This window comes from Camelus dromedarius, chromosome 35 (assembly GCF_036321535.1).
Source record: "Camelus dromedarius isolate mCamDro1 chromosome 35, mCamDro1.pat, whole genome shotgun sequence".
Lineage (NCBI taxonomy): Eukaryota > Metazoa > Chordata > Mammalia > Artiodactyla > Camelidae > Camelus > Camelus dromedarius.
The window spans coordinates 5,599,802-5,671,890 of NC_087470.1; positions in this window are offsets into that span (position 1 = coordinate 5,599,802).

Genomic DNA, 72,089 nt, shown 5'->3' on the forward strand with positions numbered 1-72,089 from the left:
TGTGGAGAGACATTCGTTCATCTAGCACAAAGGGAAAGGGTTGCAGGAGAAACTTTACTCTGGTTTCTCAGTCTGTTTCCTAGTGCCGTTTTGAAGTTCCTGCAGTTTTCACTGTAAAACCGAGTTGAAGCAAGTACCTCCCCATATATATGTTTGGATTGGAGTTTGCAACTGAAAAGAAACTTTTGGTTCCCAACAAGCTAAGTGAAGAAAGGCTTTCACTCACACTTATCTCTCAGAACTGAGCATTTGGAGAGACGTTCGTTCATCTATCACAAAGGGAACGGGTTGCTGGTGAAACTTTTACTCTGCTTTCTCAGTCTGTTTCCTAGTGCCGGTTTGAATTTCCTGCAGTTTTCACTGTAAAACCGAGATGGAGCTAGTACCTCCCCTTATATATATGGAGTAGAGTTTGCAACTGAAAGAAACTTTGTGTTCCCAACAAGCTAGGTGAAGAACGGATTTCACACACATTTATCTCTCAGAACTGAGCATGTGGAGAGACGTTCGTTCATCTAGCACAAAGGGAACGGGTTGCAGGGAAACTTTTACTCTGGTTTCTCAGTCTGTTTCCTAGTTCCGGTTTGAAGTTCCTGCAGTTATCACTGTAAAAGCATGTTGGAGCTAGTACCTCCGCATATATATGTATGGAGTGGTGTTTGCAACTGAAAAGAAACTTTGTGTTCCCAACAAGCTAGGTGAAGGACGGCTTCCAAACACACATATCTCTCAGAACTGAGCATGTGGAGAGACGTTCGTTCATGTAGCAAAATCGGAACGGGTTGCAGGGGAAAATTTTACTCTGGTTTCTCAGTCTGTTTCCTATTGCCGGTTTGAAGTTCCTGCAGTTTTCACTGTAAAACCGAGTTGGAGCTAGAACCTCCCTATATATATGTATGAAGTGTAGTTTGCAACTGAAAAGAAACTTTGTGTTCCCAACAAGCTAGGTGAAAAACGGCTTTCACACACATTTATCTCTCAGAATTGAACATGTGGAGAGACGTTCGTTCATCTAGCACAAAGGGAACGGGTTGAAGGGGAAACATTTACTCTGGTTTCTCATCTGTTTCCAAGTGCCGATTTGAATTTCCTGCAGTTTTCACTGTAAAACCGAGTTGGAGCTAGTACCTCCCCATATATATGTATGGTTTGTACTTTGCATATGAAAAGAAACTTTGTTTTCCAAACAAGCTAGGTTAAAGACGGATTTCACACACAATTATCTCTCAGAAATGAGCATGTTGGGAGACGTTCGTTCATCTAGCACAAAGGGAACGGGTTGCAGGAGAAACTATTACTCTGGTTTCTCAGTCTGTTTCTTAGTGCCGGGTTTAAGTTCCTGCAGTTTTCTCTGTAATACCGAGTTGGAGTTAGTACCTCCCCATATATATGTATGGAGTGGATTTTGAAACTGAAAAGAAACTTTGTGTTCCCAACAAGCTAGGTGAAGGACGGCTTTCACACACACTTATCTCTCAGAACTGAGCATGTGGAGAGACGTTCGTTCATCTAGCACAAAGGGAACGTGTTGCGGGAGAAACTTTTACTCTTGTTTCTCAGTCTGATTCCTAGTGCCGGTTTGAAGTTCCTGCAGTTTTCACTGTAATACCGAGTTGGAGCTAGAACCTCCCCATATATATGTCTGGAGTGGGGTATGCAACTGAAAAGAAACTTTGTGTTCCCAACAAGCTAGGTGAAGGACGGCTTCCAAACACACATATCTCTCAGAACTGAGCATGTGGAGAGACGTTCGTTCATGTAGCACAATTGGAACGGGTTGCAGGTTAAAATTTTACTCTGGTTTCTCAGTCTGTTTCCTATTGCCGGTTTGAATTTCCTGCAGTTTTCACTGTAAAACCGAGTTGGAGCTAGAACCTACCTATATATATTTATGAAGTGTAGTTTGCAACTGAAAAGAAACTTTGTGTTCCCAACAAGCTAGTTGAAGGACGGGTATCACACCCACTTATCTCTCAGAACTGAGCATGTGGAGAGACGTTCGTTCATCTAGCACATACGGAACCGGTTGCAGGAGAAATTATTACTCTGGTTTCTCAGTCTGTTTCCTAGTGCCAGTTTGAAATTCCTGCAGTTTTCACTGTAAAACCGAGTTGGAGCTTGTACCTCCCCATATATATGTTTGGAGTGGAGTTTGCAAGTGAAAATAAACTTTGTGTTCCCAACAAGCTATGTGAAGGACGGCTTTCAAACACACTTATCTCTCAGAAATGAGCATGTGGAGATAAGTTCCTTCATCTAGCACAAAGGGAACGGGTTGAAGGAGAAACTGTTACTCTGTTTTCTCAGTCTGTTTCCTAGTGCCGGTTTGAAGTTCCTGCATTTTTCACTGTAAAACAGAGTTGGAGCTTTTACCTACCCATATATATGTATGGAGTGGAGTTTGCAAGTGAAAAGAAACTTTGTATTACCAAGAAGCTAGATGAAGGACGGCTTTCACACACAATTGTTTCTCAGAATTGAGCATGTGGAGAGACTTTCGTTCATCTAGCACAAAGGTAACGGGTTGCAGGGGAACTTTTACTCTGGTTTCACAGTCTGTTTCCTAGTGCCGGTTTGAAGTTCCTGCTGTTTTCACTGTAAAACCGAGTTGGAGCTAGTACCTCCCCATTATATATGTATGGAATGTAGTTTGCAACTGAACATAAACTTTGTGTTCCCAACATGCTAGGTGAAGGACGGCTTTCACACCCAATTATCTCTCAGAACTGAGCATGTGGAGAGACGTTCGTTCATCTAGCACAAAGGGAATGGTTTGCAGGAGAAACTTTTACTCTGGTTTCTTAGTCTGTTTCCTAGTGCCGGTTTGAAGTTCCTGCAGTTTGCACTGTAAAACCAGGTTGAAGCTAGTACCTCCCCATATATATGTATGGATTGGAATTTGCAAATGAAAAGAAACTTTGTGTTCCCAACAATCTATGTGAAAAAAAGCTTTCACACACACTTATCTCTCAGAACTGAGCATGTGGAGAGACGTTCGTTCATCTAGCACAAAGGGAACGGGTTGCAGGTGAAACTTTTGCTCTGTTTTCTCAGTCTATTTCCTAGCGCCGGTTTGAAGATCCTGCAGTTTTCACTGTAAAACCGAGTTGGAGCTAGTAACTCCCCATATGTATGTATGGTGTGGAGTTTGCAATTGAAAAGAAACATTGTGTACCCAACAAGCTTCTTGAAGGAAGGCTTTCACACACACACATATTTCTGAGAACTGAGCATGTGGAGAGACGGTCGTTCATCTAGCACAAAGGGAACGGGTTGCAGGAGAAACTTTTACTCTGGTTTCTCAGTCTGTTTCCCAGTGCCGTTTGGAAGTTCCTGCAGTTTTCACTGTAAAACCGAGTTGAAGCAAATACCTCCCCATATATATGTATGGATTGGAGTTTGCAACTGAAAAGAAACTTTGGGTTCCCAACAAGCTAAGTGAAGAACGGCTTTCGCTCACACTTATCTCTCAGAACTGAGCATTTGGAGAGACGTTCGTTCATCTATCACAAAGGGAACGGGTTGCTGGTGAAACTTTTACTCTGCTTTCTCAGTCTGTTTCCTAGTGCCGGTTTGAATTTCCTGCAGTTTTCACTGTAAAACCGAGATGGAGCTAGTACCTCCCCATATATATATGGAGTAGAGTTTGCAACTGAAAGAAACTTTGTGTTCCCAACAAGCTAGGTGAAGGACGGCTTTCACACACACTTATCTCTCAGAACTGAGCATGTGGAGAGACGTTCGTTCATTTAGCACAAATGGAACGTGTTGCGGGAGAAACTTTTACTCTTGTTTCTCAGACTGATTCCTAGTGCCGGTTTGAAGTTCCTGCAGTTTTCACTGTAAAACCGAGTTGGAGCTAGAATCTCCCCATATATATGTCTCGAGTGGGGTATGCAACTGAAAAGAAACTTTGTGTTCCCAACAAGCTAGGTGAAGGACGGCTTCCAAACACACATATCTCTCAGAACTGAGCATGTGGAGAGACGTTCGTTCATGTAGCACAATCGGAACGGGTTGCAGGGGAAAATTTTACTCTGGTTTCTCAGTCTGTTTCCTAGTGCCAGTTTGAAATTCCTGCAGTTTTCACTGTAAAACCGAGTTGGAGCTTGTACCTCCCCATATATATGTATGGAGTGGAGTTTGCAAGTGAAAAGAAACTTTGTATTACCAAGAAGCTAGATGAAGGACGGCTTTCACACACAATTGTTTCTCAGAATTGAGCATGTGGAGAGACTTTCGTTCATCTAGCACAAAGGTAACGGGTTGCAGGGGAACTTTTACTCTGGTTTCACAGTCTGTTTCCTAGTGCCGGTTTGAAGTTCCTGCTGTTTTCACTGTAAAACCGAGTTGGAGCTAGTACCTCCCCATTATATATGTATGTAATGTAGTTTGCAACTGAACATAAACTTTGTGTTCCCAACATGCTAGGTGAAGGACGGCTTTCACACCCAATTATCTCTCAGAACTGAGCATGTGGAGAGACGTTCGTTCATCTAGTTCAAAGGGAATGGTTTGCAGGAGAAACTTTTACTCTGGTTTCTTAGTCTGTTTCCTAGTGCCGGTTTGAAGTTCCTGCAGTTTGCACTGTAAAACCAGGTTGAAGCTAGTACCTCCCCATATATATGTATGGATTGGAATTTGTAAATGAAAAGAAACTTTGTGTTCCCAACAATCTATGTGAAAAAAAGCTTTCACACACACTTATCTCTCAGAACTGAGCATGTGGAGAGACGTTCGTTCATCTAGCACAAAGGGAAAGGGTTGCAGGTGAAACTTTTGCTCTGTTTTCTCAGTCTATTTCCTAGCGCCGGTTTGAAGATCCTGCAGTTTTCACTGTAAAACCGAGTTGGAGCTAGTACCTCCCCATATATATGTATGGAGTGGAGTTTTCAACTGAAAAGTAACTTTGTGTTCCCAAAAAGCGACGTGAAGGAAGGCTTTCACACACACATATCTCTGAGAACTGAGCATGTTGAGAGACGTTCATTCATCAAGCACCAAGGGAATGGGTTGCAGGAGAAACTTTTACACTGGTTTCTCAGTCTGTTTCCTAGTGCCGGTTTGAAGTTCCTGCAGTTTTCACTGTAAAACCGAGTTGAAGATTGTACCTCCCCATATATATGTAAGGAGTGTAGTTTGCAAGTGAAAAGAAACTTTGTGTTCCCAACAAGCTAGGTGAAGAACGGCTTTCACTCACATTTATCTCTCAGAACTGAGCATGTGGAGAGACGTTCGTTCATCTAGCACAAAGGGAACGGGTTGCAGGGGAAACTTTTACTCTGGTTTCTCAGTCTGTTTCCTAGTGCCGGTTTGAATTTCCTGCAGTTTTCACTGTAAAAGCGAGATGGAGCTAGTACCTCCCCATATATTTATGGAGTAGAGTTTGCAACTGAAAAGAAACTTTGTGTTCCCAACAAGCTAGGTGAAGAACGGCTTTCACACACATTTATCTCTCAGAACTGAGCATGTGGAGAGACGTTCGTTCATCTAGCACAAAGGGAACGGGTTGAAGGGGAAACATTTACTCTGGTTTCTCAGTCTGTTTCCAAGTGCCGATTTGAAGTTCCTGCAGTTTTCACTGTAAAACCGAGTTGGAGCTAGTACCTCCCCATATATATGTATGGTTTGTACTTTGCATATGAAAAGAAACTTTGTTTTCCAAACAAGCTAGGTTAAAGACGGATTTCACACACAATTATCTCTCAGAAATGAGCATGTTGGGAGACGTTCGTTCATCTAGCACAAAGGGAACGGGTTGCAGGAGAAACTATTACTCTGGTTTCTCAGTCTGTTTCCTAGTGCCGGTTTGAAGTTCCTGCAGTTTTCACTGTAAAACCGAGTTGGAGCTAGAACCTCCCATATATATGTATGGAGTGGAGTTTGCAAGTGAGAAGAAACTTTATTTACCCAACAAACTAGTTGAAAGACGGCTTTCACACACAATTATCTCTCAAAATTAGCATGTGGAGAGACGTTCGTTCATCTAGCACAGAAGGAACGGGTTGCAGGAGAAACTTTTACACTGGTTTCTCAGTCTGTTTCATAGTGCCGGTTTGAAGTTCCTGCAGTTTTCACTGTAAAACCGAGTTGGGGCTCGTATCTACCCATATATATGTATGGAGTGGATTAGCAACTGGAAAGAAACTTTGTGTTCCCAACAAGCTCGGTGAAGGACGGCTTTCACACATACTTATCTCTCAGAACTGAGCATGTGGAGAGACGTTCGTTCATCTAGCACAAAGGGAACGGGTTGCAGGAGAAACTTTTACTCTGGTTTCTCAGTCTGTTTCCTAGTGCCGGTTTGAAGTTCCTGCAGTTTTCACTGTAAAACAGAGTTGGAGCTAGTAACTCCCCATATATATGTATGGATTGGTGTTTGCAACTGGAAAGAAACTTTGTGTTCCCAACAAGCTCGTTGAAGGACGGCTTTCACACACACTTATCTCTCAGAAATGAGCATGTGGGGAGACGTTCGTTCATCTAGCCCAAGATAACGGTTTGCAGGAGAAACTTTTACTCCGTTTTCTCAGTCTGTTTCCTATGGCCGTATTGAAGTTCCTGCAGTTTTAACTGTAAAACCGAGTTGGAGCTGGTACGTCCCCATATATATGTATGGAGTGGAGTTTGCAAGTGAGAAGAAACTTTGTTTTCCCAACAAGCTATGTGAAGGACGGCTTTCACACACAATTATCTCTCAGAACTTAGCATGTGGAGAGACGTTCGTTCATCTAGCACAAAGGGAACGGGTTGCAGCAGAAACTTTTACTGTGGTTTCTCAGTATGATTCCTAGTGCCGGTTTGAAGTTCCTGCAGTTTTCACTGTAAAACCGAGTTGGAGCTAGTACCTCCCCATATATATGTATGGAGTGGATTTTGCAACTGAAAAGAAACTTTGTGTTCCCAGCAAGCTAGGTGAAGGACGGCTTTCACACAAACTTATCTTTCAGAACTGAGCATGTGGAGAGACGTTCGTTCATCTAGCTCAAAGGGAACGGGATGCAGGAGAAACTTTTACTCTGGATTCTCAGTCTGTTTCCTAGTGCAGGTTTGTAGTTCCTGCAGATTTCACTGTAAAACAGAGATGGAGCTAGTACCTCCCCATATATATGTATGGAGTGGAGTTTGCAAGAGAAAAGAAACTTTGTGTACCCAAAAAACTAGTTGAAGGACGGCTTTCACACACACTTTTCTCCCAGAACTGAGCATGTGGAGAGAATTTCGTTCATCTAGCACAAAGGGAACGGGTTGCAGGAGAAAATTTACTCTGGTTTCTCAGTCTGTTTCCTAGTGCTTTTTCGAAGTTCCTGCATTTTTCACTATAAAACCGAGTTGGAGCTTGTACCTCCCAATATATATATTTATAGATTGGAGTTTGCAACTGAAAAGAAACTTTGTGTTCCCAACAAGCTAGGTGAAGGACGGCTTTCACACACACTTATCTCTCAGAATTGAGCATGTGGAGAGACGTTCGTTCATCTAGTACAAAGGGAACGGGTTGCAGGAGAAAATTTTACTCTGGTATCTCATTCTGTTTCCTAGTGCCGGTTTGAAGTTCCTGCAGTTTTCACTGTAAAAACGAGTTGGAGCTAGAAACTCCCCATAAATATGTATGGAGTGGAGTTTGCAAGTGAAAAGAAACTTTGTGTTCCCAACAAGCTAGGTGAAGGACGGCTTTCACACCCACTTATCTCTTAGAACTGAGCATGTGGAGAGACGTTCGTTAATCTAGCACAAATGGAACGGGTTGCAGGAGAAAATTTACTCTGGTTTCTATGTCTGTTTCCTATTGCCGGTTTGAAGTTCCTGCAGTTTTCAATGTAAAACCGAGTTGGAGGTAGTACCTACCCATATATACTTATGGAGTGGAGTTTGCAAGTGAAAAGAAACTTTGTGTTCCCAACAAGCTAGGGAAAGGACGGCTTTCACACACACTTATCCCTCAGAACTGAGCATGTGGAGTGACGTTCGTTCATCTAGCACAAAGGGAACGGGTTGCAGGAGTAACTTTTACTCTGGTTTCTCAGTCTGTTTCCTAGTGCCGGTTTGAAGTTCCTGCAGTTTTCACTGTAAAACCGAGTTGGAGCTAGTACAACCCCATATGTATGTATGGAGTGGAGTTTGCAAGTGAAAAGAAACTTTGTGTTCCCAACAAGCTAGGTGAAGTACGGCTTTCACACACACTTATCTCTCAGAACTGAGCATGTGGAGAGACGTTCGTTCATCTAGCACAAAGGGAACGGGTTGCAGGAGAAAATTTTACTCTGGTTTCTCAGTCTGTTTCCTAGTGCCGGTTTGAAGTTCCTGCAGTTTTCACTGTAAAACAGAGTTGGAGCTAGTAACTCCCCATATATATGTATGGATTGGTGTTTGCAACTGGAAAGAAACTTTGTGTTCCCAACAAGCTCGTTGAAGGACGGCTTGCACACACACCTATCTCTCAGAAATGAGCATGTGGGGAGACGTTCGTTCATCTAGCCCAAGATAACGGTTTGCAGGAGAAATTTTACTCCGTTTTCTCAGTCTGTTTCCTATGGCCGTATTGTAGTTCCTGCAGTTTTAACTGTAAAACCGAGTTGGAGCTGGTACGTCCCCATATATATGTATGGAGTGGAGTTTGCAAGTGAGAAGAAACTTTGTTTTCCCAACAAGCTATGTGAAGGACGGCTTTCACACACAATTATCTCTCAGAACTGAGCATGTGGAGAGACGTTCGTTCATCTAGCACAAAGGGAACGGGTTGCAGCAGAAACTTTTACTGTGGTTTCTCAGTATGTTTCCTAGTGCCGGTTTGAAGTTCCTGCAGTTTTCACTGTAAAACCGAGTTGGAGCTAGTACCTCCCCATATATATGTATGGAGTGGATTTTGCAACTGAAAAGAAACTTTGTGTTCCCAGCAAGCTAGGTGAAGGACGGCTTTCACACACACTTATCTTTCAGAACTGAGCATGTGGAGAGACGTTCGTTCATCTAGCTCAAAGGGAACGGGATGCAGGAGAAACTTTTACTCTGGATTCTCAGTCTGTTTCCTAGTGCAGGTTTGTAGTTCCTGCAGATTTCACTGTAAAACAGAGATGGAGCTAGTACCACCCCATATATATGTATGGAGTGGAGTTTGCAAGAGAAAAGAAACTTTGTGTACCCAAAAAACTAGTTGAAGGACGGCTTTCACACACACTTTTCTCTCAGAACTGAGCATGTGGAGAGACTTTCGTTCATCTAGCACAAAGGGAACGGGTTGCAGGAGAAAATTTACTCTGGTTTCTCAGTCTGTTTCCTAGTGCTTTTTCGAAGTTCCTGCATTTTTCACTATAAAACCGAGTTGCAGCTTGTACCTCACAATATATATATTTATAGATTGGAGTTTGCACCTGAAAAGAAACTTTGTGTTCCCAACAAGCTAGGTGAAGTACGGCTTTCAAACCCACTTATCTCTGAGAACTGAGCAAGTGGAGAGACGTTCGTTCATCTAGCACAAAAGGAACGGGTTGCAGGAGAAAATTTACTCTGGCTTCTCAGTATGTTTCCTAGTACCGGTTTGAATTTCCTGCAGTTTTCACTGTAAAACCGAGTTGGAGCTTGTACCTCCCCATATATATTTATGGATTGGGGTTTGCAACTGAAAAGAAACTTTGTGTTCCCAACAAGCTAGGTGAAGGACGGCTTTCACACACACTTATCTCTCAGAACTGATCATGTGGAGAGACGTTCGTTCATCTAGCACAAAGGGAACGGGTTGCAGGAGAAACTTTTACTCTGATTTCTCATTCTGTTTCCTAGTGCCGGTTTGAATTTCCTGCAGTTTTCACTTTAAAAACGACTTGGAGCTTGTAACTCCCCATATATATGTATGGATTGCAGTTTGCAATTGAAAAGAAACTTTGTGTTCCCAACAAGCTAGGTGAATTTCGGCTTTCACACACACTTATCTCTCAGAACTGATCATGTGGAGAGACGTTCGTTCATCTAGCACAAAGGGTACGGGTTGCAGGAGAAACTTTTCTCTGGTTTCTCAGTGTGTTTCCTAGTGCCGGGTTGAAGTTCCTGCAGTTATCACTGTAAAACTGAGTTGGAGGTAGTACCAACCCATATATATGTATGGAGAGGAGTTTGCAAGTGAAAAGAAACTTTGTGTTCCCAACAAGCTAGGGGAAGGACGGCTTTCACACACAGTTAACTCTCAGAACTGAGCATGTGGATAGACGTTCGTTCATCTAGCACAAAGGGAACGGGTTGCAGGAGAAATTTTTACTCTGGTTTCTCAGTCTGTTTCCTAGTGCCGGTTTGAAGTTCCTGCAGTTTTCACTGTAAAACCGAGTTGGAGATAGTACCACCGCATATATATGTATGGGGTGGAGTTTGCAAGTGAAAAGAAACTTTGTGTTCTCAACAAGCTAGGTGAAGGGCGGCTTTCACACCCACTTATCTCTCAGAACTGAGCATGTGGAGAGACGTTCGTTCATCTAGCACAAAGGGAACGTGTTTCAGGAGAAACTATTACTCTGGTTTCTCAGTCTGTTTCCTAGTGCCGGTTTGAAGTTCCTGAAGTTTCCACTGTAAAACCGAGTTGGATCTAGTACCTCCCAATATATATGTATGGAGTGGAGTTTGCAACTGAAAAGAAACTTTGTGTTCCCAACAAGCTAGGTGTAGGACGGCTTTCACACCCACTTATCTCTCAGAGATGAGCATGTGGAGAGACTTTCGTTCATCTAGCACAATGGGATCGTGTTGCAGGAGAAACTTTTACTCTGGTTTCACAGTCTGCTTCCTAGTGCCTGTTTGAAGTTCCTGCAGTTTGCACTGTAAAACCGAGTTGGAGCTATTACCTCCCCATATATATGTATGGAGTGGAGTTTGCAAGTGAAAAGAAACTGTGTGTTCCCAACAAGCTAGGTGAAGGACGGCTTTCACACTCACTTATCTCTGAGAACTGAGCATGTGGAGAGACGTTCGTTCATCTAGCACAAAGGGAACGGGTTGCAGGAGAAACTTTTACTCTGGATTCTCAGTCTGTTTCCTAGTGCCGTTTTGATGTTCCTGCAGTTTTCACTGTAAAACTGAGTTGAAGCTAGTACCTCCCCATATATATGTATGGATTGGAGTTTGCAACTGAAAAGAAACTTTGGGTTCCCAACAAGCTAAGTGAAGAACGGCTTTCACTCACACTTATCTCTCAGAACTGAGCATTTGGAGAGACGTTCGTTCATCTATCACAAAGGGAACGGGTTGCTGGAGAAACTTTTACTCTGCTTTCTCAGTCTGTTTCCTAGTGCCGGTTTGAATTTCCTGCAGTTTTCACTGTAAAACCGAGATGGAGCTAGTACCTCCCCATATATATATGGAGTAGAGTTTGCAACTGAAAAGAAACTTTGTGTTCCCAACAAGCTAGGTGAAGAATGGATTCCACACACATTTATCTCTCAGAACTGAGCATGTGGAGAGACGTTCGTTCATCTAGCACAAATGGAACGGGTTGCAGGGAAACTTTTACTCTGGTTTCTCAGTCTGTTTCCTAGTTCCGGTTTGAAGTTCCTGCAGTTTTCACTGTAAAACCGTGTTTGAGCTAGTACCTCCGTATATATATGTATGGAGTGGTGTTTGCAACTGAAAAGAAACTTTGTGTTTCCAACAAGCTAGGTGAAGGACGGCTTCCAAACACACATATCTCTCAGAACTGAGCATGTGGAGAGACGTTCGTTCATGTAGCACAAACGGAACGGGTTGCAGGGGAAAATTTTTCTCTGGTTTCTCAGTCTGTTTCCTATTGCCGGTTTGAAGTTCCTGCAGTTTTCACTGTAAAACCGAGTTGGAGCTAGAACCTCCCTATATATATGTATGAAGTGTAGTTTGCAACTGAAAAGAAACTTTGTGTTCCCAACAAGCTAGTTGAAGGACGGGTATCACACCCACTTATCTCTCAGATCTGAGCATGAGGAGAGACGTTCGTTCATCTAGCACATACGGAACGGTTTGCAGGTGAAATTATTACTCTGGTATCTCAGTCTGTTTCCTAGTGCCAGTTTGAAATTCCTGCAGTTTTCACTGTAAAACCGAGTTGGAGCTTGTACCTCCCCATATATATGTATGGAATGTAGTTTGCAACTGAACATAAATTTTGTGTTCCCAACATGCTAGGTGAAGGACGGCTTTCACACCCAATTACTCCCAGAACTGAGCATGTGGAGAGACGTTCGTTCATCTAGCACAAAGGGAATGGTTTGCAGGAGAAACATTTACTCTGGTTTCTTAGTCTGTTTCCTAGTGCCGGTTTGAAGTTCCTGCAGTTTGCACTGTAAAACCAGGTTGGAGCTAGTACCTCCCCATATATATGTATGGATTGGAATTAGCAAATGAAAAGAAACTTTGTGTTCCCAACAATCTATGTGAAAAACGGCTTTCACACACACTTATCTCTCAGAACTGAGCATGTGGAGAGACGTTCGTTCATCTAGCACAAAGGGAACGGGTTGCAGGTGAAACTTTTACTCTGTTTCCTCAGTCTGTTTCCTAGCGCTGGTTTGAAAATCCTGCAGTTTTCACTGTAAGACCGAGTTGGAGCTAGTACCTCCCCATATGTATGTATGGAGTGGAGTTTGCAACTGAAAAGAAACATTGTGTAGCCAAAAAGCTTCGTGAAGGAAGGCTTTCACACACACATATTTCTGAGAACTGAGCATGTGGAGAGACGTTCATTCATCTAGCACCAAGGTAATGGGTTGCAGGAGAAACTTTTACACTGGTTTCTCAGTCTGTTTCCTAGTGCCGGTTTGAAGTTCCTGCAGTTTTCACTGTAAAACCGAGATGGAGCTAGTACCTCCCCATATATTTATGGAGTAGAGTTTGCAACTGAAAAGAAACTTTGTGTTCCCAACAAGCTAGGTGAAGGACGGCTTTCACACACATTTATCTCTCAGAACTGAACATGTGGAGAGACGTTCGTTCATCTAGCACAAAGGGAACGGTTTGCAGGGAAACATTTACTCTGGCTTCTCAGTATGTTTCCTAGTACCGGTTTGAATTTCCTGCAGTTTTCACTGTAAAACCGAGTTGGAGCTTGTACCTCCCCATATATATTTATGGATTGGGGTTTGCAACTGAAAAGAAACTTTGTGTTCCCAACAAGCTAGGTGAAGTACGGCTTTCACACACACTTATCTCTCAGAACTGATCATGTGGAGAGACGTTCGTTCATCTAGCACAAAGGGAACGGGTTGCAGGAGAAACTTTTACTCTGATTTCTCATTCTGTTTCCTAGTGCCGGTTTGAATTTCCTGCAGTTTTCACTTTAAAAACGACTTGGAGCTTGTAACTCCCCATATATATGAATGGATTGCAGTTTGCAATTGAAAAGAAACTTTGTGTTCCCAACAAGCTAGGTGAAGTTCGGCTTTCACACACACTTATCTCTCAGAACTGATCATGTGGAGAGACGTTCGTTCATCTAGCACAAAGGGTACGGGTTGCAGGAGAAACTTTTCTCTGGTTTCTCAGTGTGTTTCCTAGTGCCGGGTTGAAGTTCCTGCAGTTATCACTGTAAAACTGAGTTGGAGGTAGTACCAACCCATATATATGTATGGAATGGAGTTTGCAAGTGAAAAGAAACATTGTGTTCCCAACAAGCTAGGGGAAGGACGGCTTTCACACACAGTTAACTCTCAGAACTGAGCATGTGGATAGACGTTCGTTCATCTAGCACAAAGGGAACGGGTTGCAGGAGAAATTTTTACTCTGGTTTCTCAGTCTGTTTCCTAGTGCCGGTTTGAAGTTCCTGCAGTTTTCACTGTAAAACCGAGTTGGAGATAGTACCACCGCATATATATGTATGGGGTGGACTTTGCAAGTGAAAAGAAACTTTGTGTTCTCAACAAGCTAGGTGAAGGGCGGCTTTCACACCCACTTATCTCTCAGAACTGAGCATGTGGAGAGACGTTCGTTCATCTAGCACAAAGGGAACGTGTTTCAGGAGAAACTATTACTCTGGTTTCTCAGTCTGTTTCCTAGTGCCGGTTTGAAGTTCCTGAAGTTTCCACTGTAAAACCGAGTTGGATCTAGTACCTCCCAATATATATGTATGGAGTGGAGTTTGCAACTGAAAAGAAACTTTGTGTTCCCAACAAGCTAGGTGTAGGACGGCTTTCACACACACTTATCTCTCAGAGATGAGCATGTGGAGAGACGTTCATTCATCTAGCACAAATGGAACGGGTTGCAGGGTAAACTTTTACTCTGGTTTCTCAGGCTGTTTCCCAGTGCCGGTATGAAGTTCCTGCACTTTTCAATGTAAAAACGAGTTGGAGCTAGTAACTCCCCATATATACGTATGGAGTGGAGTTTGCAAGTGAAAAGAAACTTTGTGTTCCCAACAAGCTAGATGTAGGACGGCTTTCACACCCACTTATCTCTCAGAGATGAGCATGTGGAAAGACGTTCGTTCATCTAGCACAAATGGAACGGGTTGCAGGAGAAACTTTTACTCTGGTTTCTCAGTCTGTTTCCTAGTGCCGGTTTGAAGTTCCTGCAGTTTTCACTGTAAAACCGGGTTGGAGCTAGTACCTCCCCATATATATGTATGGAGTGGAGTTTGAAACTGAAAAGAAACTTTGTGTTCACAACATGCTAGGTGAAGGACCGCATTCACACACACTTATCTCTCAGAACTGAGCATGTGGAGAGACGTTCGTTCATCTAGCCAAAAAAACGGGTTGCAGGGGAAACCTTTACTCTGGTTTCTCAGTCTGTTTCCTAGTGCCGGTTTGAATTTCCTGCAGTTTTCACTGTAAAAACGAGTTGGAGCTAGTACCCCCCCCCATATATATCTATGGAGTGGAGTTTGCAAGTGAAAAGAAACTTTGTGTTCCCAAAAAGTTAGGTGAAGGACGGCTTTCACACACACTTATCTCTGAGAACTGAGCATGTGGAGAGACGTTCGTTCATCTAGCACAAAGGGAACTGGTTGCAGGAGAAACTTTACTCTGGTTTCTCAGTCTGTTTCCTAGTTCCGTTTTTAAGTTCCTGCAGTTTTCTCTGTAAAACCGAGTTGGAGCTAGTACCTACCCATATATATGTATGGAGTGGAGTTTGCAACTGAAAAGAAACTTTGTGTTCCCAACAAGCTAGGTGAAGAACGGCTTTCACTCACACTTATCTCTCAGAACTGAGCATGTGGAGAGACGGTCGTTCATCTAGCACAAAGGGAAGGGGTTGCAGGAGAAACTTTTACTCTGGATTCTCAGGCTGTTTCCTAGTGCCGGTTTGAATTTCCTGCAGTTTTCACTGTAAAACCGTGATGGAGCTAGTACCTCCCCATATATTTATGGAGTAGAGTTTGCAACTGAAAAGAAACTTTGTGTTCCCAACAAGCTAGGTGAAGGACGGCTTTCACACACATTTATCTCTCAGAACTGAACATGTGGAGAGACGTTCGTTCATCTAGCACAAAGGGAACGGTTTGCAGGGAAACATTTACTCTGGTTTCTCAGTCTGTTTCCTAGTGCCGGTTTGAAGTTCCTGCAGTTTTCACTGTAAAACCGTGTTTGAGCTAGTACCTCCGCATATATATGTATGGAGTGGTGTTTGCAACTTAAAAGAAACTTTGTGTTCCCAACAAGCTAGGTGAAGGGCGGCTTTCACACCCACTTATCTCTCAGAACTGAGCATGTGGAGAGACTTTCATTCATCTAGCACAATGGGATCGTGTTGCAGGAGAAACTTTTACTCTGGTTTCACAGTCTGCTTCCTAGTGCCTGTTTGAAGTTCCTGCAGTTTGCACTGTAAAACCGAGTTGGAGCTATTACCTCCCCATATATATGTATGGAGTGGAGTTTGCAAGTGAAAAGAAACTGTGTGTTCCCAACAAGCTAGGTGAAGGACGGCTATCACACACACTTATCTCTCAGAACTGAGCATGTGGAGAAAAGTTCGTTCATCTAACAAAAATGGAACGGGTTGCAGGGGAAACTTTTACTCTGGTTTCTCAGTCTGTTTCCTAGTGCCGGTTTGAATTTCCTGCAGTTTTCACTGTAAAACCGAGTTGGGGCTAGTACCTACCCATATATATGTATGGGGTGGAGTTTGCAAGTGAAAAGAATCTTTGTGTTCCCAACAAGCTAGGTGAAGGACGGCTTTCACACTCACTTATCTCTGAGAACTGAGCATGTGGAGAGACGTTCGTTCATCTAGCACAAAGGGAACGGGTTGCAGGAGAAACTTTTACTCTGGATTCTCAGTCTGTTTCCTAGTGCCGTTTTGAAGTTCCTGCAGTTTTCACTGTAAAACCGAGTTGAAGCTAGTACCTCCCCATATATATGTATGGATTGGAGTTTGCAACTGAAAAGAAACATTGGGTTCCCAACAAGCTAAGTGAAGAACGGCTTTCACTCACAATTATCTCTCAGAACTGAGCATTTGGAGAGACGTTCGTTCATCTATCACAAAGGGAACGGGTTGCTGGAGAAACTTTTACTCTGCTTTCTCAGTCTGTTTCCTAGTGCCGGTTTGAATTTCCTGCAGTTTTCACTGTAAAACCGAGATGGAGCTAGTACCTCCCCATATATATATGGAGTAGAGTTTGCAACTGAAAAGAAACTTTGTGTTCCCAACAAGCTAGGTGAAGAATGGATTCCACACACATTTATCTCTCAGAACTGAGCATGTGGAGAGACGTTCGTTCATCTAGCACAAATGGAACGGGTTGCAGGGAAACTTTTACTCTGGTTTCTCAGTCTGTTTCCTAGTTCCGGTTTGTAGTTCCTGCAGTTTTCACTGTAAAACCGTGTTTGAGCTAGTACCTCCGTATATATATGTATGGAGTGGTGTTTGCAACTGAAAAGAAACTTTGTGTTTCCAACAAGCTAGGTGAAGGACGGCTTCCAAACACACATATCTCTCAGAACTGAGCATGTGGAGAGACGTTCGTTCATGTAGCACAAACGGAACGGGTTGCAGGGAAAATTTTTCTCTGGTTTCTCAGTCTGTTTCCTAGTGCCAGTTTGAAATTCCTGCAGTTTTCACTGTAAAACCGAGTTGGAGCTTGTACCTCCCCATATATATGTATGGAATGTAGTTTGCAACTGAACATAAATTTTGTGTTCCCAACATGCTAGGTGAAGGACGGCTTTCACACCCAATTATCTCTCAGAACTGAGCATGTGGAGAGACGTTCGTTCATCTGGCACAAAGGGAATGGTTTGCAGGAGAAACTTTTACTCTGGTTTCTTAGTCTGTTTCCTAGTGCCGGTTTGAAGTTCCTGCAGTTTGCACTGTAAAACCAGGTTGGAGCTAGTACCTCCCCATATATATGTATGGATTGGAATTTGCAAATGAAAAGAAACTTTGTGTTCCCAACAATCTATGTGAAAAACGGCTTTCACACACACTTATCTCTCAGAAATGAGCATGTGGAGAAAAGTTCGTTCATCTAACAAAAATGGAACGGGTTGCAGGGGAAACTTTTACTCTGGTTTCTCAGTCTGTTTCCTAGTGCCGGTTTGAATTTCCTGCAGTTTTCACTGTAAAACCGAGTTGGGGCTAGTACCTACCCATATATATGTATGGGGTGGAGTTTGCAAGTGAAAAGAATCTTTGTGTTCCCAACAAGCTAGGTGAAGGACGGCTTTCACACACATTTATCTCTCAGAACTGAACATGTGGAGAGACGTTCGTTCATCTAGCACAAAGTGAACGGTTTGCAGGGAAACATTTACTCTGGCTTCTCAGTATGTTTCCTAGTACCGGTTTGAATTTCCTGCAGTTTTCACTGTAAAACCGAGTTGGAGCTTGTACCTCCCCATATATATTTATGGATTGGGGTTTGCAACTGAAAAGAAACTTTGTGTTCCCAACAAGCTAGGTGAAGTACGGCTTTCACACACACTTATCTCTCAGAACTGATCATGTGGAGAGACGTTCGTTCATCTAGCACAAAGGGAACGGGTTGCAGGAGAAACTTTTACTCTGATTTCTCATTCTGTTTCCTAGTGCCGGTTTGAATTTCCTGCAGTTTTCACTTTAAAAACGACTTGGAGCTTGTAACTCCCCATATATATGTATGGATTGCAGTTTGCAATTGAAAAGAAACTTTGTGTTCCCAACAAGCTAGGTGAAGTTCGGCTTTCACACACACTTATCTCTCAGAACTGATCATGTGGAGAGACGTTCGTTCATCTAGCACAAAGGGTACGGGTTGCAGGAGAAACTTTTCTCTGGTTTCTCAGTGTGTTTCCTAGTGCCGGGTTGAAGTTCCTGCAGTTATCACTGTAAAACTGAGTTGGAGGTAGTACCAACCCATATATATGTATGGAGTGGAGTTTGCAAGTGAAAAGAAACTTTGTGTTCCCAACAAGCTAGGGGAAGGACGGCTTTCACACACAGTTAACTCTCAGAACTGAGCATGTGGATAGACGTTCGTTCATCTAGCACAAAGGGAACGGGTTGCAGGAGAAATTTTTACTCTGGTTTCTCAGTCTGTTTCCTAGTGCCGGTTTGAAGTTCCTGCAGTTTTCACTGTAAAACCGAGTTGGAGATAGTACCACCGCATATATATGTATGGGGTGGACTTTGCAAGTGAAAAGAAACTTTGTGTTCTCAACAAGCTAGGTGAAGGGCGGCTTTCACACCCACTTATCTCTCAGAACTGAGCATGTGGAGAGACGTTCGTTCATCTAGCACAAAGGGAACGTGTTTCAGGAGAAACTATTACTCTGGTTTCTCAGTCTGTTTCCTAGTGCCGGTTTGAAGTTCCTGAAGTTTCCACTGTAAAACCGAGTTGGATCTAGTACCTCCCAATATATATGTATGGAGTGGAGTTTGCAACTGAAAAGAAACTTTGTGTTCCCAACAAGCTAGGTGTAGGACGGCTTTCACACACACTTATCTCTCAGAGATGAGCATGTGGAGAGACGTTCATTCATCTAGCACAAATGGAACGGGTTGCAGGGTAAACTTTTACTCTGGTTTCTCAGGCTGTTTCCCAGTGCCGGTTTGAAGTTCCTGCACTTTTCAATGTAAAAACGAGTTGGAGCTAGTAACTCCCCATATATACGTATGGAGTGGAGTTTGCAAGTGAAAAGAAACTTTGTGTTCCCAACAAGCTAGGTGTAGGACGGCTTTCACACCCACTTATCTCTCAGAGATGAGCATGTGGAAACACGTTCGTTCATCTAGCACAAATGGAACGGGTTGCAGGAGAAACTTTTACTCTGGTTTCTCAGTCTGTTTCCTAGTGCCGGTTTGAAGTTCCTGCAGTTTTCACTGTAAAACCGGGTTGGAGCTAGTACCTCCCCATTTATATGTATGGAGTGGAGTTTGAAACTGAAAAGAAACTTTGTGTTCACAACATGCTAGGTGAAGGACCGCATTCACACACACTTATCTCTCAGAACTGAGCATGTGGAGAGACGTTCGTTCATCTAGCCAAAAAAACGGGTTGCAGGGGAAACCTTTACTCTGGTTTCTCAGTCTGTTTCCTAGTGCCGGTTTGAATTTCCTGCAGTTTTCACTGTAAAAACGAGTTGGAGCTAGTACCCCCCCCATATATATCTATGGAGTGGAGTTTGCAAGTGAAAAGAAACTTTGTGTTCCCAAAAAGTTAGGTGAAGGACGGCTTTCACACACACTTATCTCTGAGAACTGAGCATGTGGAGAGACGTTCGTTCATCTAGCACAAAGGGAAGGGGTTGCAGGAGAAACTTTTACTCTGGATTCTCAGGCTGTTTCCTAGTGCCGGTTTGAATTTCCTGCAGTTTTCACTGTAAAACCGTGATGGAGCTAGTACCTCCCCATATATTTATGGAGTAGAGTTTGCAACTGAAAAGAAACTTTGTGTTCCCAACAAGCTAGGTGAAGGACGGCTTTCACACACATTTATCTCTCAGAACTGAACATGTGGAGAGACGTTCGTTCATCTAGCACAAAGGGAACGGTTTGCAGGGAAACATTTACTCTGGTTTCTCAGTCTGTTTCCTAGTGCCGGTTTGAAGTTCCTGCAGTTTTCACTGTAAAACCGTGTTTGAGCTAGTACCTCCGCATATATATGTATGGAGTGGTGTTTGCAACTTAAAAGAAACTTTGTGTTCCCAACAAGCTAGGTGAAGGACGGCTTTCACACCCACTTATCTCTCAGAACTGAGCATGTGGAGAGACTTTCATTCATCTAGCACAATGGGATCGTGTTGCAGGAGAAACTTTTACTCTGGTTTCACAGTCTGCTTCCTAGTGCCTGTTTGAAGTTCCTGCAGTTTGCACTGTAAAACCGAGTTGGAGCTATTACCTCCTCATATATATGTATGGAGTGGAGTTTGCAAGTGAAAAGAAACTGTGTGTTCCCAACAAGCTAGGTGAAGGACGGCTATCACACACACTTATCTCTCAGAACTGAGCATGTGGAGAAAAGTTCGTTCATCTAACAAAAATGGAACGGGTTGCAGGGGAAACTTTTACTCTGGTTTCTCAGTCTGTTTCCTACTGCCGGTTTGAATTTCCTGCAGTTTTCACTGTAAAACCGAGTTGGGGCTAGTACCTACCCATATATATGTATGGGGTGGAGTTTGCAAGTGAAAAGAATCTTTGTGTTCCCAACAAGCTAGGTGAAGGACGGCTTTCACACTCACTTATCTCTGAGAACTGAGCATGTGGAGAGACGTTCGTTCATCTAGCACAAAGGGAACGGGTTGCAGGAGAAACTTTTACTCTGGATTCTCAGTCTGTTTCCTAGTGCCGTTTTGAAGTTCCTGCAGTTTTCACTGTAAAACCGAGTTGAAGCTAGTACCTCCCCATATATATGTATGGATTGGAGTTTGCAACTGAAAAGAAACATTGGGTTCCCAACAAGCTAAGTGAAGAACGGCTTTCACTCACAATTATCTCTCAGAACTGAGCATTTGGAGAGACGTTCGTTCATCTATCACAAAGGGAACGGGTTGCTGGAGAAACTTTTACTCTGCTTTCTCAGTCTGTTTCCTAGTGCCGGTTTGAATTTCCTGCAGTTTTCACTGTAAAACCGAGATGGAGCTAGTACCTCCCCATATATATATGGAGTAGAGTTTGCAACTGAAAAGAAACTTTGTGTTCCCAACAAGCTAGGTGAAGAATGGATTCCACACACATTTATCTCTCAGAACTGAGCATGTGGAGAGACGTTCGTTCATCTAGCACAAATGGAACGGGTTGCAGGGAAACTTTTACTCTGGTTTCTCAGTCTGTTTCCTAGTTCCGGTTTGAAGTTCCTGCAGTTTTCACTGTAAAACCGTGTTTGAGCTAGTACCTCCGTATATATATGTATGGAGTGGTGTTTGCAACTGAAAAGAAACTTTGTGTTTCCAACAAGCTAGGTGAAGGACGGCTTCCAAACACACATATCTCTCAGAACTGAGCATGTGGAGAGACGTTCGTTCATGTAGCACAAACGGAACGGGTTGCAGGGGAAAATTTTTCTCTGGTTTCTCAGTCTGTTTCCTATTGCCAGTTTTAAGTTCCTGCAGTTTTCACTGTAAAACCGAGTTGGAGCTAGAACCTCCCTATATATATATGTATGAAGTGTAGTTTGCAACTGAAAAGAAACTTTGTGTTCCCAACAAGCTAGTTGAAGGACGGGTATCACACCCACTTATCTCTCAGAACTGAGCATGTGGAGAGACGTTCGTTCATCTAGCACATACGGAACGGGTTGCAGGAGAAATTATTACTCTGGTATCTCAGTCTGTTTCCTAGTGCCAGTTTGAAATTCCTGCAGTTTTCACTGTAAAACCGAGTTGGAGCTTGTACCTCCCCATATATATGTATGGAATGTAGTTTGCAACTGAACATAAATTTTGTGTTCCCAACATGCTAGGTGAAGGACGGCTTTCACACCCAATTATCTCTCAGAACTGAGCATGTGGAGAGACGTTCGTTCATCTGGCACAAAGGGAATGGTTTGCAGGAGAAACTTTTACTCTGGTTTCTTAGTCTGTTTCCTAGTGCCGGTTTGAAGTTCCTGCAGTTTGCACTGTAAAACCAGGTTGGAGCTAGTACCTCCCCATATATATGTATGGATTGGAATTTGCAAATGAAAAGAAACTTTGTGTTCCCAACAATCTATGTGAAAAACGGCTTTCACACACACTTATCTCTCAGAAATGAGCATGTGGAGAAAAGTTCGTTCATCTAACAAAAATGGAACGGGTTGCATGGGAAACTTTTACTCTGGTTTCTCAGTCTGTTTCCTAGTGCCGGTTTGAATTTCCTGCAGTTTTCACTGTAAAACCGAGTTGGGGCTAGTACCTACCCATATATATGTATGGGGTGGAGTTTGCAAGTGAAAAGAATCTTTGTGTTCCCAACAAGCTAGGTGAAGGACGGCTTTCACACTCACTTATCTCTGAGAACTGAGCATGTGGAGAGACGTTCGTTCATCTAGCACAAATGGAACGGGTTGCAGGAGAAACTTTTACTCTGGATTCTCAGTCTGTTTCCTAGTGCCGTTTTGAAGTTCCTGCAGTTTTCACTGTAAAACCGAGTTGAAGCTAGTACCTCCCCATATATATGTATGGATTGGAGTTTGCAACTGAAAAGAAACATTGGGTTCCCAACAAGCTAAGTGAAGAACGGCTTTCACTCACACTTATCTCTCAGAAATGAGCATTTGGAGAGACGTTCGTTCATCTATCACAAAGGGAACGGGTTGCTGGAGAAACTTTTACTCTGCTTTCTCAGTCTGTTTCCTAGTGCCGGTTTGAATTTCCTGCAGTTTTCACTGTAAAACCGAGATGGAGCTAGTACCTCCCCATATATATATGGAGTAGAGTTTGCAACTGAAAAGAAACTTTGTGTTCCCAACAAGCTAGGTGAAGAATGGATTCCACACACATTTATCTCTCAGAACTGAGCATGTGGAGAGACGTTCGTTCATCTAGCACAAATGGAACGGGTTGCAGGGAAACTTTTACTCTGGTTTCTCAGTCTGTTTCCTAGTTCCGGTTTGAAGTTCCTGCAGTTTTCACTGTAAAACCGTGTTTGAGCTAGTACCTCCGTATATATATGTATGGAGTGGTGTTTGCAACTGAAAAGAAACTTTGTGTTACCAACAAGCTAGGTGAAGGACGGCTTCCAAACACACATATCTCTCAGAACTGAGCATGTGGAGAGACGTTCGTTCATGTAGCACAAACGGAACGGGTTGCAGGGGAAAATTTTTCTCTGGTTTCTCAGTCTGTTTCCTATTGCCGGTTTGAAGTTCCTGCAGTTTTCACTGTAAAACCGAGTTGGAGCTAGAACCTCCCTATATATATATGTATGAAGTGTAGTTTGCAACTGAAAAGAAACTTTGTGTTCCCAACAAGCTAGTTGAAGGACGGGTATCACACCCACTTACCTCTCAGAACTGAGCATGTGGAGAGACGTTCGTTCATCTAGCACATACGGAACGGGTTGCAGGAGAAATTATTACTCTGGTATCTCAGTCTGTTTCCTAGTGCCAGTTTGAAATTCCTGCAGTTTTCACTGTAAAACCGAGTTGGAGCTTGTACCTCCCCATATATATGTATGGAATGTAGTTTGCAAATGAACATAAATTTTGTGTTCCCAACATGCTAGGTGAAGGACGGCTTTCACACCCAATTATCTCTCAGAACTGAGCATGTGGAGAGACGTTCGTTCATCTGGCACAAAGGGAATGGTTTGCAGGAGAAACTTTTACTCTGGTTTCTTAGTCTGTTTCCTAGTGCCGGTTTGAAGTTCCTGCAGTTTGCACTGTAAAACCAGGTTGGAGCTAGTACCTCCCCATATATATGTATGGATTGGAATTTGCAAATGAAAAGAAACTTTGTGTTCCCAACAATCTATGTGAAAAACGGCTTTCACACACACTTATCTCTCAGAAATGAGCATGTGGAGAGACGTTCGTTCATCTAGCACAAAGGGAACGGGTGGCAGGAGAAGCTTTTACTCAGGTTTCTCAGTCTGTTTCCTAGTGCCGGTTTGAAGTTCCTGCAGTTTTCACTGTAAAACCGAGTTGGAGCTAGTACCTCCCCATATATATTTATGGAGTGTAGTTTGCAAATGAAAAGAAACTTTGTGTTCCCAAGAAGCTAGGTGAAGGACGGCTTTCACACACACTTATCTCTCAGAACTGAGCAAGTGGAGAGACGTTCGTTCATCTAGCACAAAAGGAACGGTTTGCAGGAGAAATTTTACTCTGGTTTCTCAGTCTGGTTCCTATTGCAGGTTTGAATTTCCTGCAGTTTTCACTGTAAAACCGAGTTGGAGCTTGTACATCCCCATATATATGTATGGAGTGGAATTTGTACCTGAAAAGAAACTTTGTGTTCCCAACAATCTAGGTGAAGGACGGCTTTCACACCCACTTATCTCTCAGAACTGAGCAAGTAGAGAGACTTTCGTTCATCTAGCACAAAAGGAACGGGTTGCAGGAAAAATTTTTACGATGGTTTCTCACTCTGTTTCCTTGTGCCGGATTGAAGTTCCTGCAGATTTCACTGTAAAACCGAGTTGGAGTTAGTTCCTATCCATATATAGTATGGAGTGGAGTTTGCAAGTGAAAAGAAACTTTGTGTTCCCAACAAGATAGGTGAAAGACGGCTTTCACACACACTTATCTCTCAGCACTGAGCATGTGGAGAGACTTTCGTTCATCTAGCACAATGGGAACGGGTTGCAGGGGAACTTTTACTCTGGTTTCACAGTCTGTTTCCTAGTGCCGGTTTGAAGTTCCTGCTGTTTTCACTGTAAAACCGAGTTGGAGCTAGTACCTCCCCATTATATATGTATGGAATGTAGTTTGCAACTGAACATAAACTTTGTGTTCCCAACATGCTGGGTGAAGGACGGCTTTCACAACCAATTATCTCTCAGAACTGAGCATGTGGAGAGACGTTCGTTCATCTAGCACAAAGGGAATGGTTTGCAAGAGAAACTTTTACTCTGGTTTCTTAGTCTGTTTCCTAGTGCCGGTTTGAAGTTCCTGCAGTTTGCACTGTAAAACCAGGTTGGAGCTAGTACCTCCCCATATATATATATGGATTGGAATTTGCAAATGAAAAGAAACTTTGTGTTCCCAACAATCTATGTGAAAAAAAGCTTTCACACACACTTATCTCTCAGAACTGAGCATGTGGAGAGATGTTCGTTCATCTAGCACAAAGGGAACGGGTTGCAGGTGAAACTTTTGCTCTGTTTTCTCAGTCTATTTCCTAGCGCCGGTTTGAAGATCCTGCAGTTTTCACTGTAAAACCGATTTGGAGCTAGTACCTCCCCATAATTATGTATGGAGTGGAGTTTGCCACTGAAAAGAAACTTTGTGTTCCCAACAAGCGACGTGAAGGAAGGCTTTCACACACACATATCTCTGAGAACTGAGCATGTGGAGAGACGTTCATTCATCTAGCACCAAGGGAATGGGTTGCAGGAGAAACTTTTACACTGGTTTCTCAGTCTGTTTCCTAGTGCCGGTTTGAAGTTCCTGCAGTTTTCACTGTAAAACCGAGTTGGAGATTGTACCTCCCCATATATATGTATGGAATGTAGTTTGCAAGTGAAAAGAAACTTTGTGTTCCCAACAAGCTAGGTGAAGAACGGCTTTCACTCACATTTATCTCTCAGAACTGAGCATGTGGAGAGACGTTCGTTCATCTAGCACAAAGGGAACGGGTTGCAGGAGAAACTTTTACTCTGGTTTCTCAGTCTGTTTCCTAGTGCCGGTTTGAATTTCCTGCATTTTTCACTGTAAAACCGAGATGGAGCTAGTACCTCCCCATATATTTATGGAGTAGAGTTTGCAACTGAAAAGAAACTTTGTGTTCCCAACAAGCTATGTGAAGAACGGCTTTCACACACATTTATCTCTCAGAACTGAGCATGTGGAGAGACGTTCGTTCATCTAACAAAAATGGAACGGGTTGCAGGGGAAACTTTTACTCTGGTTTCTCATTCTGTTTCCTAGCGCCTGTTTGAAGTTCCTGCAGTTTTCACTGGAAAACCGATTTGGAGCTTGTACGTCCCCATATATAAATATGGAGTGGAATTTGCACCTGAAAAGAAACTTTGTGTTCCCAGCAATCGAGGTGATGGACGGCTTTCACACACAATTAACTCTCAGAACTGAGCATGTGGAGAGACGTTCATTCATCTAGCACAAAGGGCACGGGTTGCAGGGGAAACTTTTACTCTGGTTTCTCAGTCTGTTTCCTAGTGCCGGTTTGAAGTTCCTGCAGTTTTCACTGTAAAAACGAGTTGGAGCTAGTAACTCCCCATATATACTTATGGAGTGGAGTTTGCAAGTGAAAAGAAACTTTGTGTTCCCAACAAGCTAGGTGAAGAACGGCTTTCACACACACTTATCTCTCAGAACTGAGCATGTGGAGAGACGTTCGTTCATCTAGCACAAAGGGAACGGGATGCAGGAGAAATTTTACTCTGGTTTCTCAGTCTGTTTCCTAGTGCCGGTTTCAAGTTCCTGAGGTTTGCACTGTAAAAACGAGTTGGAGCTAGAACGTCCCCATATATATGTATGGATTGGAGTTTGCAGGTGAAAAGAAACTTTGTGTTCCCAACAAGCTTGGTGAAGGACGGCTTTCACACACACTTATCTCTCAGAAATGAGCATGTGGAGAGACGTTCGTTCATCTAGCACAAAGGGAACGGGTGGCTGGAGAAGCTTTTACTCAGGTTTCTCAGTCTGTTTCCTAGTGCCGGTTTGAAGTTCCTGCAGTTTTCACTGTAAAACCGAGTTGGAGCTAGAACCTCCCCATATATATGTATGGAGTGTAGTTTGCAAATGAAAAGAAACTTTGTGTTCCCAAGAAGCTAGGTGAAGGACGGCTTTCACACACACTTATCTCTCTGAACTGAGCAAGTGGAGAGACGTTCGTTCATCTAGCACAAAAGGAACGGTTTGCAGGAGAAATTTTACTCTGGTTTCTCAGTCTGGTTCCTATTGCAGGTTTGAATTTCCTGTAGTTTTCACTGTAAAAAAGAGTTGGAGCTTGTACATCCCCATATATATGTATGGAGTGGAATTTGCACCTGAAAAGAAACTTTGTGTTCCCAAAAAGCTAGGTGAAGGACGGCTTTCACACCCACTTATCTCTCAGAACTGAGCAAGTAGAGAGACTTTGGTTCATCTAGCACAAAAGGAACGGGTTGCAGGAAAAACTTTTACGATGGTTTCTCAGTCTGTTTCCTAGTGCCGGTTTGAATTTCCTGCAGTTTTCACTGTAAAACCGTGTTGGAGTTAGTTCCTACCCATATATAGTATGGAGTGGAGTTTGCAAGTGAAAAGAAACTTTGTGTTCCCAACAAGATAGGTGAAAGACGGCTTTCACACACACTTATCTCTCAGAACTGAGCATGTGGAGAGACGTTCGTTCATCTAGCACAAAGGGAACGGTTTGCAGGAGAAATTTTTACTCTGGATTCTCAGTCTGTTTCCTAGTGCCGGTTTGAAGTTCCTGCAGTTTTCACTATAAAAACGACTTGGAGCTTGTACATCCCCATATATATCTATGGAGTGGAATATGCACCTGAAAAGAATCTTTGTGTTCCCAACAAGCTAGGTGAAGGACGGCTTTCTACCCACTTATCTCTCAGAACTGAGCAAGTGGAGAGACGTTCGTTCATCTAGCACAAAAGGAACGGGATTCAGGAGAAACTTTTACTATGGTTTCTCAGTCTGTTTCCTAGTGCCGGTTTGAATTTCCTGCAGTTTACACTGTAAAAACGAGTTGGAGTTAGTTCCTACCCATATATATATATAGAGTGGATTTTGCAACTGAAAAGAAACTTTGTGTTCCCAACAAGATAGGTGAAGGACGGCTTTCACACACAGTTATCTCTCTGAACTGAGCATGTGGAGAGACGTTCGTTCATCTAGCACAAAGGGAACGAGTTGTAGGAGAAACTTTTACTCTGGTTTCTCAGTCTGTTTCCTAGTGCCGGTTTGAAGTTCCTGAAGTTTCCACTGTAAAACCGAGCTGGAGCTCGTACCTCCCCATATATATGTATGGAGTGGGGTTTGCAAGTGAAAAGAAACTTTGTGTTCCCAACAAGCTAGGTGAAGGACGGCTTTCACACACACTTATCTCTCAGAACTGAGTATGTGGAGAGACGTTCGTTCATCTAGCACAAAGGGAACGGGTTGCAGGAGAAATTTTTACTCTGGTTTCTCAGTCTGTTTCCTAGTGACGGTTTGAAATTCCTGCAGTTTTCACTGTAAAACCGAGTTGGAGCTTGTACCTCCCCATATATATGTATGGAGTGGAGTTTGCAAGTGAAAAGAAACTTTGTGTTCCCAACAAGATAGGTGAAAGACGGCTTTCACACACACTTATCTCTCAGAACTGAGCATGTGGAGAGACGTTCGTCCATCTAGCACAAAGGGAACGGGTTGCAGGAGAAACTTTTACTCTGGTTTCTCAGTCTGTTTCCTAGTGCCGGTTTGAATTTCCTGCAGTTTTCACTGTAAAACCGAGATGGAGCTAGTACCTCCCCATATATTTATGGAGTAGAGTTTGCAACAGCAAAGAAACTTTGTGTTCCCAACAAGCTAGGTGAAGAACGGCTTTCACACTCATTTATCTCTCAGAACTGAGCATGTGGAGAGACGTTCGTTCATCTAGCACAAAGGGAATGGGTTGCAGGGAAACTTTTACTCTGGTTTCTCAGTCTGTTTCCTAGTGCCGGTTTGAAATTCCTGCAGTTTTCCCTGTAAAACCGTGTTTGAGTTAGTACCTCCGCATATATATGTATGGAGTGGTGTTTGCAACTGAAAAGAAACTTTGTGTTCCCAACAAGCTAGGTGAAGGACGGCATTCAAACACACTTATCTCTTCAGAAATGAGCATGTGGAGAGACGTTCGTTCATGTAGCACAAACGGAACGGGTTGCAGGAGAAACTTTTACTCAGGTTTCTCAGTCTGTTTCCAATTGCCGGTTTGAAGTTCCTGCAGTTTTCACTGTAAAACCGTGTTGGAGCTAGAACCTCCCTATATATATGTATGGAGTGTAGTTTGCAACTGAAAAGAAACTTTGTGTTCCCAACAAGCTAGGTGAAGGACGGCTTTCACACCCACTTATCTCTCAGAACTGAGCATGTGGAGAGACTTTCGTTCATCTAGCACAAAGGTATCGTGTTGCAGGAGAAACTTTTACTCTGGTTTCTCAGTCTGTTTCCTAGTTCCTGTTTGAAGTTCCTGCAGTTTGAACTGTAAAACCGAGTTGGAGCTTGTACCTCCCCATATATATGTATGGAGTGGAGTTTGCAAGTGAAAAGAATCTGTGTGTTCCCAACAAGCTAGGTGAAGGACGGCTTTCACACACACTTATCTCTCAGAACTGAGCATGTGGAGAAAAGTTCGTTCATCTAACAAAAATGGAACGGGTTGCAGGGTAAACTTTTACTCTGGTTTCTCAGTCTGTTTCCTAGCGCCGGTTTGAAGTTCCCGCAGTTTTCACTGGAAAACCAATTTGGAGCTTGTACATCCCCATATATAAATATGGAGTGGAATTTGCACCTGAAAAGAAACTTTGTTTTCCCAACAAGCTAGGTGAAGGACGGCTTTCACACACACTTATCTCTAAGAACTGAGCATGTGGAGAGACGTTCGTTCATCTAGCACAAAGGGAACGGGTGGCAGGAGAAGCTTTTACTCAGGTTTCTCAGTCTGTTTCCTAGTGCCGGTTTGAAGTTCCTGCAGTTTTCACTGTAAAACCGAGTTTGAGCTAGTACCTCCCCATATATATGTATGGAGTGTAGTTTGCAAATGAAAAGAAACTTTGTGTTCCCAAGAAGCTAGGTGAAGGACGGCTTTCACACACACTTATCTCTCAGAACTGAGCAAGTGGAGAGACGTTCGTTCATCTAGCACAAAAGGAACGGTTTGCAGGAGAAATTTTACTCTGGTTTCTCAGTCTGGTTCCTATTGCAGGTTTGAATTTCCTGCAGTTTTCACTGTAAAACCGAGTTGGAGCTTGTACATCCCCATATATATGTATGGAGTGGAATTTGTACCTGAAAAGAAACTTTGTGTTCCCAACAATCTAGGTGAAGGACGGCTTTCACACCCACTTATCTCTCAGAACTGAGCAAGTAGAGAGACTTTCGTTCATTTAGCACAAAAGGAACGGGTTGCAGGAAAAACTTTTACGATGGTTTCTCACTCTGTTTCCTAGTGCCGGTTTGAATTTCCTGCAGTTTTCACTGTAAAACCGAGTTGGAGTTAGTTCCTACCCATATATAGTATGGAGTGGAGTTTGCAAGTGAAAAGAAACTTTGTGTTCCCAACAAGATAGGTGAAAGACGGCTTTCACACACACTTATCTCTCAGCACTGAGCATGTGGAGAGACTTTCGTTCATCTAGCACAAAGGGAACGGGTTGCAGGGGAACTTTTACTCTGGTTTCACAGTCTGTTTCCTAGTGCCGGTTTGAAGTTCCTGCTGTTTTCACTGTAAAACCGAGTTGGAGCTAGTACCTCCCCATTATATATGTATGGAATGTAGTTTGCAACTGAACATAAACTTTGTGTTCCCAACATGCTGGGTGAAGGACGGCTTTCACACCCAATTATATCTCAGAACTGAGCATTTGGAGAGACGTTCGTTCATCTAGCACAAAGGGAATGTTTTGCAAGAGAAACTTTTACTCTGGTTTCTTAGTCTGTTTCCTAGTGCCGGTTTGAAATTCCTGCAGTTTGCACTGTAAAACCAGGTTGGAGCTAGTACCTCCCCATATATATGTATGGATTGGAATTTGCAAATGAAAAGAAACTTTGTGTTCCCAACAATCTATGTGAAAAAAAGCTTTCACACACACTTATCTCTCAGATCTGAGCATGTGGAGAGACGTTCGTTCATCTAGCACAAAGGGAACGGGTTGCAGGTGAAACTTTTGCTCTGTTTTCTCAGTCTATTTCCTAGCGCCGGTTTGAAGATCCTGCAGTTTTCACTGTAAAACCGAGTTGGAGCTAGTACCTCCCCATAATTATGTATGGAGTGGAGTTTGCAACTGAAAAGAAACTTTGTGTTCCCAACAAGCGACGTGAAGGAAGGCTTTCACACACACATATCTCTGAGAACTGAGCATGTGGAGAGACGTTCATTCATCTAGCACCAAGGGAATGGGTTGCAGGAGAAACTTTTACACTGGTTTCTCAGTCTGTTTCCTAGTGCCGGTTTGAAGTTCCTGCAGTTTTCCCTGTAAAACCGAGTTGGAGATTGTACCTCCCCATATATATGTATGGAATGTAGTTTGCAAGTGAAAAGAAACTTTGTGTTCCCAACAAGCTAGGTGAAGAACGGCTTTCACTCACATTTATCTCTCAGAACTGAGCATGTGGAGAGACGTTCGTTCATCTAGCACAAAGGGAACGGGTTGCAGTAGAAACTTTTACTCTGGTTTCTCAGTCTGTTTCCTAGTGCCGGTTTGAATTTCCTGCATTTTTCACTGTAAAACCGAGATGGAGCTAGTACCTCCCCATATATTTATGGAGTAGAGTTTGCAACTGAAAATAAACTTTGTGTTCCCAACAAGCTATGTAAAGAACGGCTTTCACACACATTTATCTCTCAGAACTGAGCATGTGGAGAGACGTTCGTTCATCTAACAAAAATGGAACGGGTTGCAGGGGAAACTTTTACTCTGGTTTCTCATTCTGTTTCCTAGCGCCTGTTTGAAGTTCCTGCAGTTTTCACTGGAAAACCGATTTGGAGCTTGTACGTCCCCATATATAAATATGGAGTGGAATTTGCACCTGAAAAGAAACTTTGTGTTCCCAGCAATCGAGGTGATGGACGGCTTTCACACACAATTAACTCTCAGAACTGAGCATGTGGAGAGACGTTCATTCATCTAGCACAAAGGGCACGGGTTGCAGGGGAAACTTTTACTCTGGTTTCTCAGTCTGTTTCCTAGTGCCGGTTTGAAGTTCCTGCAGTTTTCACTGTAAAAACGAGTTGGAACTAGTAACTCCCCATATATACTTATGGAGTGGAGTTTGCAAGTGAAAAGAAACTTTGTGTTCCCAACAAGCTAGGTGAAGAACGGCTTTCACACACACTTATCTCTCAGAACTGAGCATGTGGAGAGACGTTCGTTCATCTAGCACAAAGGGAACGTGTTGCAGGAGAAATTTTACTCTGGTTTCTCAGTCTGTTTCCTAGTGCCGGTTTCAAGTTCCTGAGGTTTGCACTGTAAAAACGAGTTGGAGCTAGAACGTCCCCATATATATGTATGGATTGGAGTTTGCAGGTGAAAAGAAACTTTGTGTTCCCAACAAGCTTGGTGAAGGACGGCTTTCACACACACTTATCTCTCAGAAATGAGCATGTGGAGAGACGTTCGTTCATCTAGCACAAAGGGAACGGGTGGCTGGAGAAGCTTTTACTCAGGTTTCTCAGTCTGTTTCCTAGTGCCGGTTTGAATTTCCTGCAGTTTTCACTGTAAAACCGTGTTGGAGTTAGTTCCTACCCATATATAGTATGGAGTGGAGTTTGCAAGTGAAAAGAAACTTTGTGTTCCCAACAAGATAGGTGAAAGACGGCTTTCACACACACTTATCTCTCAGAACTGAGCATGTGGAGAGACGTTCGTTCATCTAGCACAAAGGGAACGGTTTGCAGGAGAAATTTTTACTCTGGATTCTCAGTCTGTTTCCTAGTGCCGGTTTGAAGTTCCTGCAGTTTTCACTATAAAAACGACTTGGAGCTTGTACATCCCCATATATATCTATGGAGTGGAATATGCACCTGAAAAGAATCTTTGTGTTCCCAACAAGCTAGGTGAAGGACGGCTTTCAACCCACTTATCTCTCAGAACTGAGCAAGTGGAGAGACGTTCGTTCATCTAGCACAAAAGGAACGGGATTCAGGAGAAACTTTTACTATGGTTTCTCAGTCTGTTTCCTAGTGCCGGTTTGAATTTCCTGCAGTTTACACTGTAAAAACGAGTTGGAGTTAGTTCCTACCCATATATATATATAGAGTGGATTTTGCAACTGAAAAGAAACTTTGTGTTCCCAACAAGATAGGTGAAGGACGGCTTTCACACACAGTTATCTCTCTGAACTGAGCATGTGGAGAGACGTTCGTTCATCTAGCACAAAGGGAACGAGTTGTAGGAGAAACTTTTACTCTGGTTTCTCAGTCTGTTTCCTAGTGCCGGTTTGAAGTTCCTGAAGTTTCCACTGTAAAACCGAGCTGGAGCTCGTACCTCCCCATATATATGTGTGGAGTGGAGTTTGCAAGTGAAAAGAAACTTTGTGTTCCCAACAAGCTAGGTGAAGGACGGCTTTCACACACACTTATCTCTCAGAACTGAGTATGTGGAGAGACGTTCGTTCATCTAGCACAAAGGGAACGGGTTGCAGGAGGAATTTTTACTCTGGTTTCTCAGTCTGTTTCCTAGTGACGGTTTGAAATTCCTGCAGTTTTCACTGTAAAACCGAGTTGGAGCCTGTACCTCCCCATATATATGTATGGAGTGGAGTTTGCAAGTGAAAAGAAACTTTGTGTTCCCAACAAGCTAGATGAAGGACGGCTTTCACACACACTTATCTCTCAGAACTGAGCATGTGGAGAGACGTTCGTTCATCTAGCACAAAGGGAACAGGTAGCAGGAGAAACTTTTACTCTGCTTTCTCAGTCTGTTTCCTAGTGCCGGTTTGAATTTCCTGCAGTTTTCACTGTAAACCCGAGTTGGGGCTAGTACCTACCCATATATATGTATGGAGTGGTGTTAGCAAGTGAAAAGAAACTTTGTATTCCCAACAAGCTAGATGAAGGACGGCTTTCACACACAATTATTTATCAGAACTGAGCATGTGGATAGACTTTCGTTCATCTAGCACAAAGGGAACGTGTTGCAGGAGAAACTTTTACTCTGGTTTCTCAGTCTGTTTCCTAGTGCCGGTTTGAAGTTCCTGCAGTTTTCACTGTAAAACCGAGTTGGAGCTAGTACCTCCCCATATATATATATGGAGTGGAGTTTGCAACTGAAAAGAAACTTTGTGTTCCCAACAAGCTAGGTGAAGGACCGCTTTCACACACACTTATCTTTCAGAACTGAGCATGTGGAAAGACGTTCGTTCATCTAGCCCAAAGGAAGGGGTTGCAGGGGAAAACTTTACTCTGGATTCTCAGTCTGTTTCCTAGTGCCGGTTTGAATTTCCTGCAGTTTTCACTGTAAAACCGAGATGGAGCTAGTACCTCCCCATATATATATGGAGTAGAGTTTGCAACTGAAAAGAAACTTTGTGTTCCCAACAAGCTAGGTGAAGAACGGATTTCACACACATTTATCTCTCAGAACTGAGCATGTGGAGAGACGTTCGTTCATCTAGCACAAAGGGAACGGGTTGCAGGGAAACTTTTACTCTGGATTCTCAGTCTGTTTCCTAGTTCCGGTTTGAAGTTCCTGCAGTTTTCACTGTAAAACCGTGTTGGAGCTAGTACCTCCGCATATATATGTATGGATTGGTGTTTGCAACTGAAAAGAAACTTTGTGTTCCCAACAAGCTAGGTGAAGGACGGCTTCCAAACACACATATCTCTCAGAACTGAGCATGTGGAGAGACGTTCGTTCATGTAGCACAAACGGAATGGGTTGCAGGGGAAACTTTTACTCTGGTTTCTCAGTCTGTTTCCTATTGCCGGTTTGAAGTTCCTGCAGATTTCACTGTAAAACATAGTTGGAGCTAGAACCTCCCTATATATATGTATGAAGTGTAGATTGCAACTGAAAAGAAACTTTGTGTTCCCAACAAGCTAGGTGAAGGACGGGTTTCACACCCACTTATCTCTCAGAACTGAGCATGTGGAGAGACGTTCGTTCATCTAGCACATACGGAACGGTTTGTAGGAGAAATTATTACTCTGGTTTCTCAGTCTGTTTCCTAGTGCCAGTTGGAAATTCCTGCAGTTTTCACTGTAAAACCGAGTTGGAGCTTGTACCTCCCCATATATATGTATGGAGTGGAGTTTGCAAGTTAAAAGAAACTTTTTGTTCCCAACAAGCTCTGTGAAGGACGGCTTTCAAACACACTTATCTGTCAGAACTGAGCATGTGGAGAGAAGTTCGTTCATCTAGCACAAAGGGAACGGGTTGCAGGAGAAACTTTAACTCTGGTTTCTCAGTCTGTTTCCTAGTGCCGGTTTGAAGTTCCTGCATTTTTCACTGTAAAACCGAGTTGGAGCTTTTACCTACCCATATATATGTATGGAGTGGAGTTTGCAAGTGAAAAGAAACTTTGTATTACCAAGAAGCTACATGAAGGACGGCTTTCACACACAATTATTTCTCAGAATTGAGCATGTGGAGAGACTTTCGTTCATCTAGCACAAAGGTAACGGGTTGCAGTGGAAACTTTTACTCTGGTTTCACAGTCTGTTTCCTAGTGCCGGTTTGAAGTTCCTGCTGTTTTCACTGTAAAACCGAGTTGGAGCTAGTACCTCCCCATATATATGTATGGAATGTAGTTTGCAACTGAACATAAACTTTGTGTTCCCAACATGCTAGGTGAAGGACGGCTTTCACACCCAATTATCTCTCAGAACTGATCATGTGGAGAGACGTTCATTCATCTAGCACCAAGGGAATGGGTTGCAGGAGAAACTTTTACTCTGGTTTCTCAGTATGTTTCCTAGTGACGGTTTGAAGTTCCTGCAGTTTGCACTGTAAAACAATGTTGGAGCTAGTACCTCCCCATATATATGTATGGAGTGGAGTTTGCAACTTAAAAGAAACTTTGTGTTCCCAACAAGCTATGTGAAGGACGGCTTTCACACACACATCTCTAAGAACTGAGCATGTGGAGAGACGTTCGTTCATCTAGCACAAAGGGAACGGGTTGCAGGAGAAACTTTTACTCTGGTTTCTCAGTCTGTTTCCTAGTGCCGTTTTGAAGTTCCTGCAGTTTTCACTGTAAAACCGAGTTGGAGCTTGTACCTCCCCATATATATGTATGGAGTGGAGTTTGCAACTGAAAAGAAACTTTGGGTTCCCAACAAGCTAAGTGAAGAACGGCTTTCACTCACACTTATCTCTCAGAACTGAGCATGTGGAGAGACGTTCGTTCATCTATCATAAAGGGTACGGTTTGCTGGAGAAACTTTTACTCTGGTTTCTCAGTCTGTTTCCTAGTGCCGGTTTGAATTTCCTGCGGTTTTCACTGTAAAACCGAGATGGAGCTAGTACCTCCCCATATATATATGGAGTAGAGTTTGCAACTGAAAAGAAACTTTGTGTTCCCAACAAGCTAGGTGAAGAACGGATTTCACACACATTTATCTCTCAGAACTGAGCATGTGGAGAGACGTTCGTTCATCTAGCACAAAGGGAACGGGTTGCAGGGAAACTTTTACTCTCGATTCTCAGTCTGTTTCCTAGTTCCGGTTTGAAGTTCCTGCAGTTTTCACTGTAAAACCGTGTTGGAGCTAGTACCTCCGCATATATATGTATGGATTGGTGTTTGCAACTGAAAAGAAACTTTGTGTTCCCAACAAGCTAGGTGAAGGACGGCTTCCAAACACACATATCTCTCAGAACTGAGCATGTGGAGAGACGTTCGTTCATGTAGCACAAACGGAACGGGTTGCAGGGGAAACTTTTACTCTGGTTTCTCAGTCTGTTTCCTATTGCCGGTTTGAAGTTCCTGCAGATTTCACTGTAAAACATAGTTGGAGCTAGAACCTCCCTATATATATGTATGAAGTGTAGATTGCAACTGAAAAGAAACTTTGTGTTCCCAACAAGCTAGGTGAAGGACGGGTTTCACACCCACTTATCTCTCAGAACTGAGCATGTGGAGAGACGTTCGTTCATCTAGCACATACGGAACGGTTTGTAGGAGAAATTATTACTCTGGTTTCTCAGTCTGTTTCCTAGTGCCAGTTGGAAATTCCTGCAGTTTTCACTGTAAAACCGAGTTGGAGCTTGTACCTCCCCATATATATGTATGGAGTGGAGTTTGCAAGTTAAAAGAAACTTTGTGTTCCCAACAAGCTATGTGAAGGACGGCTTTCACACACACATCTCTAAGAACTGAGCATGTGGAGAGACGTTCGTTCATCTAGCACAAAGGGAACGGGTTGCAGGAGAAACTTTTACTCTGATTTCTCAGTCTGTTTCCTAGCGCCGGTTTGAAGTTCCTGCAGTTTTCACTGTAAAACCGAGTTGGAGCTTGTACCTCCCCATATATATGTATGGAGTGGAGTTTGCAACTGAAAAGAAACTTTGTGTTCCCAACAAGCTAGTTGAAGGACGGCTTTCAAACACACTTATCTCTCAGAACTGAGCATGTGGAGAGACGTTCGTTCATCTATCACCAAGGGAACGGGTTGCAGGAGAAACTTTTACTCTGTCTTCTCAGACTGTTTCCTATCGCCAGTTTGAAGATCCTGCAGTTTTCACTGTAAAACCGAGTTGGAGCTAGTACCACCCCATATATATGTATGGAGTGGAGTTTGCAACTGAAAAGAAACTTTGTGTTCCCAACAAGCTACGTGAAGGAAGGCTTTCACACACACTTATCTCTGAGAACTGAGCATGTGGAGAGACGTTCATTCATCTAGCACCAGGGGAACGGGTTGCAGGAGAAACTTTTACTCTGGTTTCTCAGTCTGTTTCCTAGTGCCGGTTTGAAGTTCCTGCAATTTTCACTGTAAAACCGAGTTGGAGATTGTACCTCCCCATATATATGTATGGAATGTAGTTTGCAAGTGAAAAGAAACTTTGTGTTCCCAACAAGCTAGTTGAAGGACGGCTTTCACACCCACTTGTCTCTCAGAACTCAGCATGTGGAGAGACTTTCGTTCATCTAGCACAAAGATATCGTGTTGCAGGAGAAACTTTTACTCTGTTTTCTCAGTGTGTTTAATAGCGCCGGTTTGAAGATCCTGCAGTTTTCACTGTAAAACTGAGTTAGAGCTAGTAGCTCCCCATATATATGTATGGAGTGGAGTTTGCAACTGAAAAGAAACTTTGTGTTCCCAAGAAGCTACGTGAAGGAAGGCTTTCACACACACTTATCTCTCAGAACTGAGCAAGTGGAGAGACGTTCGTTCATCTAGCACAAAAGGAACGGGATTCAGGAGAAACTTTTACTATGGTTTCTCAGTCTGTTTCCTAGTGCCGGTTTGAATTTCCTGCAGTTTACACTGTAAAAACGAGTTGGAGTTAGTTCCTACCCATATATATATATAGATTGGATTTTGCAACTGAAAAGAAACTTTGTGTTCCCAACAAGATAGGTGAAGGTCGGCTTTCACACACAGTTATCTCTCTGAACTGAGCATGTGGAGAGACGTTCGTTCATCTAGCACAAAGGGAACGAGTTGAAGGAGAAACTTTTACTCTGGTTTCTCAGTCTGTTTCCTAGTGCCGGTTTGAATTTCCTGCAGTTTTCACTGTAAAAACGAGTTGGAGCTAGTACCCCCCCATATATATGTATGGGGTGGAGTTTGCAAGTGAAAATAAACTTTGTGTTCCCAACAAGCTAGGTGAAGGGCGGCTTTCACACTCACTTAGCTCTGAGAACTGAGCATGTGGAGAGACGTTCGTTCATCTAGCACAAAGGGAACGGGTTGCAGGAGAAACTATTACTCTGGTTTCTCAGTCTGTTTCCTAGTGCCGTTTTGAAGTTCCTGCAGTTTTCACTGTAAAACCGAGTTGGAGCTAGTACCTCCCCATATATATGTATGGATTGGAGTTTGCAACTGAAAAGAAACTTTGGGTTCCCAACAAGCTAAGTGAAGAACGGCTTTCACTCACACTTATCTCTCAGAACTGAGCATGTGGAGAGACGTTCGTTCATCTATCATAAAGGGAACGTTTTGCTGGAGAAACTTTTACTCTGGTTTCTCAGTCTGTTTCCTAGTGCCGGTTTGAATTTCCTGCGGTTTTCACTGTAAAACCGAGATGGAGCTAGTACCTCCCCATATATATATGGAGTAGAGTTTGCAACTGAAAAGAAACTTTGTGTTCCCAACAAGCTAGGTGAAGAACGGATTTCACACACATTTATCTCTCAGAACTGAGCATGTGGAGAGACGTTCGTTCATCTAGCACAAAGGGAACGGGTTGCAGGGAAACTTTTACTCTGGATTCTCAGTCTGTTTCCTAGTTCCGGTTTGAAGTTCCTGCAGTTTTCACTGTAAAACCGTGTTGGAGCTAGTACCTCCGCATATATATGTATGCATTGGTGTTTGCAACTGAAAAGAAACTTTGTGTTCCCAACAAGCTAGGTGAAGGACGGCTTCCAAACACACATATCTCTCAGAACTGAGCATGTGGAGAGACGTTCGTTCATGTAGCACAAACGGAACGGGTTGCAGGGGAAATTTTACTCTGGTTTCTCAGTCTGTTTCCTAGTGCCGATTTGAAGTTCCTGCATTTTTCACTGTAAAACCGAGTTGGAGCTTTTACCTACCCATATATATGTATGGAGTGGAGTTTGCAAGTGAAAAGAAACTTTGTATTACCAAGAAGCTTCATGAAGGACGGCTTTCACACACAATTATTTCTCAGAATTGAGCATGTGGAGAGACTTTCGTTCATCTAGCACAAAGGTAACGGGTTGCAGTGGAAACTTTTACTCTGGTTTCACAGTCTGTTTCCTAGTGCCGGTTTGAAGTTCCTGCTGTTTTCACTGTAAAACCGAGTTGGAGCTAGTACCTCCCCATATATATGTATGGAATGTAGTTTGCAACTGAACATAAACTTTGTGTTCCCAACATGCTAGGTGAAGGACGGCTTTCACACCCAATTATCTCTCAGAACTGATCATGTGGAGAGACGTTCGTTCATCTAGCACAATGGGAATGGTTTGCAGGAGAAACTTTTACTCTGGTTTCTTAGTCTGTTTCCTAGTGCCGGTTTGAATTTCCTGCAGTTTGTACTGTAAAACCAGGTTGGAGCTAGTACCTCCCCATATATATGTATGGATTGGAATTTGCAACTGAAAAGAAACTTTGTGTTCCCAACAAGCTATATGAAAAACGGCTTTCACACACACTTATCTCTCAGAACTGTGCATGTGGAGAGACGTTCTTTCATCTAGCACAAAGGGAACGGGTTGCAGTTGAAACTTTTACTCTGTTTTCTCAGTCTGTTTCCTAGCGCCGGTTTGAAGATCCTGCAGTTTTCACTGTAAAACCGAGTTGGAGCTAGTACCTCCCCATATATATGTATGGAGTGGAGTTTGCAACTGAAAAGAAACTTTGTGTTCCCAACAAGCTACGTGAAGGAAGGCTTTCACACACACTTATATCTCAGAACTGAGCATGTGGAGAGACGTTCATTCATCTAGCACCAAGGGAATGGGTTGCAGGAGAAACTTTTACTCTGGTTTCTCAGTCTGTTTCCTAGTGCCGGTTTGAAGTTCCTGCAGTTTTCACTGTAAAACCGAATTGGAGATTGTACCTCCCCATATATATGTATGGAATGTAGTTTGCAAGTGAAAAGAAACTTAGTGTTCCCAACAAGCTAGGTGAAGGACGGCTTTCACACCCACTTGTCTCTCAGAACTGAGCATGTGGAGAGACGTTCGTTCATCTAGCAAAAAGGGAACGGGTTGCAGGAGAAACTTTTACTCTAGTTTCTCAGTGTGTTTCCTAGTGCCAGTTTGAAGTTCCTGCATTTTTCACTGTAAAAGCGTGTTGGAGCTATTACCTCCCCTTATATATTTATGGAGTGGAGTTTGCAAGTGAAAAGAAACTTTGTGTTCCCAACAAGCTAGATGAAGGACGGCTTTCACACACACTTATCTCTCAGAACTGAGCATGTGGAGAGACTTTCTTTCATCTAGCGCCAAGGGAACGGGTTGCAGGAGAAACTTTTACTCTGGTTTCTCAGTATGTTTCCTAGTGACGGTTTGAAGTTCCTGCAGTTTGCACTGTAAAACCATGTTGGAGCTAGTACCTCCCCATATATATGTATGGAGTGGAGTTTGCAACTTAAAAGAAACTTTGTGTTCCCAACAAGCTATGTGAAGGACGGCTTTCACACACACATCTCTAAGAACTGAGCATGTGGAGAGACGTTCGTTCATCTAGCACAAAGGGAACGGGTTGCAGGAGAAACTTTTACTCTGATTTCTCAGTCTGTTTCCTAGCGCCGGTTTGAAGTTCCTGCACTTTTCACTGTAAAACCGAGTTGGAGCTTGTACCTCCCCATATATATGTATGGAGTGGAGTATGCAACTGAAAAGAAACTTTGTGTTCCCAACAAGCTAGTTGAAGGACGGCTTTCAAACACACTTATCTCTCAGAACTGAGCATGTGGAGAGACGTTCGTTCATCTATCACCAAGGGAACGGGTTGCAGGAGAAACTTTTACTCTGTTTTCTCAGTCTGTTTCCTATCGCCAGTTTGAAGATCCTGCAGTTTTCATTGTAAAACCGAGTTGGAGCTAGTACCACCCCATATATATGTATGGAGTGGAGTTTGCAACTGAAAAGAAACTTTGTGTTCCCAACAAGCTACGTGAAGGAAGGCTTTCACACACACTTATCTCTCAGAACTGAGCATGTGGAGAGACGTTCATTCATCTAGCACCAAGGGAACGGGTTGCAGGAGAAACTTTTACTCTGGTTTCTCAGTCTGTTTCCTAGTGCCGGTTTGAAGTTCCTGCAATTTTCACTGTAAAACCGAGTTGGAGATTGTACCTCCCCATATATATGTATGGAATGTAGTTTGCAAGTGAAAATAAACTTTGTGTTCCCAACAAGCTAGGTGAAGGGCGGCTTTCACACTCACTTAGCTCTGAGAACTGAGCATGTGGAGAGACGTTCGTTCATCTAGCACAAAGGGAACGGGTTGCAGGAGAAACTATTACTCTGGTTTCTCAGTCTGTTTCCTAGTGCCGTTTTGAAGTTCCTGCAGTTTTCACTGTAAAACCGAGTTGGAGCTAGTACCTCCCCATATATATGTATGGATTGGAGTTTGCAACTGAAAAGAAACTTTGGGTTCCCAACAAGCTAAGTGAAGAACGGCTTTCACTCACACTTATCTCTCAGAACTGAGCATGTGGAGAGACGTTCGTTCATCTATCATAAAGGGAACGTTTTGCTGGAGAAACTTTTACTCTGGTTTCTCAGTCTGTTTCCTAGTGCCGGTTTGAATTTCCTGCGGTTTTCACTGTAAAACCGTGATGGAGCTAGTACCTCCCCATATATATATGGAGTAGAGTTTGCAACTGAAAAGAAACTTTGTGTTCCCAACAAGCTAGGTGAAGAACGGATTTCACACACATTTATCTCTCAGAACTGAGCATGTGGAGAGACGTTCGTTCATCTAGCACAAAGGGAACGGGTTGCAGGGAAACTTTTACTCTGGATTCTCAGTCTGTTTCCTAGTTCCGGTTTGAAGTTCCTGCAGTTTTCACTGTAAAACCGTGTTGGAGCTAGTACCTCCGCATATATATGTATGCATTGGTGTTTGCAACTGAAAAGAAACTTTGTGTTCCCAACAAGCTAGGTGAAGGACGGCTTCCAAACACACATATCTCTCAGAACTGAGCATGTGGAGAGACGTTCGTTCATGTAGCACAAACGGAACGGGTTGCAGGGGAAATTTTACTCTGGTTTCTCAGTCTGTTTCCTAGTGCCGATTTGAAGTTCCTGCATTTTTCACTGTAAAACCGAGTTGGAGCTTTTACCTACCCATATATATGTATGGAGTGGAGTTTGCAAGTGAAAAGAAACTTTGTATTACCAAGAAGCTTCATGAAGGACGGCTTTCACACACAATTATTTCTCAGAATTGAGCATGTGGAGAGACTTTCGTTCATCTAGCACAAAGGTAACGGGTTGCAGTGGAAACTTTTACTCTGGTTTCACAGTCTGTTTCCTAGTGCCGGTTTGAAGTTCCTGCAGTTTTCACTGTAAAACCGAGTTGGAGCTAGTACCTCCCCATATATATGTATGGAATGTAGTTTGCAACTGAACATAAACTTTGTGTTCCCAACATGCTAGGTGAAGGACGGCTTTCACACCCAATTATCTCTCAGAACTGATCATGTGGAGAGACGTTCGTTCATCTAGCACAATGGGAATGTTTTGCAGGAGAAACTTTTACTCTGGTTTCTTAGTCTGTTTCCTAGTGCCGGTTTGAATTTCCTGCAGTTTGTACTGTAAAACCAGGTTGGAGCTAGTACCTCCCCATATATATGTATGGATTGGAATTTGCAACTGAAAAGAAACTTTGTGTTCCCAACAAGCTATATGAAAAACGGCTTTCACACACACTTATCTCTCAGAACTGTGCATGTGGAGAGAAGTTCGTTCATCTAGCACAAAGGGAACGGGTTGCAGTTGAAACTTTTACTCTGTTTTCTCAGTCTGTTTCCTAGCGCCGGTTTGAAGATCCTGCAGTTTTCACTGTAAAACCGAGTTGGAGCTAGTACCTCCCCATATATATGTATGGAGTGGAGTTTGCAACTGAAAAGAAACTTTGTGTTCCCAACAAGCTACGTGAAGGAAGGCTTTCACACACACTTATATCTCAGAACTGAGCATGTGGAGAGACGTTCATTCATCTAGCACCAAGGGAATGGGTTGCAGGAGAAACTTTTACTCTGGTTTCTCAGTCTGTTTCCTAGTGCCGGTTTGAAGTTCCTGCAGTTTTCACTGTAAAACCGAATTGGAGATTGTACCTCCCCATATATATGTATGGAATGTAGTTTGCAAGTGAAAAGAAACTTAGTGTTCCCAACAAGCTAGGTGAAGGACGGCTTTCACACCCACTTGTCTCTCAGAACTGAGCATGTGGAGAGACGTTCGTTCATCTAGCAAAAAGGGAACGGGTTGCAGGAGAAACTTTTACTCTAGTTTCTCAGTGTGTTTCCTAGTGCCAGTTTGAAGTTCCTGCATTTTTCACTGTAAAAGCGTGTTGGAGCTATTACCTCCCCTTATATATTTATGGAGTGGAGTTTGCAAGTGAAAAGAAACTTTGTGTTCCCAACAAGCTAGATGAAGGACGGCTTTCACACACACTTATCTCTCAGAACTGAGCATGTGGAGAGACTTTCGTTCATCTAGCGCCAAGGGAACGGGTTGCAGGAGAAACTTTTACTCTGGTTTCTCAGTATGTTTCCTAGTGACGGTTTGAAGTTCCTGCAGTTTGCACTGTAAAACCATGTTGGAGCTAGTACCTCCCCATATATATGTATGGAGTGGAGTTTGCAACTTAAAAGAAACTTTGTGTTCCCAACAAGCTATGTGAAGGACGGCTTTCACACACACATCTCTAAGAACTGAGCATGTGGAGAGACGTTCGTTCATCTAGCACAAATGGAACGTTTTGCTGGAGAAACTTTTACTCTGGTTTCTCAGTCTGTTTCCTAGTGCCGGTTTGAATTTCTTGCGGTTTTCACTGTAAAACCGAGATGGAGCTAGTACCTCCCCATATATATATGGAGTAGAGTTAGCAACTGAAAAGAAACTTTGTGTTCCCAACAAGCTAGGTGAAGAACGGATTTCACACACATTTATCTCTCAGAACTGAGCATGTGGTGAGACGTTCGTTCATCTAGCACAAAGGGAACGGGTTGCAGGGAAACTTTTACTCTCGATTCTCAGTCTGTTTCCTAGTTCCGGTTTGAAGTTCCTGCAATTTTCACTGTAAAACCGTGTTGGAGCTAGTACCTCCGCATATATATGTATGCATTGGTGTTTGCAACTGAAAAGAAACTTTGTGTTCCCAACAAGCTAGGTGAAGGACGGCTTCCAAACACACATATCTCTCAGAACTGAGCATGTGGAGAGACGTTCGTTCATGTAGCACAAACGGAACGGGTTGCAGGGGAAATTTTACTCTGGTTTCTCAGTCTGTTTCCTAGTGCCGATTTGAAGTTCCTGCATTTTTCACTGTAAAACCGAGTTGGAGCTTTTACCTACCCATATATATGTATGGAGTGGAGTTTGCAAGTGAAAAGAAACTTTGTATTACCAAGAAGCTTCATGAAGGACGGCTTTCACACACAATTATTTCTCAGAATTGAGCATGTGGAGATACTTTCGTTCATCTAGCACAAAGGTAACGGGTTGCAGTGGAAACTTTTACTCTGGTTTCACAGTCTGTTTCCTAGTGCCGGTTTGAAGTTCCTGCAGTTTTCACTGTAAAACCGAGTTGGAGCTAGTACCTCCCCATATATATGTATGGAATGTAGTTTGCAACTGAACATAAACTTTGTGTTCCCAACATGCTAGGTGAAAGACGGCTTTCACACCCAATTATCTCTCAGAACTGATCATGTGGAGAGACGTTCGTTAATCTAGCACAATGGGAATGGTTTGCAGGAGAAACTTTTACTCTGGTTTCTTAGTCTGTTTCCTAGTGCCGGTTTGAATTTCCTGCAGTTTGTACTGTAAAACCAGGTTGGAGCTAGTACCTCCCCATATATATGTATGGATTGGAATTTGCAACTGAAAAGAAACTTTGTGTTCCCAACAAGCTATATGAAAAACGGCTTTCACACACACTTATCTCTCAGAACTGTGCATGTGGAGAGACGTTCGTTCATCTAGCACAAAGGGAACGGGTTGCAGTTGAAACTTTTACTCTGTTTTCTCAGTCTGTTTCCTAGCGCCGGTTTGAAGATCCTGCAGTTTTCACTGTAAAACCGAGTTGGAGCTAGTACCTCCCCATATATATGTATGGAGTGGAGTTTGCAACTGAAAAGAATCTTTGTGTTTCCAACAAGCTACGTGAAGGAAGGCTTTCACACACACTTATATCTCAGAACTGAGCATGTGGAGAGACGTTCATTCATCTAGCACCAAGGGAATGGGTTGCAGGAGAAACTTTTACTCTGGTTTCTCAGTCTGTTTCCTAGTGCCGGTTTGAAGTTCCTGCAGTTTTCACTGTAAAACCGAATTGGAGATTGTACCTCCCCATATATATGTATGGAATGTAGTTTGCAAGTGAAAAGAAACTTAGTGTTCCCAACAAGCTAGGTGAAGGACGGCTTTCACACCCACTTGTCTCTCAGTACTGAGCATGTGGAGAGACGTTCGTTCATCTAGCAAAAAGGGAACGGGTTGCAGGAGAAACTTTTACTCTAGTTTCTCAGTGTGTTTCCTAGTGCCAGTTTGAAGTTCCTGCATTTTTCACTGTAAAAGCGTGTTGGAGCTATTACCTCCCCTTATATATTTATGGAGTGGAGTTTGCAAGTGAAAAGAAACTTTGTGTTCCCAACAAGCTAGATGAAGGACGGCTTTCACACACACTTATCTCTCAGAACTGAGCATGTGGAGAGACTTTCGTTCATCTAGCGCCAAGGGAACGGGTTGCAGGAGAAACTTTTACTCTGGTTTCTCAGTATGTTTCCTAGTGACGGTTTGAAGTTCCTGCAGTTTGCACTGTAAAACCATGTTGGAGCTAGTACCTCCCCATATATATGTATGGAGTGGAGTTTGCAACTTAAAAGAAACTTTGTGTTCCCAACAAGCTATGTGAAGGACGGCTTTCACACACACATCTCTAAGAACTGAGCATGTGGAGAGACGTTCGTTCATCTAGCACAAAGGGAACGGGTTGCAGGAGAAACTTTTACTCTGATTTCTCAGTCTGTTTCCTAGCGCCGGTTTGAAGTTCCTGCACTTTTCACTGTAAAACCGAGTTGGAGCTTGTACCTCCCCATATATATGTATGGAGTGGAGTATGCAACTGAAAAGAAACTTTGTGTTCCCAACAAGCTAGTTGAAGGACGGCTTTCAAACACACTTATCTCTCAGAACTGAGCATGTGGAGAGACGTTCGTTCATCTATCACCAAGGGAACGGGTTGCAGGAGAAACTTTTACTCTGTTTTCTCAGTCTGTTTCCTATCGCCAGTTTGAAGATCCTGCAGTTTTCATTGTAAAACCGAGTTGGAGCTAGTACCACCCCATATATATGTATGGAGTGGAGTTTGCAACTGAAAAGAAACTTTGTGTTCCCAACAAGCTACGTGAAGGAAGGCTTTCACACACACTTATCTCTCAGAACTGAGCATGTGGAGAGACGTTCATTCATCTAGCACCAAGGGAACGGGTTGCAGGAGAAACTTTTACTCTGGTTTCTCAGTCTGTTTCCTAGTGCCGGTTTGAAGTTCCTGCAATTTTCACTGTAAAACCGAGTTGGAGATTGTACCTCCCCATATATATGTATGGAATGTAGTTTGCAAGTGAAAAGAAACTTTGTGTTCCCAACAAGCTAGGTGAAGCACGGCTTTCACACCCACTTGTCTCTCAGAACTCAGCATGTGGAGAGACTTTCGTTCATCTAGCACAAAGGGAACGGGGTGCAGGAGAAACTTTTACTCTGGTTTCACAGTCTGTTTCCTAGTGCCGGTTTGAAGTTCCTGCAGAATTCACTGTAAAACCGAGTTGGAACTAGTATCTCCCCATATATATGTAAGGAGTGGAGTTTGCAAGTGAAAAGAAACTTTGTGTTCCCAACAAGCTAGGTGAAGGACGGCTTTCACACCCACTTATCTCTCAGAACTGAGCATGTGGAGAGACTTTCGTTCATCTAGCACAAAGATATCGTGTTGCAGGAGAAACTTTTACTCTGTTTTCTCAGTCTGTTTCCTAGCGCCGGTTTGAAGATCCTGCAGTTTTCACTATAAAACAGAGTTAGAGCTAGTACCTCCCCATATATATGTATGGAGTGGAGTTTGCAACTGAAAAGAAACTTTGTGTTCCCAAGAAGCTACGTGAAGGAAGGCTTTCACACACACTTATATCTCAGAACAGAGCATGTGGAGAGACGTTCATTCATCTAGCACCAAGGGAATGGGTTGCAGGAGAAAATTTTACTCTGGTTTCTCAGTCTGTTTCCTACTGCCGGTTTGAAGTTCCTGCAGTTTTCACTGTAAAACCGAATTGGAGATTGTACCTCCCCATATATATGTATGGAATGTAGTTTGCAACTGAACATAAACTTTGTGTTCCCAACATGCTAGGTGAAGGACGGCTTTCACACAAAATTATCTCTCAGAACTGATCATGTGGAGAGACGTTCGTTCATCTAGCACAATGGGAATGGTTTGCAGGAGAAACTTTTACTCTGGTTTCTTAGTCTGTTTCCTAGTGCCGGTTTGAATTTCCTGCAGTTTTCACTGTAAACCCGAGTTGGGGCTAGTACCTACCCATATATATGTATGGAGTGGTGTTAGCAAGTGAAAAGAAACTTTGTATTCCCAACAAGCTAGATGAAGGACGGCTTTCACACACAATTATTTATCAGAACTGAGCATGTGGATAGACTTTCGTTCATCTAGCACAAAGGGAACGTGTTGCAGGAGAAACTTTTACTCTGGTTTCTCAGTCTGTTTCCTAGTGCCGGTTTGAAGTTCCTGCAGTTTTCACTGAAAAGCCGAGTTGGAGCTAGTACCTCCCCATATATATATATGGAGTGGAGTTTGCAACTGAAAAGAAACTTTGTGTTCCCAACAAGCTAGGTGAAGGACCGCATTCACACACACTTATCTTTCAGAACTGAGCATGTGGAAAGACGTTCGTTCATCTAGCCCAAAGGAAGGGGTTGCAGGGGAAAACTTTACTCTGGATTCTCAGTCTGTTTCCTAGTGCCGGTTTGAATTTCCTGCAGTTTTCACTGTAAAAACGAGTTGGAGCTAGTACCCCCCCATATATATGTATGGATTGGTGTTTGCAACTGAAAAGAAACTCTGTGTTCCCAACAAGCTAGGTGAAGGACGGCTTCCAAACACACATATCTCTCAGAACTGAGCATGTGGAGAGACGTTCGTTCATGTAGCACAAACGGAATGGGTTGCAGGGGAAACTTTTACTCTGGTTTCTCAGTCTGTTTCCTATTGCCGGTTTGAAGTTCCTGCAGATTTCACTGTAAAACATAGTTGGAGCTAGAACCTCCCTATATATATGTTTGAAGTGTAGATTGCAACTGAAAAGAAACTTTGTGTTCCCAACAAGCTAGGTGAAGGACGGGTTTCACACCCACTTATCTCTCAGAACTGAGCATGTGGAGAGACGTTCGTTCATCTAGCACATACGGAACGGTTTGTAGGAGAAATTATTACTCTGGTTTCTCAGTCTGTTTCCTAGTGCCAGTTGGAAATTCCTGCAGTTTTCACTGTAAAACAGAGTTGGAGCTTGTACCTCCCCATATATATGTATGGAGTGGAGTTTGCAAGTTAAAAGAAACTTTGTGTTCCCAACAGGCTCTGTGAAGGACGGCTTTCAAACACACTTATCTGTCAGAACTGAGCATGTGGAGAGAAGTTCGTTCATCTAGCACAAAGGGAACGGGTTGCATGAGAAACTTTAACTCTGGTTTCTCAGTCTGTTTCCTAGTGCCGGTTTGAAGTTCCTGCATTTTTCACTGTAAAACCGAGTTGGAGCTTTTACCTACCCATATATATGTATGGAGTGGAGTTTGCAAGTGAAAAGAAACTTTGTATTACCAAGAAGCTACATGAAGGACGGCTTTCACACACAATTATTTCTCAGAATTGAGCATGTGGAGAGACTTTCGTTCATCTAGCACAAAGGTAACGGGTTGCAGTGGAAACTTTTACTCTGGTTTCACAGTCTGTTTCCTAGTGCCGGTTTGAAGTTCCTGCTGTTTTCACTGTAAAACCGAGTTGGAGCTAGTACCTCCCCATATATATGTATGGAATGTAGTTTGCAACTGAACATAAACTTTGTGTTCCCAACATGCTAGGTGAAGGACGGCTTTCACACCCAATTATCTCTCAGAACTGATCATGTGGAGAGACGTTCGTTCATCTAGCACAATGGGAATGGTTTGCAGGAGAAACTTTTACTCTGGTTTCTTAGTCTGTTTCCTAGTGCCGGTTTGAATTTCCTGCAGTTTGTACTGTAAAACCAGGTTGGAGCTAGTACCTCCCCATATATATGTATGGATTGGAATTTGCAACTGAAAAGAAACTTTGTGTTCCCAACAAGCTATATGAAAAACGGCTTTCACACACACTTATCTCTCAGAAATGAGCATGTGGAGAGACGTTCGTTCATCTAGCACAAAGGGAACGGGTTGCAGGTTAAACTTTTACACTGTTTTCTCAGTCTGTTTCCTAGCGCCGGTTTGAAGATCCTGCAGTTTTCACTGTAAAACAGAGTTGGAGCTAGTACCTCCCCATATATATGTATGGAGTGGAATTTGCAACTGAATAGAAACTTTGTGTTCCCAACAAGCTACGTGAAGGAAGGCATTCACACACACTTATATCTCAGAACTGAGCATGTGGAGAGACGTTCATTCATCTAGCACCAAGGGAATGGGTTGCAGGAGAAACTTTTACTCTGGTTTCTCAGTCTGTTTCCTAGTGCCGGTTTGAAGTTCCTGCAGTTTTCACTGTAAAACCGAATTGGAGATTGTACCTCCCCATATATATGTATGGAATGTAGTTTGCAAGTGAAAAGAAACTTAGTGTTCCCAACAAGCTAGGTGAAGGACGGCTTTCACACCCACTTGACTCTCAGAACTGAGCATGTGGAGAGACGTTCATTCATCTAGCACCAAGGGAATGGGTTGCAGGAGAAACTTTTACTCTGGTTTCTCAGTATGTTTCCTAGTGACGGTTTGAAGTTCCTGCAGTTTGCACTGTAAAACCATGTTGGAGCTAGTACCTCCCCATATATATGTATGGAGTGGAGTTTGCAACTTAAAAGAAACTTTGTGTTCCCAACAAGCTATGTGAAGGACGGCTTTCACACACACATCTCTAAGAACTGAGCATGTGGAGAGACGTTCGTTCATCTAGCACAAAGGGAACGGGTTGCAGGAGAAACTTTTACTCTGGTTTCTCAGTCTGTTTCCTAGTGCCGTTTTGAAGTTCCTGCAGTTTTCACTGTAAAACCGAGTTGGAGCTTGTACCTCCCCATATATATGTATGGATTGGAGTTTGCAACTGAAAAGAAACTTTGGGTTCCCAACAAGCTAAGTGAAGAACGGCTTTCACTCACACTTATCTCTCAGAACTCAGCATGTGGAGAGACGTTCGTTCATCTATCATAAAGGGAACGGTTTGCTGGAGAAACTTTTACTCTGGTTTCTCAGTCTGTTTCCTAGTGCCGGTTTGAATTTCCTGCGGTTTTCACTGTAAAACCGAGATGGAGCTAGTACCTCCCCATATATATATGGAGTAGAGTTTGCAACTGAAAAGAAACTTTGTGTTCCCAACAAGCTAGGTGAAGAACGGATTTCACACACATTTATCTCTCAGAACTGAGCATGTGGAGAGACGTTCGTTCATCTAGCACAAAGGGAACGGGTTGCAGGTAAACTTTTACTCTGGATTCTCAGTCTGTTTCCTAGTTCCGGTTTGAAGTTCCTGCAGTTTTCACTGTAAAACCGTGTTGGAGCTAGTACCTCCGCATATATATGTATGGATTGGTGTTTGCAACTGAAAAGAAACTTTGTGTTCCCAACAAGCTAGGTGAAGAACGGCTTCCAAACACACATATCTCTCAGAACTGAGCATGTGGAGAGACGTTCGTTCATGTAGCACAAACGGAACGGGTTGCAGGGGAAACTTTTACTCTGGTTTCTCAGTCTGTTTCCTATTTCCGGTTTGAAGTTCCTGCAGATTTCACTGTAAAACATAGTTGGAGCTAGAACCTCCCTATATATATGTATGAAGTGTAGATTGCAACTGAAAAGAAACTTTGTGTTCCCAACAAGCTAGGTGAAGGACGGGTTTCACACCCACTTATCTCTCAGAACTGAGCATGTGGAGAGACGTTCGTTCATCTAGCACATACGGAACGGTTTGTAGGAGAAATTATTACTCTGGTTTCTCAGTCTGTTTCCTAGTGCCAGTTGGAAATTCCTGCAGTTTTCACTGTAAAACCGAGTTTTAGCTTGTACCTCCCCATATATATGTATGGAGTGGAGTTTGCAAGTTAAAAGAAACTTTGTGTTCCCAACAAGCTCTGTGAAGGACGGCTTTCAAACACACTTATCTGTCAGAACTGAGCATGTGGAGAGAAGTTCGTTCATCTAGCACAAAGGGAACGGGTTGCAGGAGAAACTTTAACTCTGGTTTCTCAGTCTGTTTCCTAGTGCCGGTTTGAAGTTCCTGCATTTTTCACTGTAAAACCGAGTTGGAGCTTTTACCTACCCATATATATGTATGGAGTGGAGTTTGCAAGTGAAAAGAAACTTTGTATTACCAAGAAGCTACATGAAGGACGGCTTTCACACACAATTATTTCTCAGAATTGAGCATGTGGAGAGACTTTCGTTCATCTAGCACAAAGGTAACGGGTTGCAGTGGAAACTTTTACTCTGGTTTCACAGTCTGTTTCCTAGTGCCGGTTTGAAGTTCCTGCTGTTTTCACTGTAAAACCGAGTTGGAGCTAGTACCTCCCCATATATATGTATGGAATGTAGTTTGCAACTGAACATAAACTTTGTGTTCCCAACATGCTAGGTGAAGGACGGCTTCACACCCAATTATCTCTCAGAACTGATCATGTGGAGAGACGTTCGTTCATCTAGCACAATGGGAATGGTTTGCAGGAGAAACTTTTACTCTGGTTTCTTAGTCTGTTTCCTAGTGCCGGTTTGAATTTCCTGCAGTTTGTACTGTAAAACCAGGTTGGAGCTAGTACCTCCCCATATATATGTATGGATTGGAATTTGCAACTGAAAAGAAACTTTGTGTTCCCAACAAGCTATATGAAAAACGGCTTTCACACACACTTATCTCTCAGAAATGAGCATGTGGAGAGACGTTCGTTCATCTAGCACAAAGGGAACGGGTTGCAGGTGAAACTTTTACTCTGTTTTCTCAGTCTGTTTCCTAGCGCCGGTTTGAAGATCCTGCAGTTTTCACTGTAAAACCGAGTTGGAGCTAGTACCTCCCCATATATATGTATGGAGTGGAATTTGCAACTGAAAAGAAACTTTGTGTTCCCAACAAGCTACTTGAAAGAAGGCTTTCACACACACTTATATCTCAGAACTGAGCATGTGGAGAGACGTTCATTCATCTAGCACCAAGGGAATGGGTTGCAGGAGAAACTTTTACTCTGGTTTCTCAGTCTGTTTCCTAGTGCCGGTTTGAAGTTCCTGCAGTTTTCACTGTAAAACCGAATTGGAGATTGTACCTCCCCATATATATGTATGGAATGTAGTTGGCAAGTGAAAAGAAACTTAGTGTTCCCAACAAGCTAGGTGAAGGACGGCTTTCACACCCACTTGACTCTCAGAACTGAGCATGTGGAGAGACGTTCATTCATCTAGCACCAAGGGAATGGGTTGCAGGAGAAACTTTTACTCTGGTTTCTCAGTATGTTTCCTAGTGATGGTTTGAAGTTCCTGCAGTTTGCACTGTAAAACCATTTTGGAGCTAGTACCTCCCCATATATATGTATGGAGTGGAGTTTGCAACTTAAAAGAAACTTTGTGTTCCCAACAAGCTATGTGAAGGACGGCTTTCACACACACATCTCTAAGAACTGAGCATGTGGAGAGACGTTCGTTCATCTAGCACAAAGGGAACGGGTTGCAGGAGAAACTTTTACTCTGATTTCTCAGTCTGTTTCCTAGCGCCGGTTTGAAGTTCCTGCAGTTTTCACTGTAAAACCGAGTTGGAGCTTGTACCTCCCCATATATATGTATGGAGTGGAGTTTGCAACTGAAAAGAAACTTTGTGTTCCCAACAAGCTAGTTGAAGGACGGCTTTCAAACACACTTAACTCTCAGACCTGAGCATGTGGAGAGACGTTCGTTCATCTATCACCAAGGGAACGGGTTGCAGGAGAAACTTTTACTCTGTCTTCTCAGACTGTTTCCTATCGCCAGTTTGAAGATCCTGCAGTTTTCACTGTAAAACCGAGTTGGAGCTAGTACCACCCCATATATATGTATGGAGTGGAGTTTGCAACTGAAAAGAAACTTTGTGTTCCCAACAAGCTACGTGAAGGAAGGCTTTCACACACACTTATCTCTCAGAACTGAGCATGTGGAGAGACGTTCATTCATCTAGCACCAAGGGAACGGGTTGCAGGAGAAACTTTTACTCTGGTTTCTCAGTCTGTTTCCTAGTGCCGGTTTGAAGTTCCTGCAATTTTCACTGTAAAACCGAGTTGGAGATTGTACCTCCCCATATATATATTTATGGAATGTAGTTTGCAAGTGAAAAGAAACTTTGTGTTCCCAACAAGCTAGGTGAAGGACGGCTTTCACACCCACTTGTCTCTCAGAACTCAGCATGTGGAGAGACTTTCGTTCATCTAGCACAAAGATATCGTGTTGCAGGAGAAACTTTTACTCTGTTTTCTCAGTCTGTTTAATAGCGCCGGTTTGAAGATCCTGCAGTTTTCACTGTAAAACTGAGTTAGAGCTAGTACCTCCCCATATATATGTATGGAGTGGAGTTTGCAACTGAAAAGAAACTTTGTGTTCCCAAGAAGCTACGTGAAGGAAGGCTTTCACACACACTTATATCTCAGAACTGAGCATGTGGAGAGACGTTCATTCATCTAGCACAAAGGGAATGGGTTGCAGGAGAAACTTTTACTCTGGTTTCTCAGTCTGTTTCCTAGTGCCGGTTTGAATTTCCTGCATTGTTCACAGTAAAACCGAGATGGAGCTAGTACCTCCCCATATATTTATGGAGTAGAGTTTGCAACTGAAAAGAAACTTTGTGTTCCCAACAAGCTAGGTGAAGAACGGCTTTCACACACATTTATCTCTCAGAACTGAGCATGTGGAGAGACGTTCGTTCATCTAACAAAAATGGAACGGGTTGCAGGGGAAACTTTTACTCTGGTTTCTCAGTCTGTTTCCTAGCGCCGGTTTGAAGTTCCTGCAGTTTTCACTGGAAAACCGATTTGGAGCTTTTACATCCCCATATATAAATATGGAGTGGAATTTGCACCTGAAAAGAAACTTTGTGTTCCCAACAATCGAGGTGATGGAAGGCTTTCACACAAAATTAACTCTCAGAACTGAGCATGTGGAGAGACGTTCATTCATCTAGCACAAAGGGCACGGGTTGCAGGGGAAACTTTTACTCTGGTTACTCAGTCTGTTTCCTAGTGCCGGTTTGAAGTTCCTGCATTTTTCACTGTAAAAACGAGTTGGAGCTAGTAACTCCCCATATATACGTATGGAGTGGAGTTTGCAAGTGAAAAGAAACTTTGTGTTCCCAACAAGCTAGGTGAAGAACGGCTTTCACACACACTTATCTCTCAGAACTGAGCATGTGGAGAGACGTTCGTTCATCTAGCACAAAGGGAACGGGTTGCAGGAGAAATTTTACTCTGGTTTCTCAGTCTGTTTCCTAGTGCCGGTTTCAAGTTCCTGAGGTTTGCACTGTAAAAACGAGTTGGAGCTAGAACGTCCCCATATATATGTATGGATTGGAGTTTGCAGGTGAAAAGAAACTTTGTGTTCCCAACAAGCTTGGTGAAGGACGGCTTTCACACACACTTATCTCTCAGAAATGAGCATGTGGAGAGACGTTCGTTCATCTAGCACAAAGGGAACGGGTGGCAGGAGAAGCTTTTACTCAGGTTTCTCAGTCTGTTTCCTAGTGCCGGTTTGAAGTTCCTGCAGTTTTCACTGTAAAACCGAGTTGGAGCTAGTACCTCCCCATATATATGTATGGATTGTAGTTTGCAAATGAAAAGAAACTTTGTGTTCCCAAGAAGCTAGGTGAAGGACGGCTTTCACACACACTTATCTCTCAGAACTGAGCAAGTGGAGAGACGTTCGTTCATCTAGCACAAAAGGAACGGTTTGCAGGTGAAATTTTACTTTGATTTCTCAGTCTGGTTCCTATTGCAGGTTTGAATTTCCTGCAGTTTTCACTGTAAAACCGAGTTGGAGGTTGTACATCCCCATATATATGTATGGAGTGGAATTTGCACCTGAAAAGAAACTTTGTGTTCCCAACATGCTAGGTGAAGGACGGCTTTCACACCCACTTATCTCTCAGAACTGAGCAAGTAGAGAGACTTTCGTTCATCTAGCACAAAAGGAACGGGTTGCAGGAAAAACTTTTACGATGGTTTCTCAGTCTGTTTCCTAGTGTCGGTTTGAATTTCCTGCAGTTTTCACTGTAAAACCGAGTTGGAGTTAGTTCCTACCCATATATAGTATGGAGTGGAGTTTGCAAGTGAAAAGAAATTTTGTGTTCCCAACAAGATAGGTGAAAGACGGCTTTCACACACACTTATCTCTCAGAACTGAGCATGTGGAGAGACGTTCGTTCATCTAGCACAAAGGGAACGGTTTGCAGGAGAAATTTTTACTCTGGATTCTCAGTCTGTTTCCTAGTGCCGGTTTGAAGTTCCTGCAGTTTTCACTATAAAACCGACTTGGAGATTGTACATCCCCATATATATCTATGGAGTGGAATATGCACCTGAAAAGAATCTTTGTGTTCCCAACAAGCTAGGTGAAGGACGGCTTTCACACCCACTTATCTCTCAGAACTGAGCAAGTGGAGAGACGTTCGTTCATCTAGCACAAAAGGAACGGGATTCAGGAGAAACTTTTACTATGGTTTCTCAGTCTGTTTCCTAGTGCCGGTTTGAATTTCCTGCAGTTTACACTGTAAAAACGAGTTGGAGTTAGTTCCTACCCATATATATATATAGAGTGGATTTTGCAACTGAAAAGAAACTTTGTGTTCCCAACAAGATAGGTGAAGGTCGGCTTTCACACACAGTTATCTCTCTGAACTGAGCATGTGGAGAGACGTTCGTTCATCTAGCACAAAGGGAACGAGTTGTAGGAGAAACTTTTACTCTGGTTTCTCAGTCTGTTTCCTAGTGCCGGTTTGAAGTTCCTGAAGTTTCCACTGTAAAACCGAGCTGGAGCTCGTACCTCCCCATATATATGTATGGAGTGGAGTTTGCAAGTGAAAAGAAACTTTGTGTTCCCAACAAGCTAGGTGAAGGACGGCTTTCACACACACTTATCTCTCAGAACTGAGCATGTGGAGAGACGTTCGTTCATCTAGCACAAAGGGAACAGGTTGCAGGAGAAACTTTTACTCTGGTTTCTCAGTCTGTTTCCTAGTGCCGGTTTGAATTTCCTGCAGTTTTCACTGTAAAAACGAGTTGGAGCTAGTACCCCCCCATATATATGTATGGGGTGGAGTTTGCAAGTGAAAATAAACTTTGTGTTCCCAACAAGCTAGGTGAAGGGCGGCTTTCACACTCACTTAGCTCTGAGAACTGAGCATGTGGAGAGACGTTCGTTCATCTAGCACAAAGGGAACGGGTTGCAGGAGAAACTATTACTCTGGTTTCTCAGTCTGTTTCCTAGTGCCGTTTTGAAGTTCCTGCAGTTTTCACTGTAAAACCGAGTTGGAGCTAGTACCTCCCCATATATATGTATGGATTGGAGTTTGCAACTGAAAAGAAACTTTGGGTTCCCAACAAGCTAAGTGAAGAACGGCTTTCACTCACACTTATCTCTCAGAACTGAGCATGTGGAGAGACGTTCGTTCATCTATCATAAAGGGAACGGTTTGCTGGAGAAACTTTTACTCTGGTTTCTCAGTCTGTTTCCTAGTGCCGGTTTGAATTTCCTGCGGTTTTCACTGTAAAACCGAGATGGAGCTAGTACCTCCCCATATATATATGGAGTAGAGTTTGCAACTGAAAAGAAACTTTGTGTTCCCAACACGCTAGGTGAAGAACGGATTTCACACACATTTATCTCTCAGAACTGAGCATGTGGAGAGACGTTCGTTCATCTAGCACAAATGGAACGGGTTGCAGGGAAACTTTTACTCTGGTTTCACAGTCTGTTTCCTAGTGCCGGTTTGAAGTTCCTGCTGTTTTCACTGTAAACTCGAGTTGGAGCTAGTACCTCCCCATATATATGTATGGAATGTAGTTTGCAACTGAACATAAACTTTGTGTTCCCAACATGCTAGGTGAAGGACGGCTTTCACACCCAATTATCTCTCAGAACTGATCATGTGGAGAGACGTTCGTTCATCTAGCACAATGGGAATGGTTTGCAGGAGAAACTTTTACTCTGGTTTCTTAGTCTGTTTCCTAGTGCCGGTTTGAATTTCCTGCAGTTTGTACTGTAAAACCAGGTTGGAGCTAGTACCTCCCCATATATATGTATGGATTGGAATTTGCAACTGAAAAGAAACTTTGTGTTCCCAACAAGCTATATGAAAAACGGCTTTCACACACACTTATCTCTCAGAACTGTGCATGTGGAGAGACGTTCGTTCATCTAGCACAAAGGGAACGGGTTGCAGTTGAAACTTTTACTCTGTTTTCTCAGTCTGTTTCCTAGCGCCGGTTTGAAGTTCCTGCAGTTTTCACTGTAAAACCGAGTTGGAGCTAGTACCTCCCCATATATATGTATGGAGTGGAGTTTGCAACTGAAAAGAAACTTTGTGTTCACAACAAGCTACCTGAAGGAAGGCTTTCACACACACTTATATCTCAGAACTGAGCATGTGGAGAGACGTTCATTCATCTAGCACCAAGGGAATGGGTTGCAGGAGAAACTTTTACTCTGGTTTCTCAGTCTGTTTCCTAGTGCCGGTTTGAAGTTCCTGCAGTTTTCACTGTAAAACCGAATTGGAAATTGTACCTCCCCATATATATGTATGGAATGTAGTTTGCAAGTGAAAAGAAACTTAGTGTTCCCAACAAGCTAGGTGAAGGACGGCTTTCACACCCACTTGTCTCTCAGAACTGAGCATGTGGAGAGACGTTCGTTCATCTAGCAAAAAGGGAACGGGTTGCAGGAGAAACTTTTACTCTAGTTTCTCAGTGTGTTTCCTAGTGCCAGTTTGAAGTTCCTGCATTTTTCACTGTAAAAGCGTGTTGGAGCTAGTACCTCCCCTTATATATTTATGGAGTGGAGTTTGCAAGTGAAAAGAAACTTTGTTTTCCCAACAAGCTAGATGAAGGACGGCTTTCACACACACTTATCTCTCAGAACTGAGCATGTGCAGAGACTTTCGTTCATCTAGCGCCAAGGGAACGGGTTGCAGGAGAAACTTTTACTCTGGTTTCTCAGTATGTTTCCTAGTGACGGTTTGAAGTTCCTGCAGTTTGCACTGTAAAACCATGTTGGAGCTAGTACCTCCCCATATATATGTATGGAGTGGAGTTTGCAACTTAAAAGAAACTTTGTGTTCCCAACAAGCTATGTGAAGGACGGCTTTCACACACACATCTCTAAGAACTGAGCATGTGGAGAGACGTTCGTTCATCTAGCACAAAGGGAACGGGTTGCAGGAGAAACTTTTACTCTGATTTCTCAGTCTGTTTCCTATCGCCAGTTTGAAGATCCTGCAGTTTTCACTGTAAAACCGAGTTGGAGCTAGTACCACCCCATATATATGTATGGAGTGGAGTTTGCAACTGAAAAGAAACTTTGTGTTCCCAACAAGCTACGTGAAGGAAGGCTTTCACACACACTTATCTCTCAGAACTGAGCATGTGGAGAGACGTTCATTCATCTAGCACCAAGGGAACGGGTTGCAGGAGAAACTTTTACTCTGGTTTCTCAGTCTGTTTCCTAGTGCCGGTTTGAAGTTCCTGCAATTTTCACTGTAAAACCGAGTTGGAGATTGTACCTCCCCATATATATGTATGGAATGTAGTTTGCAAGTGAAAAGAAACTTTGTGTTCCCAACAAGCTAGGTGAAGCACGGCTTTCACACCCACTTGTCTCTCAGAACTCAGCATGTGGAGAGACTTTCGTTCATCTAGCACAAAGGGAACGGGGTGCAGGAGAAACTTTTACTCTGGTTTCACAGTCTGTTTCCTAGTGCCGGTTTGAAGTTCCTGCAGAATTCACTGTAAAACCGAGTTGGAACTAGTATCTCCCCATATATATGTAAGGAGTGGAGTTTGCAAGTGAAAAGAAACTATGTGTTCCCAACAAGCTAGGTGAAGGACGGCTTTCACACCCACTTATCTCTCAGAACTGAGCATGTGGAGAGACTTTCGTTCATCTAGCACAAAGATATCGTGTTGCAGGAGAAACTTTTACTCTGTTTTCTCAGTCTGTTTCCTAGCGCCGGTTTGAAGATCCTGCAGTTTTCACTATAAAACAGAGTTAGAGCTAGTACCTCCCCATATATATGTATGGAGTGGAGTTTGCAACTGAAAAAAAACTTTGTGTTCCCAAGAAGCTACGTGAAGGAAGGCTTTCACACACACTTATATCTCAGAACAGAGCATGTGGAGAGACGTTCATTCATCTAGCACCAAGGGAATGGGTTGCAGGAGAAAATTTTACTCTGGTTTCTCAGTCTGTTTCCTAGTGCCGGTTTGAAGTTCCTGCAGTTTTCACTGTAAAACCGAATTGGAGATTGTACCTCCCCATATATATGTATGGAATGTAGTTTGCAACTGAACATAAACTTTGTGTTCCCAACATGCTAGGTGAAGGACGGCTTTCACACAAAATTATCTCTCAGAACTGATCATGTGGAGAGACGTTCGTTCATCTAGCACAATGGGAATGGTTTGCAGGAGAAACTTTTACTCTGGTTTCTTAGTCTGTTTCCTAGTGCCGGTTTGAATTTCCTGCAGTTTGTACTGTAAAACCAGGTTGGAGCTAGTACCTCCCCATATATATGTATGGATTGGAATTTGCAACTGAAAAGAAACTTTGTGTTCCCAACAAGCTATATGAAAAACGGCTTTCACACACACTTATCTCTCAGAACTGTGCATGTGGAGAGACGTTCGTTCATCTAGCACAAAGGGAACGGGTTGCAGGTGAAACTTTTACTCTGTTTTCTCAGTCTGTTTCCTAGCGCCGTTTTGAAGATCCTGCAGTTTTCACTGTAAAACCGAGTTGGAGCTAGTACCTCCCCATATATATGTATGGAGTGGAGTTTGCAACTGAAAAGAAACTTTGTGTTCCCAACAAGCTACGTGAAGGAAGGCTTTCACACACACTTATATCTCAGAACTGAGCATGTGGAGAGACGTTCATTCATCTAGCACCAAGGGAATGGGTTGCAGGAGAAACTTTTACTCTGGTTTCTCAGTCTGTTTCCTAGTGCCGGTTTGAAGTTCCTGCAGTTTTCACTGTAAAACCGAATTGGAGATTGTACCTCCCCATATATATGTATGGAATGTAGTTTGCAAGTGAAAAGAAACTTAGTGTTCCCAACAAGCTAGGTGAAGGACGGCTTTCACACCCACTTGTCTCTCAGAACTGAGCATGTGGAGAGACTTTCGTTCATCTAGCACATAGGGAACGGGGTGCAGGAGAAACTTTTACTCTGGTTTCACAGTCTGTTTCCTAGTGCCGGTTTGAAGTTCCTGCAAAATTCACTGTAAAACCGAGTTGGAACTAGTATCTCCCCATATATATGTAAGGAGTGGAGTTTGCATGTGAAAAGAAACTTTGTGTTCCCAACAAGCTAGGTGAAGGACGGCTTTCACACCCACTTATCTCTCAGAACTGAGCATGTGGAGAGACTTTCGTTCATCTAGCACAAAGATATCGTGTTGCAGGAGAAACTTTTACTCTGTTTTCTCAGTCTGTTTCCTAGCGCCGGTTTGAAGATCCTGCAGTTTTCACTATAAAACAGAGTTAGAGCTAGTACCTCCCCATATATATGTATGGAGTGGAGTTTGCAACTGAAAAGAAACTTTGTGTTCCCAAGAAGCTACGTGAAGGAAGGCTTTCACACACACTTATATCTCAGAACAGAGCATGTGGAGAGACGTTCATTCATCTAGCACCAAGGGAATGGGTTGCATGAGAAAATTTTACTCTGGTTTCTCAGTCTGTTTCCTAGTGCCGGTTTGAAGTTCCTGCAGTTTTCACTGTAAAACCGAATTGGAGATTGTACCTCCCCATATATATGTATGGAATGTAGTTTGCAACTGAACATAAACTTTGTGTTCCCAACATGCTAGGTGAAGGACGGCTTTCACACAAAATTATCTCTCAGAACTGATCATGTGGAGAGACGTTCGTTCATCTAGCACAATGGGAATGGTTTGCAGGAGAAACTTTTACTCTGGTTTCTTAGTCTGTTTCCTAGTGCCGGTTTGAATTTCCTGCAGTTTGTACTGTAAAACCAGGTTGGAGCTAGTACCTCCCCATATATATGTATGGATTGGAATTTGCAACTGAAAAGAAACTTTGTGTTCCCAACAAGCTATATGAAAAACGGCTTTCACACACACTTATCTCTCAGAACTGTGCATGTGGAGAGACGTTCGTTCATCTAGCACAAAGGGAACGGGTTGCAGGTGAAACTTTTACTCTGTTTTCTCAGTCTGTTTCCTAGCGCCGTTTTGAAGATCCTGCAGTTTTCACTGTAAAACCGAGTTGGAGCTAGTACCTCCCCATATATATGTATGGAGTGGAGTTTGCAACTGAAAAGAAACTTTGTGTTCCCAACAAGCTACGTGAAGGAAGGCTTTCACACACACTTATATCTCAGAACTGAGCATGTGGAGAGACGTTCATTCATCTAGCACCAAGGGAATGGGTTGCAGGAGAAACTTTTACTCTGGTTTCTCAGTCTGTTTCCTAGTGCCGGTTTGAAGTTCCTGCAGTTTTCACTGTAAAACCGAATTGGAGATTGTACCTCCCCATATATATGTATGGAATGTAGTTTGCAAGTGAAAAGAAACTTAGTGTTCCCAACAAGCTAGGTGAAGGACGGCTTTCACACCCACTTGTCTCTCAGAACTCAGCATGTGGAGAGACTTTCGTTCATCTAGCACATAGGGAACGGGGTGCAGGAGAAACTTTTACTCTGGTTCCACAGTCTGTTTCCTAGTGCCGGTTTGAAGTTCCTGCAAAATTCACTGTAAAACCGAGTTGGAACTAGTATCTCCCCATATATATGTAAGGAGTGGAGTTTGCAAGTGAAAAGAAACTTTGTGTTCCCAACAAGCTAGGTGAAGGACGGCTTTCACACCCACTTATCTCTCAGAACTGAGCATGTGGAGAGACTTTCGTTCATCTAGCACAAAGATATCGTGTTGCAGGAGAAACTTTTACTCTGTTTTCTCAGTCTGTTTCCTAGCGCCGGTTTGAAGATCCTGCAGTTTTCACTATAAAACAGAGTTAGAGCTAGTACCTCCCCATATATATGTATGGAGTGGAGTTTGCAACTGAAAAGAAACTTTGTGTTCCCAAGAAGCTACGTGAAGGAAGGCTTTCACACACACTTATATCTCAGAACTGAGCATGTGGAGAGACGTTCATTCATCTAGCACCAAGGGAATGGGTTGCAGGAGAATATTTTACTCTGGTTTCTCAGTCTGTTTCCTAGTGCCGGTTTGAAGTTCCTGCAGTTTGCACTGTAAAACCGAGTTGGAGCTAGTACCTCCCCATATATATGTATGGAGTGGAGTTTGCAACTGAAAAGAAACTTTGTGTTCCCAACAAGCTACGTGAAGGAAGGCTTTCACACACACTTATCTCTCAGAACTGAGCATGTGGAGAGACGTTCATTCATCTAGCACCAAGGGAACGGGTTGCAGGAGAAACTTTTCTCTGGTTTCTCAGTATTTTTCGAAGTGCCGGTTTGAAGTTCCTGCAGAATTCACTGTAAAACCGAGTTGGAACTAGTATCTCCCCATATATATGTAAGGAGTGGAGTTTGCAAGTGAAAAGAAACTTTGTGTTCCCAACAAGCTAGGTGAAGGACGGCTTTCACACCCACATATCTCTCAGAACTGAGCATGTGGAGAGACTTTCGTTCATCTAGCACAAAGGTATCGTGTTGCAGGAGAAACTTTTACTCTGGTTTCTCAGTCTGTTTCCTAGTTCCTGTTTGAAGTTCCTGCAGTTTGCACTGTAAAACCGAGTTGGAGCTAGTACCTCCCCATATATATGTATGGAGTGGAGTTGGCAAGTGAAAAGAATCTGTGTGTTCCCAACAAGCTAGGTGAAGGACGGCTTTCACACACACTTATCTCTCAGAACTGAACATGTGGAGAAAATTTCGTTCATCTAACAAAAATGGAACGGGTTGCAGGGGAAACTTTTACTCTGGTTTCTCAGTATGTTTCCTAGCGCCGGTTTGATGTTCCTGCAGTTTTCACTGGAAAACCGATTTGGAGCTTGTACAACCCCATATATAAATATGGAGTGGAATTTGCACCTGAAAAGAAACTTTGTGTTCCCAACAATCGAGGTGATGGACGGCTTTCACACACAATTAACTCTCAGAACTGAGCATGTGGAGAGACGTTCATTCATCTAGCACAAAGGGCATGGGTTGCAGGGGAAACTTTTACTCTGGATTCTCAGTCTGTTTCCTAGTGCCGGTTTGAAGTTCCTGCAGTTTTCACTGTAAAAACGAGTTGGAGCTAGTACCTCCCCTTATATATTTATGGAGTGGAGTTTGCAAGTGAAAAGAAACTTTGTTTTCCCAACAAGCTAGATGAAGGACGGCTTTCACACACACTTATCTCTCAGAACTGAGCATGTGGAGAGACTTTCGTTCATCTAGCGCCAAGGGAACGGGTTGCAGGAGAAACTTTTACTCTGGTTTCTCAGTATGTTTCCTAGTGACGGTTTGAAGTTCCTGCAGTTTGCACTGTAAAACCATGTTGGAGCTAGTACCTCCCCATATATATGTATGGAGTGGAGTTTGCAACTTAAAAGAAACTTTGTGTTCCCAACAAGCTATGTGAAGGACGGCTTTCACACACACATCTCTAAGAACTGAGCATGTGGAGAGACGTTCGTTCATCTAGCACAAAGGGAACGGGTTGCAGGAAAAACTTTTACTCTGATTTCTCAGTCTGTTTCCTAGCGCCGGTTTGAAGTTCCTGCAGTTTTCACTGTAAAACCGAGTTGGAGCTTGTACTTCCCCATATATATGTATGGAGTGGAGTATGCAACTGAAAAGAAACTTTGTGTTCCCACAAGCTAGTTGAAGGACGGCTTTCAAACACACTTATCTCTCAGAACTGAGCATGTGGAGAGACGTTCGTTCATCTATCACCAAGGGAACGGGTTGCAGGAGAAACTTTTACTCTGTTTTCTCAGTCTGTTTCCTATCGCCAGTTTGAAGATCCTGCAGTTTTCACTGTAAAACCGAGTTGGAGCTTGTACCACCCCATATATATGTATGGAGTGGAGTTTGCAACTGAAAAGAAACTTTGTGTTCCCAACAAGCTACGTGAAGGAAGGCTTTCACACACACTTATCTCTCAGAACTGAGCATGTGGAGAGACGTTCATTCATCTAGCACCAAGGGAACGGGTTGCAGGAGAAACTTTTACTCTGGTTTCTCAGTCTGTTTCCTAGTGCCGGTTTGAAGTTCCTGCAATTTTCACTGTAAAACCGAGTTGGAGATTGTACCTCCCCATATATATGTATGGAATGTAGTTTGCAAGTGAAAAGAAACTTTGTGTTCCCAACAAGCTAGGTGAAGCACGGCTTTCACACCCACTTGTCTCTCAGAACTCAGCATGTGGAGAGACTTTCGTTCATCTAGCACAAAGGGAACGGGGTGCAGGAGAAACTTTTACTCTGGTTTCACAGTCTGTTTCCTAGTGCCGGTTTGAATTTCCTGCAGAATTCACTGTAAAACCGAGTTGGAACTAGTATCTCCCCATATATATGTAAGGAGTGGAGTTTGCAAGTGAAAAGAAACTTTGTGTTCCCAACAAGCTAGGTGAAGGACGGCTTTCACACCCACTTATCTCTCAGAACTGAGCATGTGGAGAGACTTTCGTTCATCTAGCACAAAGATATCGTGTTGCAGGAGAAACTTTTACTCTGTTTTCTCAGTCTGTTTCCTAGCGCCGGTTTGAAGATCCTGCAGTTTTCACTATAAAACAGAGTTAGAGCTAGTACCTCCCCATATATATGTATGGAGTGGAGTTTGCAACTGAAAAGAAACTTTGTGTTCCCAAGAAGCTACGTGAAGGAAGGCTTTCACACACACTTATATCTCAGAACAGAGCATGTGGAGAGACGTTCATTCATCTAGCACCAAGGGAATGGGTTGCAGGAGAAAATTTTACTCTGGTTTCTCAGTCTGTTTCCTAGTGCCGGTTTGAAGTTCCTGCAGTTTTCACTGTAAAACCGAATTGGAGATTGTACCTCCCCATATATATGTATGGAATGTAGTTTGCAACTGAACATAAACTTTGTGTTCCCAACATGCTAGGTGAAGGACGGCTTTCACACAAAATTATCTCTCAGAACTGATCATGTGGAGAGACGTTCGTTCATCTAGCACAATGGGAATAGTTTACAGGAGAAACTTTTACTCTGGTTTCTTAGTCTGTTTCCTAGTGCCGGTTTGAATTTCCTGCAGTTTGTACTGTAAAACCAGGTTGGAGCTAGTACCTCCCCATATATATGTATGGATTGGAATTTGCAACTGAAAAGAAACTTTGTGTTCCCAACAAGCTATATGAAAAACGGCTTTCACACACACTTATCTCTCAGAACTGTGCATGTGGAGAGACGTTCGTTCATCTAGCACAAAGGGAACGGGTTGCAGGTGAAACTTTTACTCTGTTTTCTCAGTCTGTTTCCTAGCGCCGTTTTGAAGATCCTGCAGTTTTCACTGTAAAACCGAGTTGGAGCTAGTACCTCCCCATATATATGTATGGAGTGGAGTTTGCAACTGAAAAGAAACTTTGTGTTCCCAACAAGCTACGTGAAGGAAGGCTTTCACACACACTTATATCTCAGAACTGAGCATGTGGAGAGACGTTCATTCATCTAGCACCAAGGGAATGGGTTGCAGGAGAAACTTTTACTCTGGTTTCTCAGTCTGTTTCCTAGTGCCGGTTTGAAGTTCCTGCAGTTTTCACTGTAAAACCGAATTGGAGATTGTACCTCCCCATATATATGTATGGAATGTAGTTTGCAAGTGAAAAGAAACTTAGTGTTCCCAACAAGCTAGGTGAAGGACGGCTTTCACACCCACTTGTCTCTCAGAACTCAGCATGTGGAGAGACTTTCGTTCATCTAGCACATAGGGAACGGGGTGCAGGAGAAACTTTTACTCTGGTTTCACAGTCTGTTTCCTAGTGCCGGTTTGAAGTTCCTGCAAAATTCACTGTAAAACCGAGTTGGAACTAGTATCTCCCCATATATATGTAAGGAGTGGAGTTTGCAAGTGAAAAGAAACTTTGTGTTCCCAACAAGCTAGGTGAAGGACGGCTTTCACACCCACTTATCTCTCAGAACTGAGCATGTGGAGAGACTTTCGTTCATCTAGCACAAAGATATCGTGTTGCAGGAGAAACTTTTACTCTGTTTTCTCAGTCTGTTTCCTAGCGCCGGTATGAAGATCCTGCAGTTTTCACTATAAAACAGAGTTAGAGCTAGTACCTCCCCATATATATGTATGGAGTGGAGTTTGCAACTGAAAAGAAACTTTGTGTTCCCAAGAAGCTACGTGAAGGAAGGCTTTCACACACACTTATATCTCAGAACTGAGCATGTGGAGAGACTTTCATTCATCTAGCACCAAGGGAATGGGTTGCAGGAGAATATTTTACTCTGGTTTCTCAGTCTGTTTCCTAGTGCCGGTTTGAAGTTCCTGCAGTTTTCACTGTAAAACCGAATTGGAGATTGTACCTCCCCATATATATTTATGGAATGTAGTTTACAAGTGAAAAGAAACTTAGTGTTCCCAACAAGCTAGGTGAAGGACGGCTTTCACACCCACTTGTCTCTCAGAACTGAGCATGTGGAGAGACGTTCATTCATCTAGCACCAAGGGAACGGGTTGCAGGAGAAACTTTTACTCTAGTTTCTCAGTGTGTTTCCTAGTGCCAGTTTGAAGTTCCTGCATTTTTCACTGTAAAAGCGTGTTGGAGCTAGTACCTCCCCTTATATATGTATGGAGTGGAGTTTGCAAGTGAAAAGAAACTTTGTGTTCCCAACAAGCTAGATGAAGGACGGCTTTCACACACACTTATCTCTCAGAACTGAGCATGTGGAGAGACTTTCGTTCATCTAGCGCCAAGGGAACGGGTTGCAGGAGAAACTTTTACTCTGGTTTCTCAGTATGTTTCCTAGTGACGGTTTGAAGTTCCTGCAGTTTGCACTGTAAAACCATGTTGGAGCTAGTACCTCCCCATATATATGTATGGAGTGGAGTTTGCAACTTAAAAGAAACTTCGTGTTCCCAACAAGCTATGTGAAGGACGGCTTTCACACACACATCTCTCAGAACTGAGCATGTGGAGAGACGTTCGTTCATCTAGCACAAAGGGAACGGGTTGCAGGAGAAACTTTTACTCTGATTTCTCAGTCTGTTTCCTAGCGCCGGTTTGAAGTTCCTGCAGTTTTCACTGTAAAACCGAGTTGGAGCTTGTACCTCCCCATATATATGTATGGAGTGGAGTTTGCAACTGAAAAGAAACTTTGTGTTCCCAACAAGCTAGTTGAAGGACGGCTTTCAAACACACTTATCTCTCAGAACTGAGCATGTGGAGAGACGTTCGTTCATCTATCACCAAGGGAACGGGTTGCAGGAGAAACTTTTACTCTGTTTTCTCAGTCTGTTTCCTATCGCCGGTTTGAAGATCCTGCAGTTTTCACTGTAAAACCGAGTTGGAGCTAGTACCTCCCCATATATATGTATGGAGTGGAGTTTGCAACTTAAAAGAAACTTTGTGTTCCCAACAAGCTACGTGAAGGAAGGCTTTCACACACACTTATCTCTCAGAACTGAGCATGTGGAGAGACGTTCATTCATCTAGCACCAAGGGAACGGGTTGCAGGAGAAACTTTTCTCTGGTTTCTCAGTATTTTTCGAAGTGCCGGTTTGAAGTTCCTGCAGAATTCACTGTAAAACCGAATTGGAACTAGTATCTCCCCATATATATGTAAGGAGTGGAGTTTGCATGTGAAAAGAAACTTTGTGTTCCCAACAAGCTAGGTGAAGGACGGCTTTCACACCCACTTATCTCTCAGAACTGAGCATGTGGAGAGACTTTCGTTCATCTAGCACAAAGGTATCGTGTTGCAGGAGAAACTTTTACTCTGGTTTCTCAGTCTGTTTCCTAGTTCCTGTTTGAAGTTCCTGCAGTTTGCACTGTAAAACCGAGTTGGAGCTAGTACCTCCCCATATATATGTAGGGAGTGGAGTTGGCAAGTGAAAAGAATCTGTGTGTTCCCAACAAGCTAGGTGAAGGACGGCTTTCACACACACTTATCTCTCAGAAATGAACATGTGGAGAAAAGTTCGTTCATCTAACAAAAATGGAACGGGTTGCAGGGGAAACTTTTACTCTGGTTTCTCAGTCTGTTTCCTAGCGCCGGTTTGATGTTCCTGCAGTTTTCACTGGAAAACCGATTTGGAGCTTGTACATCCCCATATATAAATATGGAGTGGAATTTGCACCTGAAAAGAAACTTTGTGTTCCCAACAATCGAGGTGATGGACGGCTTTCACACACAATTAACTCTCAGAACTGAGCATGTGGAGAGACGTTCATTCATCTAGCACAAAGGGCATGGGTTGCAGGGGAAACTTTTACTCTGGTTTCTCAGTCTGTTTTCTAGTGCCGGTTTGAAGTTCCTGCAGTTTTCACTGTAAAAACGAGTTGGAGCTAGTAACTCCCCATATATACGTATGGAGTGGAGTTTGCAAGTGAAAAGAAACTTTGTGTTCCCAACAAGCTAGGTGAAGAACGGCTTTCACACACACTTATCTCTCAGAACTGAGCATGTGGAGAGACGTTCGTTCATCTAGCACAAAGGGAACGGGTTGCAGGAGAAATTTTACTCTGGTTTCTCAGTCTGTTTCCTAGTGCCGGTTTCAAGTTCCTGAGGTTTGCACTGTAAAAACGAGTTGGAGCTAGAACGTCCCCATATATATGTATGGATTGGAGTTTGCAACTGAAAAGAAACTTTGTGTTCCCAGCAAGCTAGGTGAAGGACGGTTTTCACACACACTTATCTCTCAGAAATGAGCATGTGGAGAGACGTTCGTTCATCTAGCACAAAGGGAACGGGTGGCAGGAGAAGCTTTTACTCAGGTTTCTCAGTCTGTTTCCTAGTGCCGGTTTGAAGTTCCTGCAGTTTTCACTGTAAAACCGAGTTGGAGCTAGTACCTCCCCATATATATTTATGGAGTGTAGTTTGCAAATGAAAATAAACTTTGTGTTCCCAAGAAGCTAAGGTGAAGGACGGCTTTCACACACAATTATCTCTCAGAACTGAGCAAGTGGAGAGACGTTCGTTCATCTAGCACAAAAGGAACGGTTTGCAGGAGAAATTTTACTCTGGTTTCTCAGTCTGGTTCCTATTGCAGGTTTGAATTTCCTGCAGTTTTCACTGTAAAACCGAGTTGGAGCTTGTACATCCCCATATATATGTATGGAGTGGAATTTGCACCTGAAAAGAAACTTTGTGTTCCCAACAAGCTAGGTGAAGGACGGCTTTCACACCCACTTATCTCTCAGAACTGAGCAAGTAGAGAGACTTTCGTTCATCTAGCACAAAAGGAACGGGTTGCAGGAAAAACTTTTACGATGGTTTCTCAGTCTGTTTCCTAGTGCCGGTTTGAAGTTCCTGCAGTTTTCACTGTAAAACCGAGTTGGAGTTAGATCCTAGCCATATATAGTATGGAATGGAGTTTGCAAGTGAAAAGAAACTTTGTGTTCCCAACAAGATAGGTGAAAGACGGCTTTCACACACACTTATCTCTCAGAACTGAGCATGTGGAGAGACGTTCGTTCATCTAGCACAAAGGGAACGGTTTGCAGGAGAAATTTTTACTCTGGATTCTCAGTCTGTTTCCTAGTGCCGGTTTGAAGTTCCTGCAGTTTTCACTATAAAACCGACTTGGAGCTTGTACATCCCCATATATATATATGGAGTGGAATATGCACCTGAAAAGAATCTTTGTGTTCCCAACAAGCTAGGTGAAGGACGGCTTTCACACCCACTTATCTCTCAGAACTGAGCAAGTGGAGAGACGTTCGTTCATCTAGCACAAAAGGAACGGGATTCAGGAGAAACTTTTACTATGGATTCTCAGTCTGTTTCCTAGTGCCGGTTTGAATTTCCTGCAGTTTACACTGTAAAAACGAGTTGGAGTTAGTTCCTACCCATATATATATATAGAGTGGATTTTGCAACTGAAAAGAAACTTTGTGTTCCCAACAAGATAGGTGAAGGACGGCTTTCACACACAGTTATCTCTCTGAACTGAGCATGTGGAGAGACGTTCGTTCATCTAGCACAAAGGGAACGAGTTGTAGGAGAAACTTTTACTCTGGTTTCTCAGTCTGTTTCCTAGTGCCGGTTTGAAGTTCCTGAAGTTTCCACTGTAAAACCGAGCTGGAGCTCGTACCTCCCCATATATATGTATGGAGTGGAGTTTGCAAGTGAAAAGAAACTTTGTGTTCCCAACAAGCTAGGTGAAGGACGGCTTTCACACACACTTATCTCTCAGAACTGAGCATGTGGAGAGACGTTCGTTCATCTAGCACAAAGGGAACGGTTTGCAGGAGAAATTTTTACTCTGGTTTCTCAGTCTGTTTCCTAGTGACGGTTTGAAATTCCTGCAGTTTTCACTGTAAAACCGAGTTGGAGCTTGTAACTCCCCATATATATGTATGGAGTGGAGTTTGCAAGTGAAAAGAAACTTTGTGTTCCCATCAAGCTAGATGAAGGACGGCTTTCACACACACTTATCTCTCAGAACTGAGCATGTGGAGAGACGTTCGTTCATCTAGCACAAAGGGAAAAGGTTGCAGGAGAAACTTTTACTCTGATTTCTCAGTCTGTTTCTTAGCGCCGGTTTGAAGTTCCTGCAGTTTTCACTGTAAAACCGATTTGGAGCTTGTACCTCCCCATATATATGTATGGAGTGGAGTTTGCAACTGAAAAGAAACTTTGTGTTCCTAACAAGCTAGTTGAAGGACGGCTTTCAAACACACTTATCTCTCAGAACTGAGCATGTGGAGAGACGTTCGTTCATCTATCACCAAGGGAACGGGTTGCAGGAGAAACTTTTACTCTGTTTTCTCAGTCTGTTTCCTATCGCCGGTTTGAAGATCCTGCAGTTTTCACTGTAAAACCGAGTTGGAGCTAGTACCTCCCCATATATATGTATGGAGTGGAGTTTGCAACTTAAAACAAAATTCGTGTTCCCAACAAGCTATGTGAAGGACGGCTTTCACACACACATCTCTCAGAA